The sequence below is a fragment of the Meriones unguiculatus genome, chromosome X (assembly GCF_030254825.1).
Source record: "Meriones unguiculatus strain TT.TT164.6M chromosome X, Bangor_MerUng_6.1, whole genome shotgun sequence".
In the NCBI taxonomy this organism is placed as follows: domain Eukaryota; kingdom Metazoa; phylum Chordata; class Mammalia; order Rodentia; family Muridae; genus Meriones; species Meriones unguiculatus.
The window spans coordinates 99,131,882-99,203,970 of NC_083369.1; the positions used below are offsets into that span (position 1 = coordinate 99,131,882).

Here is a 72,089-nt window from a genome sequence, read left to right on the forward strand (position 1 = left end):
GTTATTGTGAGGGTTTATACAAGGATGCAAATATATGCCTTTTATACAGTTCATGCTAGGTAGATGTTATGTGATGCACCTAAACTATTCACAGATGTGGAGAGATGGTTTTGTGGTGTACCAGACAATAAACATGCAAGAAAATATCATATTTGGCATCTAAAAGTAATTTTATGTTACCACAATACTTGTTCTAAAGTCTTGTACATAAAAGGCCTTTTCTTCTAGCAATAGAAGCTTCTGCTTAAATACATCAACTCTTCTATGCAATTTTCAGGTTGCATTAAAGTATTTCATTGAAGGCAGGCATTAAATTAAAGAGCAGACATTATGTTTGTTGGCTCTTCCATGGTTGAAATATATTTTGAAAGATAAAATTCTGTTCCTGAAATAGACATATTCAAGTTCCTGGGTTGATAGATATATATCAAGATACTTTAATGGTTGTAGGGTGTGAGTCAAATTCCTATTTTAAGGTGTGGTAAAGATCTTTGAGCTGTAGGCTGAAAACTTGTGAAAACTGGTGTTCTCCTTAGCCCTCTAATCATTATTGTCTAACGGGATCTGTAAAAACGCTGGCAGAGCAGGCTTGGGGGAGTCACCACAGAATATGACTGATCTGAAAGCCTTTGTGAGGATCCCTGAATCAAAGTTTGCAGTTGCCTGTGCTTTGAATCCCTCCCTCCAGACATCCAGTGATGCCACACTGGTGGCGTTGACCTCAAGGTCATTCTTTTTTTAAACAATTACGTTTAATTTGTGAATGTGATTTCCAAATGCAAAAGCTCCCCTGCCTTCCCTGGCTTTTCCCTCTATGGAAGAATGTGTGAATTCACATGCATCCTATTCTAACTGTGCAGGGGAAAATTCCAGTCAGGAGACAGTGTCCCACATCTTGGATATCTGAGCAAGTAATGAATTGATAATATTAAACTGAGGCTCATAGACACAAGCCTTCTTTTCTGAGTGTGAAAATTGCCAAAGTGTCTTAGGTTATCATCTGCTTTACTTCTAGGTTTTGTTTCTCTGACCAAATTAGGCTAAAAGTAAAACAGGGGGTGAAAGCCTTACTTCTGTTTGTTAATCTTTCTTCTATCTTTTTTAAAGCAGTCCTCTTTTCTCCCCCTCTCCTTTGCCTCAATAGAAAGAAAAAAAAAAGTTTTGTCAGCACTCCTGTTTCCTTTGTTGGTTGCTTTTTCTCAGAAGTCTTTCTCTGCTTTTATCCTCATCCCAGTCATGCATGAGAGAACAGTTGTGTTCTGTTGTCTGGCTGTTCTGCTAGTTTTGAATCAGTGGGACTCCCTCTTTGTTCTCTTTATTTTTTGAACACTGAAAGGTAAAAGAGTAGAAACAGCAATTGGGACTCTTAAGAAGAGAAACCTATATTTATTTAGATTGAATTCAATTTTGGGCCATGGCAGTAATAATTGAGGAGTTGCAGAGAACAGAGCTGTGTGAGCTCAGTGTCCTTACCTAGAACTTTTTGCTGACCTGGTGTCTCTGGCAAGAATGTATTTTAGCTGTATGCTTCCGATATCGGGGATTCCAGGAATCTTCTTGGTGATTTAATGGAAAGCGGTTCATTTACCACTTGAGTCTACTAAGCCTTTGTAGCAGTTGCTTTAGCATACAAACTCTGCCTACCTGAGGTGATGCCTGCCTGGGGTTCCAACCTGACTTCATGGTAAGACGATTTTAAAATTCTACAAGAAGATTTGCCTACATTTGTACCAAAGGAAAGCTTTGTCTCTATATTCTTACTTTTGCAAAAGAAAAAAAAAATTAAGCATTCAGAAGTGAAACTTGAATTTCGGATGAATATGTGAGGGCTTCATCCTTACAAAACAGCCCCTTTCTGATCTGGTTATCCGACATGGGCTTGCCACGGGTTGTCATGGTGATAGTGTAGGCCTGAACATTTTCACAGGCTCAAACTATGAAGTTTTTGAAAACTGTTTTGATTAATTTTTCCTTCACTCCAACTTCTCTCTCCCTTCAACTGTTTCTTCTTTTGTTTCACCCTTGATTTATGGCAGGTTGCTGTCATTGAAATCGATGTGCATTTTGAAATTCCTCCTTTCTTTGCTAATGCAAAGAGAAAAATAACCCATGCAAGTCATGCTCAAAGAGTTGGTTATTGTTGCTTGCTGGATTTCGACTCTCTGTGGTTGTCGGGCCTAATTCAAAGTAATTCAGGCTCCACAGTGGGGGCAGTGCATAGCTCCACAGGAAATTATGATAGCAAAAGTCTTCCTGTCGAGCTCTGCACTTGGCACTACAAAGTGCCTTGGGCTACAGCTACCTGAATAGGGTTGAATTAGACCAGACAACCGCATCATCCCACTTCTTAATCTATTAGAGTGATATACAAGTGGCAATTGTTGATTGCAAAAATGGGATTAAGAGGCTCTTCAAGTGAATTGATTTTCTTGTGAGAACAAAAAGAGGAAAGAGAAGCCTTCGTTTGAATCACACAGCCCAAAAGTTTCATGAATGGGTCCCACTCCAAATGTTAGAATTCAAGCAATCAGTGATTCCCCATGGGGTGTGCAGGTGAGAGAAATAAACTGCTCAAAAAATAGCAAACTATGTGCAAAGCCCGAATTGAAGGCATCTGCTTTTCAAGGCTCCTTAGAATAAAGGAGCTCCTGGACAGATAGCTAATAACATGATATGGACAAATGATTCACAGTGTTTCCTCTTCGGCCTTGCACACTCTAGTGTGCTTCTGTCAAGTTTGTTGGAGGCAGGTGAGTCATATACGTTTCTTTTACAATTCAGTCTTTCATTTGCCCATAATAATGCTTCTGAGTCTCCAAGGTTAGCCGGTCTATATTCTCCAGGGAAAAGTGTCCCCATGGACCAGGTGTCTTTTGAAGAGACCATCATTTGGTGCATAGGTTTTCTACTCTGAAGTGTCCTTAGGCTCTTTGACTTGGACTTAGGCACTTTTTGATAGGTTTGGAAAATGTAAATCGATTCTCTGACAGTTGGAGTCAAATGCTGTTTTGCCTTTTCTAAAGTGTCCTTTTTATTTGGAGGGCTATCTTTCAAAGCACTCTGGACTTAGATGGCCAATGGCAGTCAAGGCTCTGCCACAAGGCAAATTCCTCAGACCTTAAAAATATCAACTTTGTTCATTTAAAGTCTCCTGTTCCAAGTGATAGTAAATGGCAAATTGGCTGCAAACCCACAAAAACCTGAAAGGAAACATACAGAGGATACACACACATGAACTCCTGTATTCAAATTTCTAAAATACTTCTTCAGCGCGCTCTAATGTTGGTTGCTTTCTATGGTACATTGTGGAATAGATGTACCTGGCAGCTTTTCCTGCCAGAGACTCTAAGAACATAGAGAATAAAATTGACACTCTTGCCAGCTGGGGAATGAAAGTGGCCAGAATAGATGAGGTGAACCTCCCATTTCTTCTGCCTCCTGCATTGTCTCTCAAACTAACCAACAGCAAGGAATCTGGAATGTCCTGGCCCTTTGAGGGTACAACTGGTAAAGAGTAGTTAAGATATGCTGGGGGAACCTCTGTGTTTGGAAAAAATAAACATAATTGTGACAGGGAACAGGAACCAGGAACACTCCACAGATCAGACTACTCGAAAGACAGTCCATCATCAACAGAAAAAATGAAAGCATTCATCTGGCCTTCAGTAATCAGATTCAGGGGTTAGTAGATGATGATGTGATGGGAGAAGCTGTCTTTCATTATAAGTTCAAGGGGATTGATTCTTTCTCGCATGTTTAAAGGTTGCTTCATAGACCCTTTGGAGAAAAATGACAGTTTGAACATTCGCCATTCCCTATGCATACTGATGGTGTGACTTCAAGAGAACTGGTTCTCAAGCTGATTAAGGGAGTCTTGTTTGTTTTCACTGGGGAATGCTGTTCTCTTCTTTTGGTTTCATTTCCCTTACTTCAGAGTCAGTAGACAAAGACAACATAAGTTGTTAAAGTATTCTGAGTCTAGAAAAACTACTGAACATCAGAGCCTGACCTGCACTTCTGGGGGACAGGATCTCTGAGGCAATGTGAAGGAAAACAAAAGAAAAACCAAGTCAAGGGTTCCCACCCATTCATCAGCAAGCACATTGGCAGATGGCTTAGGTTTGTCCTGTCCTATCCCAGGCAGGCTGAGACATCCAGCACCATCCGTAGCTTGGCAAGTAGATTTTCCTTCAAGGGAAAACCCTGTGTACATAACATTTACACAGGTACTTTTAATAGACTCACAAGCTGTGAGACTGTCCAAAGAAACGAGGATGTGCGTGTTTACATGGAAATACAATCAATGCACCTCATGTCTTCCCTTTCCTGTATATGCAAGTAATTCTCTATCTGGGTGTGTTTTACTCACAACTGTCTTTATTTAAAGCAGAATTCAGAGGAATCGCAGTTAGACAGGTCTGTTCTTTCTCTCCGGAATTTCTCTGAAGTCTAAAAGTAGAGGCATTGGCTTTCATATACCACACCAAGTATGAAATATAGTAAGTAATAATTGGCTATTTATCATAATGTTGCTTTCCCGGCACACCATTCATTAACTGCTCCATATTTAATTATGCCAAAATTAGCACAGGGGAGTCTTTGGCTAGTGTATTTGCACATGCCATCAATTACGTCCTAATAAATTAATTTGCTTTTCAGGATTCACCAGAGGCACCAGTTGGGCCTCTGCGCTCCTGCTTGACTGTTCTGACTTTGAACAGGTTTATTCAGCTGCTGTCTGCTAAGCCCTACAGAAAAGCACAATGGCTGCTGATCGGCCTTTTATAGTTTATTGGAAACTGGTGGTCCGCACTGTGGCTCTGGTCAGTGATTAACCCGCGAGAAAACAAACTACACAAGGCTAAGTTGATGTTGAGGGAGGAATGAGCTCACTTCATTAATGCTTGAAGAGGAAACCTTTTCTCCTTCAGTGCTTGTTCAAAACTTTTCAGGTCTCTATTTAATCATGTAATTCTCTCTAAGTAGCAAGAGAAGCCTGCGGCACAGCGAGTGGTCTTTTGCCACATGACAACTTGGAAAGATAAATTATATATAAATATCTTCATGGTTTTGTGCAGGGAGGAAACCAATTTTAGTATTCCTCTGTGAAACTAATTTACTTGTTTCTTTATTAAAAAGAAATAGCTGGGTACACCCCATGCTATCTCATGCACACAAATGGTGGGCTTCATATTTCTTCTGGGTTTCTTGTTCCTTGAGAGGGTTATTGAAAATTCAGGTGAAAGGTGCCTTCCTCTCTTCCTGTGAGTCTAAACAAATATTGAAAGGGGCTGTAGAAGAGGAGAGTGGGGCAAAGGCTCAGATAATACAGAGTATTGTGAAATTGGCACAGAATAAAGCTGCTCTCAGCTACACTAGAAGGAAGAATATAGAATCTGAGTGTGTCTATTTCAGGAAGTGCTCCACTTCTGAGCCTCATCTAATCTCGCATCTCTTCTCCACCTTTCCCTCTCCCTCTATGTAACTTCAACCTTGTAGATCATGAATAAAACAGAGGTTTTAGATTCATCAACTCTGGTTTGGGTATCTTCATTTTTTAAAAATGAAAAGTCAATAAAGACATGTAACATGGAGCATTAGGGGATTTCAATGGTGCCTTCTCATTTGATATTTAAGGTTAGAATTATCTTTCTTGTAATCTGGAGAACATCTTAATCTCTTTACTGGTACATTTTCCCTATCAGATCTGCACTAATAGGTACTAAATTGCCCTCCCCTCACTTGCCCCATTTTCACACACTCATACACCTGCAAAACACTCATTTGGCATTGTTTAAGAAAATCCACCGTGAATTAATAACTCCATGCCAGTGAGGAAAATTTCACATACAGTCTTTATCACCAAGTATGTACAGGGCTTCAGAAAATGGCAGGGAGAAGAAGATTCAACTCTGGGAGAATGCAGAGCATAAGAGCTGTGCACTGACCTCTCTCTGCTCTGCTTGCTGCTCTTAATGGCAAGACTCATCATAACCCTTCCACGAACACTGATTTGCTCCTGATTGCACTGCCAGCAGGAATGAGTTTATGATTTTCTGACTGCTCTCGAAACTCTCTACCATAGGGTCTGTATGTACCATATCGCCTGTATGTACCTCCCTATGTTTTCTTCTTCCTTCTGTGGACTGTAGATACCTCTATGACTTTGGGTATCACCAAAGCCATTAATCCTTATCTTCCCCTTCCCATCTTTGCTTTTTCAGTGATTCTGTTCTATTATCTTCTCTACACCCCTTCAGTACCAAACAATGGGTTAACAGTGTTCACCACCAATTTGTTCAAATAATGCTTGGTTTGGTCTTACACAAATGTTTTACAACATAACATGAAAATGTCTACGAAGGTCCCTATGGGTATTTTTTTTTTTGTTTATTAGTTAGTTTTTCTAGTTTTTTGAGACAGAGTTTCTCTGTATAACCTTGGCTGTCCTGGACTTGCTTTGTAGACCAGACTGGCCTTGAACTCATAGAGATCAGCCTGCCTCTGCCTCCCCAAGTGCTGGGATTACAGGCATGAGCCACTGTGCACAGCTCTAAGGTCTCTATGATAAACTAGCTTCTTCCAGTATTTAGTAGAAGTACTTCCCAGTACACACATATACTTTTTATATTCAAAAAATATATATCATTGATAAGTACAGGCTAAGGAAAGGCCCAATTTGAGCTGATGTCCACAATTGGAGAAAAAGATTAGAGCTCAACAAATGACCTATCATTACATGATTTTGAAATGTTAAGAAAATTTACTATTAAATCACATCTTGGTTGTATTACTGTGAAGAAAGAGTTCTCAGCTGGATGAATATTTTAGCTCTATGATGACATTTCAGAAAATGGCTTTTAATATCAGCATAGCAGTTATTTTGATTTTTTTCAGCTTCTAAACCTTCCTTAGTGCTGAGGTCTGTAACAGTAGATGCTGGACTTTAGTCTAGTCTGCTGCCTTCTTGTTTTAACTCGTAACTTTTATGGAAATATTGTCTACGAGAGGGGGTTTACTCAATTTTATTTTGCAATTTGATATGTAAATATGATGATTGTGATTTAATCTTCAGTTACCTTTTTGTAAAGCTTTTAAAAGAATCTTTTATTTTTTAGTATGTGCATTACAGGAAACAAAACCCAAGAACTAAGTACCCAGTCACAAGCAGCTCAGCTCGGTGTGTCCTTCTAGATCCTGTAAGTGTACATACACTTAGGTAATTGAGATTACACAGGAACTACCATGCTTTCCACACAGCATGAATATTCACCAACTAAAAAAAAAAAAAAAAAACCAAACCATAGTACGTGAGTATTTTAATAACCAAGAATACAGCATGACATCTCAGTCTGTCAGACAAAACTGTAATCCTGTCTTACTTGGCAACAAAAAAATCATAGGTGACAAAAATGGCAGCAGGCCTTTAAATAGATGTACTGGTGAAATTACAATTAAATTCAGCATTCCCTCAGTACTCAGCTCACAAGGAAACACAAAGGAACAGACCACACTAAGTCCAGAATTCCTAAATTCATCACCAGATCTATATACTAACACACAGGAAGAAGGGTTGTCAATAAATGTATTCCCTCTCAATAAATGTATTCCTTTGGAGTTGCTGGAAGACACACCTATGACAGGGCCTCTCATGATGTCAGTCTCAACACAGCACTGCAGATCTTGCCCTGTAAGCCTTCCTCTGCGCCTCCACAGTCAGCCTACCAACATGAATTCACTCACACTGTCCAGACATGGCTTAACAATTACATGTTCAGGACGATCCATTTCTGTCAATTCTACCATATTCACTAGCTATACTTTTAACCGTATGTTTCCTTTAGGACACTTATAAAGTTCAGATGTGGAATAAACTCCATGCACAAGTATTTTACCAGAAATGCACATATGGACCCCTACCTTCAGCTGCAAACCGTCCTCTGGGTGTGGTGAGAGGATTAAAAAAAGCCACACCCAGAAAACAGCCCATCCAAAAGGCTAGCGGGATATTTAGAGTGATTGTTCTGCTACTTCTGACATCCTTTGGGCACTGGGACTTACCCTCTAAATACCTGAAAACACTAGCTGAAATGCAAACCTAAGCAATGACTAGCCAACCTGAGCCAACAGGAACAGCGCCTTTCTCTGAGCGCTGTTCTTTCCCCTAGCCCACCCCCACCCCCCAGGAAAAGCATCTGCTCAAAGACCAAGTTTAACAATTCCATTTCCCCAGTGTAACCATTCCTATAAAATAACAGAGCTACTCAAAGGCGACGTTAATCTGTGTTTTCACCACATTGTGCATTCTGTACATTTACGAATTATTGTAGGCATGTGAGCACATGTATGCCACAGCACTCCTATGGAGGCTAAAAATTTTGTGAATCAGTTTTCTCCTTCTATCATGTGGATCCTGGAGATCAAACCCACATCACCAGTTTGGTGGCAAATGCCTTTACCTACTGAGCCACGCTACAGTCCATTATGTACATTTTCTTAATGTTCTGAGACAAAGTCTATGTGGCCCTGGCTGGCCTGGAACTCAGAGATCCACCTTCCTCCACCTAGAATTAAAGCCATACATTACCAAAGTTTATTATGTACTTTAAAGTGTAAGGACTACATGCTTCCAACAAGCACTTTATTCTCCCATTGTATGTACAGTGCAGTGAATAAACTGCCCACAAGACAAAGGCTTACCAGAAACTGCTTCTAAACAGCAACTTCTGGTCTAGACCCTCTTCCATTTCTCTCAACCCAGGAGTCAGGTTACATAACTTATGTTTTTGTGGAAATATTAACAATTTCACTTCCTAAGTGGTTTTTTTTTTTTGTTGTTGTTGTTGTTTTGTTGTTGTTTTTTGAGACAGGGTTTCTCTGTGTAGACTTGGCTGTCCTACAGTGTTTTTAAGGAGAGGATTTTTTTTATTTTATTTCCTACAAACTTTAACACAATTTAAAAATATGTTTTTTCACTAATTCTACTTTGCTCCACACCGGCAGCCTCTTCTAGGAAGACTAGGTGCTGCGTATCTGGACTTGTCTGACCTTTGTATACACTATATACTGCAAAATAAGATGCACAGATGTGAGGAACAATGACTAATCTTGCATTACCAAATGTACATTAGTATTAGGCAGTTCATACATTTTCTTTCTTCTTCCCTCCCAAACCAGCGCAAGACTGTATTGCTCGGAAGTGGTTTTGTAACTCTATTTTCTTTTTTTTTTTTTTCTTAAATTGTTTAATTTATTTTTTATTAATTACAGTTTATTCACTTTGTATCATAGTTGTAGTCCCTCCCCCATTCCCTCCCAATCATGCTCTCCCTCCCTCTTCTCCTATGCCCCTCTCCAAGTCCACAGATAAGGGAGGTCCTCCTCCCCTTCCATCTGACCCTAGCCTATCAGGTCTCATCAGGAATGGTTGCATTGTCTTCCTCTGTGGCCTGGCAAGGCTGCTCCCCCCTCAGGGGGAGTTGATCAAAGAGCCAGCCACTGAGTTCTTGTCAGAGACAGCCCCTGTTCCCATTACTATGGTACCCACTTGGACAGAGCTGCCATGGGCTACATCTGTGCAGGGGTTCTAGGTTATCTCCAAGCATGGTCCTTGGCTGGAGTATCAGTCTCAGAAAAGACCCCTGTGCCAAGATTTTTTGCTTTTGTTATTCTTCCTGTGTAACTCCTGTCCCCTCCAGGTCTTTCATCTCTCCATTCTTTCACAAGATTCCCTGCACTCTGCCCAAAGGTTGGCTATGAGTCTAGTATCTGCTTTGATACCCTGCTGGGTAGAGTCTTTCAGAGGTCCTTTGTGGTAGGCTCCTGTTTTTTTTTTTTTTTTTTTTTTTTGTAACTCTACTTTCAAGAGACAGCAATTCCCCATGAGTTTAACAGAGAATCTACAACATGCATTATTCACTACGTCTACCTTTAACGTATTTTGTGCCCTTCTAAATGCCTAGGAGTTAGATGTTGCAGATGAGGACATACATTTGTCCCCTCTATACATAGTACTGATGAAACCACCCATGTAACAATGGTTAGATCTCCAAGTGTTTTCTGCTGAGACCACTCTGGTCTCCAACCTCCTTTTCTTCAGCCCCTCTCCTGCGTCACATGACACAGGCCCCCTGCCTCTTGGCTGCTACACTTTTACAACTCTTAAGAAGACAACCTTGCTGTGAATTTTAACACGAGAGTATGCAGAATGAATGAGTTTACTAACTCTACTTTCGTCATCTACTGGCAACCTTTTTAATACCTAGAGGCTATAGATCAGAGGACTCTGTCCAGTATGTACAATACATACCAAAGTTAAGTGAGATGCATACAGCATACAGGGTGGTGGGTTAGCTGAACCTGTCTAGTGCACTAATGGACTCTTCTGCAGCTTCCTTCCACCCAACTCCTCAATCCACTAAACAAGCACAGCTCGTACATTGTTCTCAGAGGTGGATTAACAACTCTGTTTCCAAACACAGTATTTCTCTAATTAAAAAAACATTTACACAAAATATTATTCTACAGCTTCTACCTTTAAATATATCAAACACTTCCAAATATCTAGAAAGACCAGATATTTCATGTAAGAACTTATCACATGGCACTGGTAAATAAAACTGTCTGCACAGCAATGATTATTATCTGAGGTATCTTCTAAATATAACCATTTGGGTTTTGACCCACTTTCTTCCCCCTTCTCTCTGCCATCAAACCAGTAGACAAATATAAGCATATGTAATGCTTAGTAACAGGTGAACAAATTCCTATCCCCAAGTCTTTTTAGAATAATCTTTTCTATGAATTTTAACGGTGGACACTATGTGCTAATTTTACTACTTTATCATACATTGGCAACCTCTTTAACCTCTGGAGTCTAGATGTTGAAAATTTTAGACACATTTGCCCATCATATACAATATACACACAGCAAAACAAAATGTGAATATATAGAAATGGCATCTGATAAGGTCCCATATAAACACACTGCTACATGACTTTTGCCGCTACCTCCCAGCACCTCCTCCAAACCACTGCTCAGAGGGCTCATAATTCTACTCCCAAAAGACAGTGCTTCATGAATTTTAGCAAAAAGATATTTACAAAGTGATCTTCACTACCTCTACATTTAACATGCGTTGGGCACTTCTAAACATCTAGATAGACCAGATGTTTCAAGTCAGGACTCTTGTCCACTATGTACACAACAGTCCAGTAAATGGCACACATGGAACAGGAGTAAGTAAAGAAAATTAACACACAAAAAATACAAAATGTTCTGTTCTACTAACTCTACTTTGTCATACATTGGCAACCTCTTTAACATCTAGGGTGACTAGATGCTGTAAATTAGGACTCCTTTGTCCTTTATATATACTACCTACAGAGCAAATGGAATGGAGAAAAGACAAGTTTGGCATGTTTACTGTTGTACTTGTTTATCTTGTGTTTAGGCAATCATGTTGGTAAGAATTTATGTGTCTAGCTCTTACATTACTAGAACACACAGTCTCACAGTAAACTCCCTGATCCTTTGATTTTTGCAATCTTTCTACTCCCTTTTCAGCAATGTTTCTTAAGTTTTGGCTGTGAGGTTGTATTACAAATGTATTAGTTAGAACTGGGATCCACAACTCTGCATTTTGATTTATTGTGGTTTTTCTGTAATGGTCTCTGTCTATTAGAAAGAGGTTTCTTGATGAGAAGTGAGGGCTATACTTGCATATGGGTACCAGGACAAATATTTAGGGTATAATTAGTGATTTTCCTTGTTTAATAACGGAGTAGTTGTATGTTCTCCTCCAAGATCCACGGTCAAGGTTTATTTTTGGTTCCATCACTATCTACATTTTTTATACTTCTATGAAGTATGTAATTAGTATATTGATAAAAATTGCATTGAATTTGTAGCATGGCTATTTTAGCAATATTGATTCTTCCAAAACAAGAATATGGGCAATCTTTTCATTAGTTTGTGATTTATATTGAATTTATGTCATTAATGTTTTATAACCTTTACCACACACACAAATCATTGACTTCCTTGGTCAAATTTGTTCCTGGGCATGTATTAGGTCTTCTTAGAAGGTCTGGTATAACTTTGCACTAAAATAGTCTGTCCCTGGGATGGATATATATATATTTGGTTGAAAGACTTTTGATGACAGCTTCTAATTATTTGGGGGATATAGGACTATTTAATTTATTTACCTGATCTTGGTTCAGCATTGGTAAATGGAATCTATCAAGAAAATTGTCCATTTCATTTTCATTTTCAAATTTGTTGCATATAGTCTTTTGAAGTAGGGCCTAATGATTCTTTGGATTTCCTAAGTGTCTGTTGTTATATTCCTCTTTTCATTTCTGATTTTGTAGATTTGGACAGTGTCTCTCTGCCTCTTAGTTTGGCTAAGGGTTTGTCTATTTTGTTGGTTTTCTCAAAGAACCAGCTCTTGGTTTCACTGATTCCTTGAATTGGTCCTTTTGTTTATAATTGGCAGCAAGTACCTTTACCTGATAAGCTATCCTCTTAACCTGAAAACTTAAATTTGGGGAAGTGTTTTGTTATGATTTTTTTGTTTTCTGGTTTTGTTTTTCAGAGACAGGGCTTCTTTGAGTAACCTTGGCTCTCCTGGAAATGTTAAAACTTAATTTTTAAGAAACTTTTATTTGATTTTATCCCAGCCCTAGTCATCCCAAACACTTAGCAACAATGACTTTTTAACCCCCAGTGTCAGTGGCCATACCTAGACCTTAAGTATTGGTTTCCTTCCTTGTTTATTATCTTTCTTTCTCCCCACTTCTGTTTTCTTCTTTCCTTTCTTTTAATTAAATGTGTTTACTTTTTTTGATGCAGCCTCTCACACTATATCCATGCCAGGAATCAAAACCATTAATATAGGATTAAAAAAGATAGTTTAGCAGGTAGAAATGCTCAATGCACAAACCAACCACCTGAGTTTGATTTCTGAAACCCACATTAGAAAGTAAATAGAACTGATTCTCAAAGGTTGTTCTTTGTTTTCCACACATCCACCATAGTACCTGTCTGCCCACATTCACATATCCTCATCTCCCCCCATCTCTCTCTCTCTCTCACACACACACACACACACACAAATATACACACATTTAAATAAAAATTTAAGAAAAAGCATTACTGTAGGTAAAGGTGCCTTAAAAATCCTGGCAATTTTCCTGCCTCTGCCTTCTGAATGTTGAGATTATGGACACTTTATACAACACCTGGCCTCATGCTTTACTTTCTAAATACCATTCTCACCAAAATAGAACCCATGCTTCTTAGGAAAAGAACTGATTCCAAAAGAAGAAAATTATAGGGTGAGCCTAGGATAATTTGTTTTGTCACAAAGAAGGGAAGTACTTAAATACTAATGCTGTCGGTTCAGAAGACATGGGTTGGTTAAAGGGCTTCAGTTGGTCAAATTTATTACAAGTTTAATATTGCAAAGTACTGATCTTGATAATGTATATTGCATTGAATTAAAACTATCAATGAGTTTCAATGGAACAGGTAAAAGTCTTATATGTTTATGTGGGTAGTTAAGGGAGGAATGAAAACTCTTTTTCAGAGTAATACTAAATCAAATATAGGAAAAATAACATACATTGAGTCTCATTGTTTTTCAACCTGAACAGTAATAATTAATCTATCCATGATCATTAATGGGTGATAAGATCAATGAGTGAAAAAACTGTGTATAGAATATTCAGATGATGTCAAAGTATCATCCCACAAATTACTACCAACTACAAGGAGAACAATGTGGTTTAGAATGAAGACCTCTGACACCCTTTGTTTTAATAAAGTGATCAATCTTAGTATTGCCAGTGTTATGTTATAGTCCTCCTAATGAAATTAAAGAACATCCACAAAGCATTATATATAAAATACTTTCAGCTGGCTATGGTATTTTACACTTATAGTACCAGCACTCAGGAGGTAAAGGCAGAGTGATCAGTAATTCAAGGTCATTCTTGGCTCATAGTTACTTTCAGATCAGCCTGGGCTACATGAGACCCTGTTTCAAACAAAACAAAATAGTCTCATGAGGATTCAAAGACAGAATGTAGACCATTCTATAAGACCACTACCGCAAGCTCTTAAAAACAAAAGCTAGGCATGTGGCTCGTGGTTGTAATCCCAGTGTGAAGCAGGAAGATTGCTGTTAGTGTTAGTCTACTATGGGCTACAAGGTAAGGTTCAAGCTAGCCTGGAGTACAGACGTAGATCCTTTCTCAAAACAACAACAACAAAAACTGAGGTAATCACTGGCATAGTTAAAGATACTAAAGAGATATGGTCATTAGGTGCACTGTATAAAACTTGGTTGGACATGGAGTGGGTCAAATAAAGCATGAATTTCATTTTAGTGGAAACCTGTGATTTGATGGATTTATAGGATGATGATTATATTGCTCAAGTCTATACTGATATTATGATTATATTAGAGGTTGACCCCATTCTTAGGAACTATGTGCTGAAATATTAAGGGATGAAATCTCATGATGTTCACAAGTTGCTTTCAAATAAATAACATATAATATGTGAATATAAACATTCTTATTCATAAACCTATATGTGTATGTACACATATTCATATGAGAGAGAAAGCAAATGAAGTAAGATGTCACCAAAAAAAGGATATGCAGAAGTTGAATTTTATAATCCTTGACTATCCTGAACATTTAAAAATGGAGGGGGGGGGAAGGAGGAGAGAGTTTGAGGATGGGACTGGGAGGAGAGGAGGTAGAGCTCTGGTCAGGTTGTAAAGTGATTAAATACATAAAATTAAAAAAAATAAAAGTAAAAAGAAATAATTGGGAGGACGACTGCTTGTCCAATCTATTCTCCTGAAACACACCATTCAAAAATTTAAAAAAAAAAATCAATATGTAGAGATAAGGGGAGTATACTACATTATCCTCAGAATATGTCGGAAAAGAAAGAAAACATGAAGTTGACTGCCACAGCCACTGGAATAATTTTGCAACAAACAGTACAAAGTGAGAACACTGCTGTACAGCTCCTTTAGAGCCCTGAACTCTTGGTTGATGTCCCTGGATACTTAGAGAGTGCTTTTGTCTCCAAGTCCAGTTTTGTTCCATTTGTTCTGTGTGTCATTGGATCCCATGCTTCTGATTAGCTATCCTTCAAGTCATGGGTCCATACCATAGCTACCGGAAGTGTCAAGGAAGAACTTTTGAGTATTTATGGTGAGAAGCAAATGTTGCCTTGCTCACACTCATTTGGTGATGGATTCTCCAAACATAAAGACTCAGGAAAACTTTAGAAGGAAGCTTATAAACTGTCTGTCTCAGTATGGGCTACAAGTTATAAAGAAACATTACGAAGACTGAAGATACTTGTGTCATGCTTTTCTCCCCATGACCCTTAAAGATAACACTTTTCTAGTTCAAACTCTTAGCTGGGCTTTCTAGCCTCAGTGATTACATTAATGCCAGCACAACAAACCACTACTGGACTTGGAAATAATAGAAAGTTGAAAAAGATAAAAATAAATAGAGATGTGAGCCGACAATGGATTTAGGTAGGGTTTGTACATTGTGCATGTTGAGAACAAATTATCTGGAGTAGCTCAAAGAGTGGCCTGTGTAAAACAAAGATGTATTTCCAGCTTTCAGCTGGAAACAAATTGCCCTAAATTACTTAAAGGTTTAGAAGTCAGAACATATTGCAAAAGTTAGATGCCATACATTAAAATAGCTAAATGGTATCACCAACATGAAAGGGAAAGTACTATGACTCTTATATCACCCTGGGAAGAATGACCTGTCAGATTAATATAAGTGCTTCTATTTCCTTGATAAGTCTATCCCTACAGTGATAAGGATGAGTCACCAGACTGCCATAGCCTGATGACATTATTTCTCAATTCAATTTGATACAATCATCATCAACAATAGCCAGTTATTGAACTATTCTGTGTGCTCATTACCACAAATACAAAGATGAATAAGGCCCTCGAGGGGCTTATAATCCATTTGGAGAGTAAGAGATACACTGTACGATAAATAATAATAAAAGGTAACACATAAAAACCAAAGAGGAGTACAGACAAATACTAAAGTAGGTCAGATGAGGGACAAACTATAATGAGATAAGCATGGTAGGCTTCCTTATGAATGTGAACAGGAGAGAAAAGTCAGAGTGGAATAAAAGCAAGGAAGTGGTTTCCAGCTACTGCAGAGTAAGTATAAGAATATTAGCCAAAATAATACAAGGCCCTGTAGGTGGAGCAGGAGTAAAGAAGCCAGTCTTTTCTAGGTGGTAATCATGTAGAGGTTATAGGCTGTGTGGCAAGATGGCCTTGAAAAGCTCTGGCATCAGAGCAAAATCTGAAGAAGATAGCCAATAACTTAACTGAGCTTGCCAAAGTTCAGTTTTTGGTGTGTGATAGCTCTCTAGTTCACAATTTAACTCCTTGCATAACCTCTTTCTGATTGACTTTCCCAACCATCTGATCTTTATTGTCTCCTTCCCATGTCTTCAAGATAGACAGATGATTCTTTTTCCTCCTTCGTTTTCATTGTTTTCTCTGTTTCTTTGTGTGTGTGTGCACGAGTGTCTGTGTGTTTTGCTTTTTTGTCTTACTTTTTTTTTTATTTCTGTTTCCAAATAAAATTTCTTAATATGAAGATACATTTATGTGACTTGGGTGTTTTTTTTACTTGCTTACTTCTCACCTTTTGTTATGGTATGTTGAATACCTTGCTTTTTGTCATCAAAACATCATGCTCATCCTCAATATTCATTGACCCCTTTGTTGTTAGAAGCATAAAAGAATAAAAACAAAGACAATCTCAATAAAGGCCCTTGAAATCAGGCACAGTGCTGTATGTCTCATCTCAGCCATTCAAGAGGCTAAGGCGAAAGTATCATTGGAGCCTATTTGAGTGCAAAGCTACCCTACATCAAGAAATTGGGGATGAGGGCATTTAGAACATTTAAAAATCTGCTCAACATAAAAATTCTCAGAAAATTAAGCATAGAAAAAGCTTCCTCCAGCTGATAACATATGCCTGTTATAAACATATGCTTAACTATCTATTTCTTCAAAAGCTCAAGGATGAGGCAAGGTTGTTTGATTTCCCGACTGTCAGTCACCATTATGCTGGAAGGGCTAGACAATGAAGCTAGGCAGAGAGGAGGAAGATAGCACACAGATTGAAAGAAATAAAACCATTTCCATAGCTGGTGACATAGTTGTATACATTAAAAAATTAAACTGATCTGAAAAATATAGTAGATTCGATGGCTGAATTTAAGAAGTTTAGATGATATGGTGCCAATGTACAAATTTTGACATACTAGTTATGAATCATTGAAAAAATTTAAAGAAGATATTTTTCAGTAATATTCAAAACTGTGACATATTTGAGAATGATGTAAATGTGTAAAATACTTTTATTTTGGATAGTGCAAAACAGAATCAAGAGAAATTCAAGATGTAGATGATAAATGCACTGGAAGACTCAAAGACCATTGAGTTGTTGTTGGTATTTGAGTTCTTTGCATGTTGATCTATACATTCAACACATCCCAATTAGACTCTTAGCATAGTACTTTTAAGAATTGACATTCCAATTCTTAAAGTTGTATGACATTGCACAGATGCTAGAATGGTTGGAATGCTCTTGAAAATTAGAAAAATAAGGCAAGAACACTTAAACTACCTGATTTCAAAAGCATTCTATACAGCTCTTGCCATCAAATGACTGTGAGCATGAAATAGACGGATGAATACCCCAGGCGAGATTCCTTAGCAGGTAAAGGTATTCACTGTATAAGGTTGAGGGTGACCCAAGTTTGACACCTGGAACCCAGAAAAGGTAGAAGGAGAGAACAACTCTACAAAGTTGCCTTCTGGCTTCCACATGTGCACTATAACAGTCATGCTTAGACATCACACACACACACACACACACACACACACACACACACACACATGGTAATGATGATAAAATTTTTAATTAAGAAGTCTAGATTGCATGATCTTTTCCAGATCCCACCATTTACCTGCAAATTTCATGATTTCCTTGTTTTTTATTGCTGAGTAATATTCCATTGTGTAGATATACCACAATTTGTGCATCCATTCTTCCACTGAGGGGCATCTGGGCTGTTTCCAGCTTCTGGCTATTACAAGTAAGGCTGCTACAAACATGGTTGAGCAAACGTCCTTATTGTGTACTTGAGCCTCTTTTGGATATATGCCTAGGAGTGGTATGGCTGGATCTTGAGGAAGCACTATTCCTAGTTGTCTGAGAAAGTGTCAGATTGCTTTCCAGAGTGGTTGTACAAGTTTACATTCCCACCAGCAGTGGAGGAGGGTTCCCCATCCTGAGTTAGCTATCTCAGAAGCAGAAAGATGCATATATATGAGTGGTATATACTCACTCATATAGACATATAATATAGGATAAACCTACAAAAATCTGTACACCTAAAGAAACTAATCAAGAGGGAGGACTCTTGCTAAAAAGCTCAATCCCTATCCAGAAAGGCAAAGAGGATGGACATCAGAAGAAGGAGAAAAGAGGGAGCAAGTCAGGAGCCTGACACAGAGGACCTCTGAAAGGCTCTGCCCTGCAGACTCTCAATGTAGATGCTGAGACTTATGGGCAACCTTTGGTCAGAGTGCAGGGAATCTTAGGAAAGAAGTGGGAAACAGTAAGAGCTGGAGAGGACAGGAACTCCACAAGGAGAGCAACAGAACCAAAAACTCTGAGCACAGGGGTCTTTCCTGAAACTGATATTCCAACTAAGGACTATGCATGGAGATAACCTAAGACCCCTGCACAGATGTAGCCCATGGCAGTTCAGTATCCAAGTGGGTTCCATTGTAATAGGAATAGGGACTGTCTCTGACATGAACTGATTGGCCTGCTCTTTAATTACCTCCCCCTGAGGGGGGAGCAACATTACCAGGCCACAGAAGAAGACAACGCAGCCACTCCTGATGAGACCTAACTGACTAGGATCAGAAGGAAGGAAAAGGAGACCTCCCTTATCAGTGGATTTGGGGAGGGGCATGCATGCAGAGGGTGGAGGAAGGGAGGGATTGGGACTGAAGGAGGGAGAGAACCACAGGGGGAATACAAAGTGAATAAAGTGTAATTAATAAAGAAAAAATACAATTTGATACAAAAATTAAAAAAAAGACTTGGAAATAAAAAAAAAGAAGTCTAGATTGTGGTTCTATTCCCACCCCTTTCTTCCTCCATAAGACTCCCTGCCCTCTGCCCAGAGTTTGACCCTGAGTCGTAGCATCTGCTTTGATCCCCTGTTGAGTGAATCCTTTCAGAAAACCCTTTATAGTAGGCTCCCATGTTGTTTCCAGCAACATGGAGGGGACAGGAGCCCCAAAAGGAGACCAAAAAACTAAAATATCTGAGCCAAAGGGGTCCTGCAGAGACTGATGCACCAACAGCGGACCATGTATGGAGAGGACCTAGACCCCATGCTTAGATATGGTCGACTGGCAGCTCAGTCTCCATGTGGATCTCTGAGTCAGGGGAGCAGGGGCTGCCTCTCTCATGAACTCAGTTGCCTGCTCTTTGATTATTCACCCCTGGTGATGCGGCCTTACCAGGCCACAGAGGAAGAGGATCCAGGCAGTCCTGATGATACTTAACAAGCTATGGACAGATGTCAATAGTGGAGAACTCCCCCTTTCTTTTTTTTAATTTATTTTTTTCTTATCAGTTACATTTTATTAACTCTGTATCCCAGCTGTATCCGCTCCCTTATTCCCTCCCAATCCCACCCTCCCTCCCTCATCTCCACCATGCCCCTTTCCAAGTCCACTGATAGGGGGGCACCTCCTCCCTATTCATCTGATCCTGTTTTATCAGGTATCTTCAGGACTGGCTGCAAAGTCCTCTTCTGTGGCCTAACAGGACTGCTCCTCCCTTGGGGGGTGGGGAGGTCAAAGAGCCAGCCATTGAGTTCTTGTTAGAAATAGTCCTTGTTCCCCTTACTGTGGGAAACCAATTGGTTACTGAGCTACCATGGGCTACATCCGAGCAGAGGTTCTAGGTTTTATCCATACATGGTCCTTGGTTGAATGTCAGTCTCAGAAAAGACCCTGTGCCCAGATATATTTGGTCCTAGTGGAGCTCCTATCCTTTCCCCATCATACTAACTCCCCTTCTTTCATATGATTCTCTGTACTCTGCCGAAGGTTTGGTTATGAGTCTTTGTATCTGCTTTGAAAACACTGCTAGTTAGAGTCTTTCAGATGCGTTCAGTAGACTCCTGTCATACGGAGAACTCCCCCTTTCAATGGAATAGGGGAAAAGGAAGTGAGGGTGGGATTAGGGGGAGTTGAGGGAGGAAACTTCAATCAGGATATATAATGAGTAAATTGTGAAGAAAAAAATTAAAATTAAAATTAAAAATAAGAAGTCTAGATTGACCCATAATACATTATCAACTAATCTCTGACAACAGTGCCAAGACAATTAGCTTAGGGCAAATACGTTTTCAACATTTGGTTGTAGAATGACAAGACATCATTTAAGAACAAAAGAAATAAAACCAGCAAACTCTGTTTTTATCTGATGCTATACAGAAAATGTCAAGTCAAATGGTTATCAACAAAAGGGTAAGAGTTGATACTATGAATCAACTTTTTCTTTTTCTTTTAGGAAAGAAAGCATAGGGTAAAACTTTCATTGCATGATACTTGCAAAGGTTTCTTAGGACATGGAAAGGAAAAACTATAAAGAAAAAAGTTAGTGAATTTGACTTCATCCAAATCAAATTTAAACACGTTTTTGTTAAAACACACAATTAGAAAATGAAATAAGTCACTGAATGAGAGAAAATTTTGTAGTACACGTATCTAGTAACAGCCTCATAATAAACTCTGATAATTTATTGATGAAATAAACAAACTCACTGAAAAAGTAAGCAAAAGATTTAAATACACAGTTGATGAGAGAGGACTAAAAATAGACCTTAGACACATCTAGATATTTTCCTGACAATTAGTCATCAGGGAACCACAAGTTAAACTGGTAATCATATACTGCTAAGCTTCTAGTGAGATGGCTAAAATAAAAAGACTGATAATGCCAAGCGTTGATAGAAATGTGGGGGCAATCACCACACTCATGCACTGGCCAAGGTAGGAATTTTAAATGCTACAACAGCTCAGTTGGATGGGTTCCTTAAAAATTAACTAAACATTTGTCACATGCCCTAGCTATTCAACTCTTAGGTACTTACTACAGAGAAATAAAAGCATATCACTATACAAAGATTTTTGCAGATACTTTAGTCAAAATAGCTTAAAAGTAGAAACAATATTGTACACATATTTGTTAGCACATAGTAGCTTAGAACTGGAAACAACCTAAATGTGAATGAATAAATGAATTTTTATATAAATTAATTTATATATATTTCAGGTATGTTAATAAAAAGGTGTGGTCTGTCTCTATGACACATATTTAGCATCCCATGAGAGTTTCAAAGAAAGAGAATATACAGAATTAAAGAAAATCTAAATTTGAGACAATTGTGGCTGATGGTATTAAAAATGAGATGTAGGGTATTAATATTCAGATTCAGGAAGCACCAGTTTTTGTCAGGGAAAATCAAAACAATCCACGTCTGCACACATCTTTGTAAAATACAGGCTACCAGAGACATAAAAACAACACAAAGCACAAAAAGCAAAATACCTTTCAGGAAATATAAATAATGTGGAGAGTCGACTTAACAACTGAAAGCCTGCGGCATCAGGAAAACATCATTACATCTACAGGGGAGAATAGCTTCAAACTAACATTCAATGACATTTACAAACATTTTAAGACACCAGGTGGCAGTTATAATGTCTTATCGATATGTACAAGTTCCTCAGCATGTGAACTTAATTCTGCGACAATTTTACCCTTCAAAATAAACCTTACTTAAATGGTTTAAATTTTTCTACTTTCACGAATGTTGAATTGCTTTTTGTTTTTAACTAAAAAATTTTTGGCCAATTTTAAATAATTTTAGACATTGCATTTTCCACTTAGGATACAGTGTTTATAAAGTTTGGTGTTCTATTTCTTCTCCCTGTGAATATGTTCTGTGTTCAAGTATTGAGAATGACCCAGTAATTTATTTTAGCAGCTTAACTTTTTTTTTTTTTAAATAAAGGTGTGTGCCGAATCTTTTTTATTATTTTTTTATTAATTACACTTTATTAATTTTGTATCCCCCCATAAGCCTCTCCTTCCTCCCCTCCCAATCCCACCCTCCCTCCTCCCTCTGCTTGCATGCCACTCTCCAAGTCCACTAATAGGGGAGGTTCTCCTCTCCTTTCTGATCTTAGTCTATCAGTTCTCGTCAAAAGTGGCTGCATTGTCCTCTTCTGTGGCCTGGTAAGGCTGATCCCCCCTCAGGGGGAGGTGATCAAAGAGCAGGCCAATCAGATTACGTCAGAGGCAGTCCCTCTTCCCATTAGTAGGTAACCCACCTGGACACTAAACTGCCATGGACTACATCCGTGCAGGGGTTCTAGGTTATCTGCATGACTAGTCCTTGGTTGGAGTATGAGTCTCTGGGAAGTTCCCTGTGTTCAAATTTTCTTGTTCTGTTGCTCTCCTTGTGGAGACCCCGTCCTCTCCAGCTCCCACTATTTCCCACTTCCTACACAAAATTCCATTCACTCTGCCTGAGAGTTGGCCATCAGGCTCAGCATCTGCTTTGATAGTCTGCAGGGCAGAGGCTTTCAGAGGCCCTCTGTGGTAAGTTCCTAGTTTGTTTCCTGATTTCTTCTTCTGGCTTTCAGAGGCCCTCTGTAGCAGGTTTCTAGGTTGTTTCCTATTTTCTTCTTCCTCTGATGTCCATCCTCCCCGCCCCTCAGTATGGGGATCGAAAACTCTAGCCAGGGTCCTCTCTCCTGCTAGGCCTCTCTAGATGCACAGATTCCGGTGGGTCCGTCCTATGTGTAGCAGCTTAACTTTAAAAGTGCCACAGAACTTGCTAAATTTGGGTCCTTCAAATATTTCCCTGTGGAAAAAAAATGCTACATTGTTTCTGTGATTAATTTGAGAACTGATAGACTAAGATCAGAAAGGAAAGGAGAACCTCCCCTATCAGTGGACTTGGGGAGTGGCATGCATACAGAAAGGGGAGGGAGGGTGGGATCGGGAGGGGAGGAGGGAGGGGCTTATGGGGGGATACAAAATGAATAAAGTGTAATTAATAAAAAAATATAAAAAAATCAAAAATTGAAAGGCCATACGACTGGAAATCAGAGGTTTGGGGTGTAGCTCATATTTCCCTGTGGGAAAAAAATGCTACATTGTTTCTGTGATTAATTTAATCAATCTCTTCGATGGTTGGTCCTGAAGAAGCACCACTAGGAAGAGGGCTCCACCAGGGAAGCCCCCAAGCATTCTTCCTGGCATGCTATTGGCCCTCTGGTACAGCCTAGTGATGATGGAACAATGATGAGACTGCATACTTTCTCCAGTCCTTCTTTACAGTTTGATTCTTATCCAGCCAACTGATGATTTTTTTCATGCTTGTCTAGAATATTCTGTTTGTCCTCATCATTGATCTTGCCTAGGAGTTTCTCAACTTCGGCTGTTGCTTTCTGTTGACTGCATAGGTATTCAGTGAATTCTTGGGTGATATCTCATCTCTCTACTTTTTATGTTCAGCTTTATTCTTCTCAGTTTCATAAACTATATACTCAATATCTTCCTTTCTCAAGTGGCCCTTGTCATCTACCGGTGATATTGATTTTGTTCTCCTTTCTGGTACTCTTATCTACAGCAGAAAAATTGAGCATGCCACTGGTATCAATTTCAAATGTGACTTCAATCTGAGGCATGCCATAGGATGCTGGAGGTATGCCTGTGAGTTCAAACTTTCCAAGCAGGTTGTTAACCTTAGTAACGGCCTTTTCACCTTCACATACTTGAAAAAGCACACACAGCTGGTTGTCAGAGTAGGTGGTGATAATCTAAGTTTGCTTGGTATGAATGATATCATTGTGCTTGATGACAACAGTCACAGTATGAATGATAGTATTGTGCTTGATGACAACAATCATGACTAAATCGGCAGTTTCAATACCGAGTGAAAGAAGCATGACATCCAAAAGTAGCAAATCCATAACATAGTCTGAATTGTCTCCAGATAAAATGGATTTCTGGACAGCTGCTTCATAAGCAACATCTTCATCAAGGTGAATGCTTCTATTCAGTTCTTTTCTGTTGAACAAATCTTGCAGAAGCTTCTGAATCTTGGGGATCCTGATAGAAACACCCTTCAGGACAATATCATGGATCTGTGACATGTCTAGTTTGGCATCACAAAGGCCTTTTTAAGGGTTCAGAGTGTCACAGAACAGGTCAGCATTCAATTCTTCAAATTGAACACAGGTAAAAAATGGTATAGAAGTTGATTCCCTCATAAGGAAGAATCAGTCTGCATTGGCCTGGTTGCAGGAGGAGAGGGTGCATTGAGGTCATTCATAAACAGGACAGATGTTGGTTACCTCTCTTGTTCTCACTGATGTCCCTCTTGTTCTTGTATTTAAACTCTGAAATAAAATTGTTAACTACTCAATTGTCAGTCTTCTCTATCCAAGCAGGTATCTCCAGCTGTAAAGTTGACCTAAAAAAATTCCATCATCAATAGTAAGTTTGAGACATCAAAAGTACCACCTCTCCAAATAAAAAAATCAACCTACCCATTTCAGCTCCTACCATAAACCATAGAAGCAGCAGTTTCATCGGTAATTCTAAGTACACTGAGGCAAGCATTGTTTCTCCTTTGTATTCTTGGGCCTGGAGCTTGGGCCTGCTTGCATCATTCATCAGCATGAAGGGTTTGATATCACACTAAACAACGGCATTGTCAAACCTACACCTGACCAGATGTTTGACATCAAAAACTGTCTTCATGTGGTTCATCATATCCTGATTCTTCATAACATTCCCAATTAATCATTATAAGCCAGTAAAAGCAGCATGTCTTAGTGTGGTTCAGTTACCCTGGTCTTTGGCAATTATTTAGAGAAGTAAGTGGTGCCAAAATCAATGCCAGCTGCTGGTCCCTTAGACATGGCTACTTATTATGTAGTCCCAGTTGTGCTGGTGACAAGGTTACATGAGTCCTCCATATGTGCCGACACATTCAATGAGCTAAAATTAAATTGTTTCTGCATACAATATCTTCTCATTACAGTTTTCCCTCCCTCAGCTCCTCCACACTTCTCCACCCACCAAAATCTACCTGTTTCTCTCTCTCTCTCTCTCTCTCTCTCTCTCTCTCTCTCTCTCTCTCTGTCACACACACACACACACACACACACACACACACACATTAGGATACAAATAAGCCTCTAAATAATAATAACAATAAAATAAGGTAAAATAAAAACAAACAAATCAGAATAGTGTAAAACAAGCAAACAGAGTCCTTAGTAAAAGCTCAAGAAACATACAGATTCATAATAGCCAGAACCTGGAAACAACCCAGATGTTTCTCAATGGAGGAATGGATGCAGAAATTGTGGTATATTTACACAATGGAATACTACTCAGCTATTAAAAACAAGGAAATCATGAAATTTGCAGGCAAATGGTGGGAACTAGAAAACATCATCCTGAGTGAGGTATTCCAGAAACAGAAAGACACAAATGGTATATATTCACTTGTAAGTGGCTACTAGACAAATAATATAGTCTAGACCTACAAAACTCTGTACACCTAAAGAAGCTGAGCTAGAAGGAGGACCCTGGGTAAGATGGTTAATCCTCACTCAGAAAGGCAAACGGGACAGACATTGGAAGAGGGAGAAAACAGAAAACAGGATAGGAGCCTACCACAGAGGGCCTGTGAAAGATGCTACCCAGAAGTATATAAAAGTAGATAATGAGACTCATAACCAAACTTTCGGCAGAGTGCAGGGAATCTTAGGAAAGAAGGGAGAGATAGTAAGACCTGGAGAGGACAGAAGCTCCACAGGGAGAGCTATAGAACCACAATATCTGGGCACAGTGGTCTTTTCTGAGAATGATACTCCAACCAAAGACCATTCATGTATATAACCTAGAACCCCTGCTTGGGTGTAGCCCATGGCAACTCAACATTCTAGTGAGTTCCATAGTAAGAGGAACAGGGACTGACTCTGACCTGAACTCAGTGGTTAGCTCTTTGACTGCCTCTGGATGGGGGAGCAGCCTTGCCAAGCCACAGAGGAGGACAATGCAGCCAGTTCAGATGAGACCTGATAGGCTAGGGTCAGATGGAAGGGGAGGAGGACCTCCCCTATTGTGGACTTGGAGAGGGGCTTGGGAGGAGATGAGGGAGGGAGGGTAGGATTGGGAGAAGAGGAGGGAAGGGGGCTACAGCTGGGATAAAAATTGAATAAACTGTAATTAATATAAAAAAAAGAAACATACAGATGCTGCTAAAACCAATGTGCACCTGGTAAAAATTCATACTCTCCAGTGAAACTGAAAAAGATTAAATTTCAATCAACATTTAAACTTTGTGTAGGCCCAGGTTATGAATTTTCGCTATTAAGAGATTCTATTGAAATTCTATTGAAAGAGAATAAAGGAAATTTAACTCAAAGGAAAAGAGTGAATGTTAACAACAGAGAACAAATAATTTGGAAAACATGTTTATACCAAGGAAAGCTTGAGTATGTCAAGTAGCAATGGTAATAGTCTATTGAACTGATTATAAATGCACTTTAAAATTTTTGTAACATTTCTAAAATTGGGATATGACTTATATGATGGTATGTCATGATTTAATTGCCAGTATGTTTTTTCTTCTTTTGAGAAGATAAACTAGTAGTACATCTATAATCAGTGATACATTTGAATCAGCAAAATGTTAATAATTACTAATTTGGGAAATTAATAGAAATTAAAATGTCCTAAAATCATCTTTTACAAAGAGAGAAGAGTCACTTAACAGATTTAGATTTTATTCAGTCAATTTTGACTAGTCATATGAAGGGAATCCTAACTATATAGTATAAATACACAGGGCATAATTATTCTGTGTGACATTAAAATACATTCTTGATTATACATTCAATGAAGAACATTATCCAAGACATCAAAAGATCAAGAAATAAACATTAGACTTCAGTGAGTAGTCTATTTGTTGGCAGTAATAATAATGTTGTTACTTGAAATTTTTAAAGTATGTTAATGAGCTAGTGTTATTAGGACTCAAGATTATCAAGATAAAAAACAAAAGTATGTAATTAAGTTGATTGGTTTAAAACCCTGTGACCTTAAGCATGAATTGAGAATATATAAGACAATGTGATTTTTTTTCTCTTAAAAAAATACTAAATACAATGGCATCCAGGTAGCTTTAAAGAGTAAAATAAAGAAAATAGAATGGAATCACAATGGAAATAATATATAAAAAGTTGTGAATATATTTAATATGACACTTTGAAGGGAATTTATAACCATAAATGTTTATGTAAGATACAAATTTATAAGAGATTTATGAGCTGAGAATCTAGTTTAAGGAAAGTTGGTGGTTTGTGCCTATAATCTGAGACTCAGGAGGCTGAGGCATGAGGATTGTGAGTTCAAGACCAACTTGGCTACAAGATTGAGTAAAGCCTGAGATACAAAAAGAAATCCTGCCCCTAAAGAAAGAAAAAAAGGGGTGGAGTACCAAAAGGGAAAAAAGGTTAGAATAAGAACAAAAGATACAGTAAGAACAAATGAACAAAAAAAAATGTAGTGCTAACAGAAGGAAACAGTTAATGATGTTGAAGATAGGATGTGATCATTAAAAACAAAATTTGTTTCTTTGACTAAGAAAGTGTACAAATTTCTGGCAGCCATATTAATAACAAGAGAAGCTTGTATATGTTAATGAGTTTAGGAAAAAAATAATTACACTCGTATCGGTAATTTAATAGATAATATATTGTTAGAATAAAAAAAATCTTAATGAAAGTCCTTTAGGGACAGTCATATATTTGAACCCTTGGTAACCATTAAGTATTCTGGAATTGGACAAGGACCACAGTATTCAACTGTGCTGGTTGCAAGATCTCTGCTGCCTGTGAAGTGACTCTGAACTTCCTGTGACTAATCTGCCCAAACTGAATGCTGTCTTTGCATAGTAAACAGCCAGCCCTAAGCAAGATGGTCATTGTTTCTAGTGTGATGGGCTTAGCACTACATGAAGCTATATGTTGGATTGTAAGCACTGAAAACCATTAATGAATACGTATCATTTTTAATTGAAACTGAGGACTTATACATATTGTGTGGTATATTGTGATAATTTGATGCAGGTATACAGTGTATAATGGCCAAATTATGCTAATTAACACTTCCACATCATATATATATATATATATATAAATATATAAAATCCTTGTATTTGAACCTATAAACTTTTCTATCTCTTCCTAAGTTATCCCTTATGATAAGATGAGCTATTATCACACTAGTGTGCTATGGAGCACAAGAAATGTGTCTAAGTTATCCATTATGTTAAGATGAGGTATTATCACACCAGTGTGCTATAGAGCACAAGAAATGTGTCTTGATGCACACTATTGATCCTCAATTTACAGTCTCTCCTACGCTTCCTTCATAGAGGTAATCACCATCACACTTTCTTCTTTTACACAGCATCCACTTACAAATGAGAGCATGCACTATTTGTCTTTCCACGTCTGGTTTATTTTATGTAATATATACCTTCCAGTCCCATTTATGTTGCTGCAAATGACAGAGGTACCTTCTATTTTTTTGGCTGAATAATATTTCATTGCAACTGTATAGCATACTTTCTTTATTCAGTTGTCTGCTGTTGGAACCCTCAGCTGATTCCTATATGTCTCTTTGAAGGTAAATGAGGAACATTTTTAGGAAGCCACACCACAGACTTCACTTCAAACATTCTATTTTAGAAGACTACCAGAAGATTTTCTTTAAAAAAAAAAAAAAAAAAAAAAAAAAGATCAAATGTAGCCAGACATGGTAACACATACCTATGATCTCAACACTCTGGAGGCTTACACAGAAGGATCAAAAGGTCAGCCTTGGATACATAGTAAGTCCTTGTTTCAAAAGAAAAAATAAACAAACAAAGACTAAACAAAACAATAAAACACAGATGTATTCTGCACAAAGTAGATAACCAACTAGTAGTCAGTATTGTTGGTGGAGGTCTAGAATATAAAGTTTCTTCCTTTTTGTGATCTTCATCTGCACTTCAGGTCAAATCTTAGAACTCGGACTTGAAGAACATCTTTCTATTGAAAGACTTTGAACTGTTGGTGAGCCAAATGTTTCTGGTTCTTATACATATAGATGGTGCCTCATTAGTTCCTGTTCTTTGCAAAACTCTGAGAAAACCATGTGTTGCATCTTCTAATGATACACAGGACTAGGCACAGTGGTACATGCCTGTGATCCCAGCACTAGGGGAGGCAGAGGCAGGCAGATCTCTGTGAGTCTGAGACCACTTTGGTCTACCAAGTAAGTAGAGGACAGCAAGAAATACAGAAAAAACACTGTCTCCAAAACCCAAAAACCAAACAAAAAAGTTAGACATATTTTTGGACATTTTAAGCCTAGAATAATACAAATAAAGTAGACATAAAAATGTTCTGCACTTGCATACGTATGGAGGAACATGCTCTAGAATTGCCCTAAGACTAGCAAGTTGCCTTTTAGAGAAACCACAGTAGTTTCCATAGATTCAGGTCAGACAGTGAAGGGTGCCTTAGCTTATTTCCCAATAGTTTTGCATTCTCTCTCTCTCTCTCTCTCTCTCTCTCTCTCTCTCTCTCTCTCTCTCTCTCTCTGTCTCTCTCTCTCTCTCTCTCTCTCTCTCTGTCTCTCTCTCTCTCTGTCTCTCTCTCTCTCCCTCTCTCTCTGTCTCTCTCTGTCTCTCTCTCTCTCTCTCTCTGTGTGTGTGTGTGTGTGTATGTATATTCATTCTCTGTGGGGGGGGGTGGCATTTTTTTTGTGTAATTGACTTAAGGGTGTTCTCTATTACTCTCTACCCTAGAGTTTTTGAGAAAAATCTTTCAGAAAACCTGGAGCTTACAAATTCCACCAGACTAGCTGACCAGCAAGCCTAAGATATTCTCCTGTTTCCACTTCCCCAGCTCTGGAATTCCAAATGTGCCTTTTAGTTGGATGCTGTGAATTTGAACTCAGGTCCTCATGCTTCCACAATAAGCACTTTTCCCACTGAGCCATTTCCCCTGCCTCATATTTCCCAGCATTTAAAAAATGTAATATATTTATGTACAGAAAACTTAGCAGTGTAAATTTAACTCAGTAAGAACCCAGTTTAATGGTGAATTCTTTAGCCTTTGCCTTTTCCAGCTTGGTAATGCAAGCCTCAGATTTAGAACCCAGAACGTTGCCTTCCCAGTGGCGGCAGATCTCATGGTATCTGTCATTGTAATTGATGCTAACAGCTTCCACCAGCTTAACCAGAGCACCCTTGTCTTCTGAGTTAACCTGGGTGAAGGCAACAGTGGTGCAAGTCTTCCTGTGGACCAGCTACCCCAGCTGGATTTTCCCTTGTTGATGCAGTAGGGATCCCCATCTTTCGACACAGGTTAAGTAGGAAAACCACCAGCTCAATGGGGTCTACATCATGGGCAATCGTCACCAGCTGAGCCTTCTTGTTCTCCAAGGAGGTGACTGCATTGTCCTCTGCTCAAGGGACAGGTATCTTAGTTAGGATATTCCCCTTGCCTGCATCTTTCATGTCAGCACGGGCCAGCAACTTTTGCTTCTTCTCCTGCTTTGTCTCTGGCTTGTATGTGTGGGCAAGCTTAAGCAGGTGGGTAGCTGTTTGATGGTTCAAGGCCTGGGTGAACTGCTTAATAGCAGGAGGTACTTTGAGTCACTTATAGAGGATGGCCCTTTTCCCCTGAAGCCTGATTTAGCAGCGTCATCTGACAAAGCATGTGAGATCTCTTTGGGGTTGGATGCCCTGTCCAAAGAGGAAGTTCTTAGGTTTTTCTCAAACAAATAGGCTTTTTACCACCTAGTTGGCCTCCTGTTTCTTCATGAGAGTGGAGACCAGGGCCATTTTCTTCCACTTGTCCTTTCCTTTGAACACCCTGCTATGCTGGATGAGAGAGAAAGCTATTTCCTAGTATTTTTAGTGTATGCATGTTTTAACTATTTTAAAGAAACCCTCCAATCTTTAGGTTTTTCTCATTTATTTGTTTGTTTAAAACTGTATTTGATTTTGGAAAATGACTATTATGGCATTTAGCTGTCCTTGGTTACAAGTGGTAACAGCTAGTTTTGTTTAATGTCAAAATGAATTCACTACAAGAATGCTGAGTGACTCACATGATAGTAGCAGAAAAGGAGAGTGTGAAAAGGACTAAAATGCTAACAGCCTTACTACACTATATTATTATCATTGTTATGATATATTATTAGTTATTGTTATTAAGTCTTACATGCTGAATTAAAACAGTAAACTTTTATCGTAGATCTGTGCATAGAAAAAAAAATTGGACTAAAAGCTTGTATTTCCTTAAGCTGAAGCGGGAAGTGTGTTTTGGTCATCCTTGGCTCCCTGATGACTTTCAGGACAGCTGGGTTACAGAGGGAGACCTTGTCTCAAAAATAAATGGGGGAGTGAAGGAAGTGGAGAGGGAGGAGGGGCAGGTGGGGGAAAAGGAAAAGCATTAGCAGTAGTAGCAGCAACATCTGGTTAAAGGACAGAGATGTGCACTAGATGTAGAGAATGGCCCATATCAAATTACACTTTTGTCACAGTGGCTTGCATTTAATTTGTATTCTTTTTTATTAATTATACCCCCTAGAGACTGTAATCACTTGTCGTGTTATTTTTCGAGGTGTTATCTTTGTCCTTGTGCCAAGACTCTCTGGACAGAAACAAAAAAACTCTTTTCTTTGTGCTGGATTCTGTCAAGACCCAAGCCATTCTCATGCCTTTGCTGACTTTTTTTTACAAGACTTAACATCCCAAATCATGAAAGTTGTACATTTATGTGATAGAATTTAATGTTTCTGTACCTGTATCTACTGTGTAATACTTCAATAAAGGTAAACATGTGAGTGAGACAACATCAAAAAATAAGGAAGAAACGGGTTGAATATATGTGTAAACTCACGTTTATGAATTAATCTTTTTTACATATGTAATTAATACTCAAAACACCCTTGTGAAACCCATTGCTTGTTTGCTTGACCTAGAATCACAAATCTCCAAATACAGCTTAATCCCAATTCCCATGAGTATAGACTGAACGTGATAACTTGTGTCTAGTGAATAAGTGTGGAAAAGGAGAAAAGTGGGACTACATACGGGAATCACTAAGCACTCAAGTGAAATGTGACTGTTGTTCAGACTCAGTAATAGGCATTCCTTGACGTGCAATAAGAAATGCATTTCCTATCGGTAATATTCTTCAAACCCTCTATAGTCTCATACTATCGTGAGAAAATTCCAGACAAACTCAGATTGGTGCCCTCCCCCATATGTGGATTGCTGAAATCTTGAAAACAAAGAAGCTATGGCAGGCTGGAGAGAGAGATGGAGATGTGTCATTTAAATGCAATGTACTATCTTATGTTGAAATTCGGAAGAGAAAAATTATTTTAGTAAAAAAATCCGGCTAATAAATCCTGGCTAATAAACCCAAATAAAACCTGTTGTTCAGCTATTAGTTTGATGGCACTTATGAGAGTTCATTTGTTTGGAGAAATGTACCATTTATGAAAGGCTTTTCAATTGAACCTAGTCAGAGTTAATGGGAACACTCCGTACTATCTCTGCAACATTTTCATGAAAAAAAATGCTTTTAAGTGAGCTACAGATTTGAATAGATCTTTCACCCAAAAAAGGTGTACAAATGGACAATAAATACATGGAGAAAATGCTCAGTCACTTTTCCTCAGAGAAATGTAATGAAAACTAAAATAACACACTGCTTACACCCACTTGAATTGCTAGAACCATAAAGAGACTATAGTAAGTGTTAGAAAAGACACAGAGAAATGAAAGCTCCAGTATGTTGGAGAGAATGTAAAATAGAGTAGCTGATGGAGAAACCTCTCTGACAATTTATCAAAAAACTAAACAAGAAATTACCACGTGATTCAGCAATCACACGCTCCAGTATTTGCTAGGGTGATGTGAGATGTTATGACTAGGTTTCCTTTCAACTAAAGGTAGAAATTTGATAATAATTAACATGTACATGGTACTTTGAGCTCTGGGAGTAGATGAGTTCTCCTGGTTGTTGAACTTTAGTGGGTAAATGAGAATTATGTCCTCTGAGATGGAAAAGACTGATGAAGGAATAAGACTTTTCAGGGTTTGCAGCTCAGGACTTCTGTTTGGGGTTGTTAAGTGGGAAGTAACCTCTAAAAAAAAAAGAAATGGTCAATATTTAAGACTGGAGAGGTCTGCTTGTAAATGTAATATTCTTGGTGAGGTTGTTTTAGCTCCCATTTATCACCCACTGTTTAGGCTTACACCTGATATGTCAAGGTTGCTTTAAAAAGTGCCCCCCCCCCCAGCTGGATCTGGTAGTGCACATCTTTGCTCTCAGCACTGGGAAGGAAAAACAGGTGGATTTCTATAACTTCAAGGCCAGCCTGATTTATATAGTTACTTCCAGGGCAGCTAGAAGGTCTCTCTGCATAGAGAGACCTTGTCTAGGAAACAAAAACAAAACACAGAAAGCAGAATAGTGTGACCAGTTCCACACATATCATTATATCCTTCTGAGTCCATAAAGTTTTTTTAAGCTCTTTCTTTTGGTGGCTATTGGGATGTTTGGTGGCTATTCAGTCTTGTGCATAAAGCACAGCTTAATAATCATCACCCTCCTCTACAAGATAATAGCTGTCCAAAGACTCAACCTGTTGATGGTGATTCTCCAACTACCTAAACAATTTGGAAGAGTAATTTTGTTTAGTACTGCTGAATGCTGCTGTTAACTTTCAATTTAGTGTAGACAAAGTGGCCCAGCCTACTTAAGGCTCAGATCAATAACTGACTTTTACTATTCTTGGAAATTATTGGTAGACTTTACAATCACTATGGACATTGGCTCATTTTTTAAATTAAAAATTATTATCATCACCATAACCATCATCATCAACAGCAGCAGCAGCAGCATGATCATATTGTGTATCTGTATTGGAGAGAAAGGCATGTGTTCCATGGCATGTATATGGAAATCTAAGAACAATTTTTGAAGTCAGTTATCTCCTTCTATCATCAAGTTCAAGAACTGACCTCAGGTCTTTGGGCTTATGTGGCATTTTTACTCACTCAGCCATCTCACCGGCTCAACATCAGTTCCTTTGAGCATTCTGTCAACAGTAGAATGCTGTCCCTTCTACTAAGTAGAATATTACAGATTACTACAGAAAGGTGACCCTTTACAGTGTATAGACTTGTTCCTGGAATTGTCTGTGAGACCAGGCTGGATTGTCTCCAACAAGCGTGTCTTAGAAAGGTGGTTTTATCATTCTTGAAAATGGAGGTCAGATAGGGTAGCAGAAACAAGATGGCCAAAAACAACTAGCCTAGGACAGGAAAAAAGGACAAAACAATATATAATTTTAGACTAAAAAAATTAGTCTAAAATTTTAGACTAAAAATGCTATAAAAATAACATTTATCCCAGCACTCAAGGAGGCAGAGGCAGGCAGATCCCTCTGAGGTGGAGGCCAGCCTGATCAATAAAGCAAGTCCAGGACAGCCAAGGCTACACAATGAAAACCCTGTTTTGAAAAACCAAAACACAAACAAAAAAAGGAAAAACATATTAAAATTTGAATGTGGATTGTGTAGGTAGTACTTTATGTCTCATGACCTTTTGTTTTGTGAGATTTGTTTTTTTCTTCTCTTCTATTTGTTATGAAGAGGTCTGCATGAAGATATGCAGGGAAAGACAATGAGGATATCTGCAACTTCTGGCTCAGCCAAAACAGTACTAACAGTAACAGTATGTGTGTGCTTGTTTATGTGCATACTTATAAAAAGAAATGGATGGAAGTCTGGGATGTTATATGTGGCAAGTACATCATGAATGAGTCTACTCGAAGGGGAAGTGTTCCTTTTATGTTTTGGAGTTTTCCCATGAATGAAAAGGCTAGCTTAGGAAGTAAAAATTCCTGGTCCAAGAAGGAAGATGAAAAACAAAGGAAGAATCTAGAGATGGAGATTAGTAATAGACCAATTGCATAGTATGTGTAAGAAGCAAGATTTAATCACAATCACTTCAGATGACAACTAATCCCCAAATCAAACAAATACACACGGAGGGAAAGCCTCTAAGTCAAGACAATGCAGAAGTGATTGCACATCAATGTTTATTGCAGTACCATTCACAACGGCCAAGTTATGGAACCACCTTTTGACTGCTCCTCCGTTGATGGAGTAATAGATAAACAAAATGTGGTATGAATACACAACAGAGTTTTATTCAGCCATAAAGAAGAATGAAACTGTCTTTGTGAGGAATAGGATACAACTGGAGGAAATAGTCATTAATAAATTAAGTCAAGTTCAGAAAGGCAAATATTGCATATTTTACCTCATTCATGGATTTTGGATTTAATTTAAATACACAAAGTCCTATGTGCATGCATGACATGAAAATAGAAGTGAAATGTTCAAGGGGCGCAAAAGAGACTTATAGGAGGAACAAGAGACAAAGCAAAGAGAAAGGGAGCATTAGAAGAATACCTTCAGTTTACATTATTGTACAATGTATTGGTTATGGCGTGTTATGACATGGATGTGGAAGTCAGAAGACAACTGTATGGAATTTGTTGTCTCCTCTACCATTACATGGGTTCTAAAGATTGAACTCTGATTACCAGGGTTGTGCAGTAAGTGCCTTTTCCTGTTAAACCATCTTGTGAGTTTTCAACATACATGATATATTCTTGTATGAAAATGTTCATATGAAACCCAAAACTATAGTCAATAAACATGGTCAAATAAATTGGGGGAAACTTGTGGAGGGACAGCTGAGACACATGTCCAGTTGGTGGCCTGTGGTTATTTGTTTTGCCTGGCAAGCAGCAAGATAAGTGTGAGCAAACACAGGCTCCAGGGAATTCAGAAATGTTTGTGAAGGTGCGCTTAAGCAGGTTGTCTCTTAAGAATAAAAGTCGACATGCTATTCCAAATTCTTTTTCAGAAAGGTGGCATTAATTTTAATTACACCTTTAAAAGAAAAAAAAAATCCCATTTCTCACTGTTAATTAATACACGTGCAATTTAAGGAATGTGAAGAAACTTTCTCTAGGTGTACAAATTTCTGAATGATCTCTCTGGAGATGATTGGTGAAGCATGATGATCAGAAGGACTGCAGTGGAGCCTTAAGCCATTCAAGTAGCAAAATGGCAGCCAACAAAGGAAGTTCAATGGATTGCTAAAGTGGCACAGCATAAATAAAACAAATAACATAAAATAACATAAGTAAAATGCTTCAAGAAAAAAGGTGTAAGGCAAAATCTAAAATGGCTTTGACCGACTCTAACTAGCAGTGTTTTCAAAGCAAAGACTCATGACCAAACCTTTGGCAGAGTACAGGGAATCATAAGAAAGAAGGGGAGTTAGTCTGATGGGGAAAGGATAGGAGCTCCACAAGGACCAAATATATCTGGGCACAGGGTCTTTTCTGAGACTGACATTCAACCAAGGACCATGTATGGATATAACCTAGAACCTCCACTCAGATGTAGCCTGTGGTAGCTCAGTAACCAATTGGTTTCCCAAAGTGAGGGGAACAGGGACTATTTCTAACAGGAACTCAATGACTGGCTCTTTGGTCTCCCCACCCCCGAAGGGAGGAGCAGTCCTGTTAGGCCACAGAGGAGGGCTTTGCAGCCAGTCCTGAAGATACCTGATAAAACAGGATCAGATGAATGGGGAGGAGGTCCCCCCTATCAGTGGACTTGGAAAGGGGCACGGTGGAGATGAGGGAGGGAGGGAGGGACTGGGAGGGAATGAGGGATCGGGACACGGCTGGGATACAGAGTTAATAAAATGTAACTGATAAAAAAAATAAAAAATAAAATAAAATAAAATGGCTTTGACCATAGAATAGCCATGAACCATGGGATTATTTCAATCAAGTCAGAAATTCAGTATTCTACCACAGTTGTCGTATTGGAAGGCAAAAATGAAAAACATTTTCTTCATTGCAGAGAACTTTGTTAGACATTAGACTAGAGGAGAAGTGCAATAAGAACCATAAAGTGTCCGATGGCACTTAGTGATGTGGAGATCATGGGTAGTATTTTCTTTTTGCTTTCTTGTGGATAGATTTATTTTTAAACTTTATTTTTACTGTTTTTTTTACAATGTATTCATTATATATCCCAACTGAAGCCCCCTTCTTCAACTCCTCCCACTCTCACCCTCCCTCCCTCTTCCCCTAGTCCACTGAAATGGGGAGTTCCCCTTTGCCATCTGCCCATAGCTTATCAAGTCTCATCATCAAGCTTATCAAGAGGACTGCCTTTTGTGTACTTGAGAAACTTTTGGATATATGCCTAGGTGTGGTATAGCTGGAGCTTGAGGAAGCACTATTCCTAATTGTCTGAGAAAGCACCAGATTGATTTCCAAAGTGGTTGTACCAGTTGACATTCCCACCAGAAATGGAGGAGGGTTCCACTTTCTCCACAACCTCTCCAGCATGTGCAATCATTTGAGTTTTTTATTTTAGCCATTTTGATGGGTGTAAGGTGAAATCTCAGGGTTGTTTTGATTTGCATCTCTCTGATGGCTAAGGATGTTGAGCATCTCTTTAAGTGTTTCTCTGCCATTTTATATTCCACTACAGAGAATTCTCTGCTTAGCTCTGTACCCCATTTTTTAATTGGATTACATGATTTATTGCATTTTAACTTCTTTAGTTCTTTATATATATTCTGGATATCAGCCCTCCGTCAGATAGAGGGTTGGTGAAGATCCTTTCCTAGTCTGTAGGCAGTCGTTTTGTTCTGACAACAGTGTCTTTTGCTTTACAGAAGCTTTTCAGCTTCATGAGGTCCCATTTATTGATTGTTGCTCTTAGAGCCTGTGCTGTTGGTGTTCTGTTCAGGAAGTTTTCTCCTCTACCAATGAGTTCTAGGCTCTTCCCCACTTTTTCTTCTAACTGATTTAGAGTATCTGGTTTTATATTAAGGTCTTTGATCCACTTGGACTTTAGTTTTGTGCAGGGTGATAAATATGGATCTATTTTCATTTTTCTACATGTAGACATCCAGTTGGAACAGCACCATTTGTTGAAGATGCTGTCTTTTTTTTTCCATCAAATGGTTTTGGCTTCTTTGTCAAAAATCAAAAAGGACATTTGCACAACCATGTTTGTAGCAGCTTTATTTGTAATAGCAGGAACCTGGAAACAAGCCAGATGTCCATCAGTGGAGGAATGGATACAGAAATTGTGGTATTTTTACACAATGGAATACTACTCAACAATCAAAAATGAGGAAATCATGAAATTTGCAGGCAAATGGTGGAATCTAGAAAAGATCATTCTGAGTGAGGTATCCCAGAAGGAGAAAGACACACATATAAGTGAGTACATAGACCTATATACTCACTTATATAGACTTATAAGATATGATAAACACAATGAAATCTATACACCTAAAGAAGATAAACAAGAAAGAAGACCCAGGGTAAGATGATCAATCCTCACTTAGAAAGACAAATGGGATGGGCGTTGGAAGTAGGAGAAAACAAGTAACAGGACAGGAGCCTACCACAGAGGGCCTCTGAAAGACTCTACCTAGCAGTGTATCAAAGCAGATACTAAGACTCATAACCAAACCTACGGCAGAGTGCAGGGAATCATATGAAAGAAGGGGGAGTTAGTATGACATGGAGAGAATAGGAGCTCCACAAGGACTAAATATATCTGAGCACAGGGGTCTTTTCTGAGACTAATACTCCAACCAAGGACCACATATGGATATAACCTAGAACCTCTGCTCAGATGTAGCCCGTGGAAGCTCAGTAACCAATTGTTTTTCTCTAGAAAGGGGAACAGGGACTATTTCTGACATGAACTCAATAGCAGGCTCTTTGACTTCCTCACCCTCCAAGGGAGAAGCAGCCCTGCTAGGCCACAGAGGAGGACTTTGCAGCCAATCCTGAAGATACCTGATAAAACAGGATCAGATGAAAGGGGAAGAAGTCCTCCCCAATCAGTGGACTTGGAAAGGGGCAGGGAGAAGATGAGGGAGGGAAGGTGGGATTAGGAGACAATGAAGGAGTGGGATACAGCTGGGATACAGAGTTAATAAAATGTAACTAATAATAAAAATAAAAAAATAAAATAAGAAAGAGGACTACCTAGATTTTCTTCCTCTGTGGCCTGGTAAGGCCCCATTGCCAGGGGCAAATGATCAAAGAGCAGGCAACCGAGTTCATGACAGAGGCAGCCCCCGCTCCCCTTACTTGGGAACCTCACATGGAGACTGACCTGCCAATCAGCTACTTCCGAGCAGGGGGGGTCCAGGTCCTCTCTGTGCATGGTCATTGGTTTGTGCATCAGTCTCTGCAGGACTCCCTAGGCTCAGATTTTTTGGCTTTGTTGGTCTCCTTATGGGGCTCCTGTCCCCTCCAAGTCCTTCTATCCCCCCTTTCTTCTATAATACTCCCTGTACTCTGCCCAAAGTTTTACTGTGAGTCTCAGGATCTGCTTCAATTCCCTGTTAGATGGAGCCTTTCAGAAGACCCTCTATAGTAGGCTCCCAATAGTCTTTCTAATAATATTTTCAAGAGAAGAAAAATCAGAGTGCAATATTAATGAAGATAAAGTAATTGAAGTAATAAGTTTCAAGCCTTTTACAGGAACTTTGAAGGTAAAGTAGAAACCAGCTCAAGCATGACTGCTAAAAAGGAAAGCTATGTGAATACATTTTAGGAAAAAAAGTCTTGAAACCCTATGTAGTTCATGCATTTTACTAAGAAAAGTATGAAATTGTTAAACTGAAGTTTCCAAGCAAGTAGACAGGCTGACGCAGAGTTTGGGCTACAAGGTTTTGTGTGGGAAGCAGTATCTTCTGCTGTAGAGAAGACAACAAAACAACAGGGATGTCTGTAGACTTAGTGACAAGAAGGCTAAAGAATTCCAATCTGAAACTTACCATTTTACGTAAAGTTGGGGGTGAAATTTTTTTTTTCTGACTGGAGAGTGGGGTGTGAACAGAATAATGTACTGTGGAAAATAGGAAGAGAGGGCATTCTTAGAGTTATGGCTTTCCAGTCTAAACATCCTTCAAAATCCCCTGGTGGATCTGCTAAAACACAGAGCAATCGGTTCCCAGTTCATGGGCTCCAACTCAGCAAAGAGGAAGATGAATTGGGAAGGTGAATTTTCAACAAGCTCCCAGATGGTGCTAATTCCAATTGGATTTGCCAATTGACATTTATTGTGGGATACATAAATATTAATGGTGAGGGCAAAGAGTGATGATAGTCAAGAAGTTGTGCAATCATGCATGTGCCAGAGCTGGCTGGAGGAAACAGGAATTGATAGAGTAACAAGACTTCTATTAAAAGACCTGGAGAGGACAGGAGCTCCACAAGGACAGCAATAGATCTAAAAAGTCTGGGCACAGGGGTCTTTTCTGAGACCGATACTCCAGCCAAGGACCACTCATGGAGATGGCCTGGAACCCCTGAACAGAGGTAGCATATGGCTATTCAGTATCCAAGTAGCCTCCATAGTAATGGGGACAGGGACTGTCTTTGATATGAACTGATTGGCCTGCTCTTTGACCACCTCCCCCTGATGGAGGGAACATCCTTACCAGGCCACAAAAGAAGACAGTGCAGCCACTCCTGATAAGACCTGATAGACTAGGATCAGAGAGAAGGGGAGGAGGACCTTCCTTATCAGTGGAATGGGAGAACACGGGTGGGGAAGAGGAAAGGTAGGATTGGGAAGGGAGGAGAGAGGGAGGGAGGTACAGGGGGGATACAAAGTGAATAAACTGTAATTAATAAAAATAAAAATAATTAAAATATGAAAAAAAATCGGAGTTGATACATAGACATTGTCCCAATGAATCAGAAGGTGGAAAATTTCATTCTAATCTAAAACTCCACATCGATTACAACAACATTGTTTCAATCATATAAATAATTAATGTTGCTATTGTTACACTAAAGAATATCAATATGTGTTTTACTAAGTAAGGGAAAAAATGTTGGCTGAGACACCAAGAAAGACTAAAATTGAGATAATGAAGTGACTGATGAGACAGGCTGCCTGTGTGAGTGTCAAGGTAGAGAGCCAACAACAGAATTCTAAAACCTTAAATTCTTTACTAGGCTTTGGCTGTTTTGTTGTTTGTTTGTTTGTTTGTTTGTTTGTTTTATTTTTGCCAAGGTAAAAACTGGTCTGATTATTGGACACTAGAAGAAAATATGTGTAAGGAAGATTTTTTTCAAGATGGCTATACTCTTTGGAGGTGGGGTGGGGGAGGTTTCTCTTTCTATATCAATGTGGGAGAGATGGTTTTCAAGGGGGAACTTAAGAGACCTCGGTGTCTGTCCCCTGGGGTGGGACAGACATTGTGAGATAGTGTATGACACTCCCTTGGGAAATATAAAAGGCTTCCCAGTATTCCAGAAGATGGCAGGGTGAGGGGTATGCAGTGTACCCCAAGGAGCAGACAGGAGTTCCACATGTAGGAAGGGTCTGCAGGTAGCAGTCTTCCGTAATGTGGGCATTTCAGAAGAAATCATGAAAGCATCTATGAAAGAGACATCTTTGGACATCTGCTTGGCCTGGATTGTGAAAAGCCAATTTACAGCAGGATTAGTCCAGAGAGAACTCTGTTGTCTCCCTCACATCTTTTCCTTCTCTTTCTTTATTTCTGAGCTAAGCCTTCCCTCATACAGCAAATCAAAATGCAGAAGGTTCAGAAAACTCACCAGTGAATACCTCTTACAGCATTCTACGTTTAGGATGATGTTGCATGCCGTGTGTGCTTTATAAGAAAAGTATTCATTGTTTATGTCAGATTACAGTTAAACTGGGCATCCTCCATCATTACTGCTGCTGGACATAGAGCAACAGACTATATTTAGTGATATATGAAAAAGCTGAAGTTCCAAAGTAGGAAAAGAAGGACAAACCATGCCTTGTTCACTGGCTGTAGGTCCCTCACCTATAGCAGATGCCAGCTTTAACTTTAACTTGAAAGCCTTGCTTATTACAAGGGAAGAGAATTCTAAATAAACACTTAAATCTGTTTTATGCTCTTTCTATAAGAATGATGGACAGTGGGTAGGGTTTTATTTTATGACTTGTGTTCAACTTACTGATTATTATTTGTACATGCAGAATAAATAAGCCTAGAAGTATGTGTACCGAACATAAGAGGTGCTTATTTCTTGTTTTGCAGTAGCTTTTTACTTTCAGCTATCTTTGATTTTGTTTATTTTGAATGACTATGAATATGAATTACTTGGACCTTCAGCATGATTAATGAAGATTTCTAGACTTGTTATTTTTCAACTCAGTGTTTTCTTGGTACGTTTCTATGTTAATATTCTTCTCAAAAGTTATTTCTATAGCTACTTCATAATCCATTAGACAACTTTCCCAATGCACTTAAGACCCTTATTCAAATTTGTCTTCTCCTTTACTAATATACATAATAATGAAATATCTGTGATTTATTCATTATGCACATCCTTACTGGCTGCCTTAGAATACATCCTTAGAAGCCAAAGAACTAAATGCGTGTTTTTAAGATTAATAAAAGTTCCCATTAAATCTGTTTACCTATACTAACTCTGCTACAAGACGCTATTAATTTATATCAATGTTTTGGTTGTCCTTTATAAAATATTCAAATGAAGCTGTTATTAATATATATCAGTGTTCTGACTGTCATTTCTTTTAATATTCAAATGAGTATTTTTTAAGTGTTTCCTGGCCATTTGTGTTTTCCTATTAGTCAGATGGATGCCCAATATGTGGATATTCAATTGATAGACATTATCATGAATATATTATTTCTTGTGTACTTCCCTTCAGTAGGTACAATAAACATGTACACACAAATACACATTTATATATCAAGCCATTTTGGTACCTAGCCAATAAATAGTGGTTGAGTACATGAATGGATTAAACATTTAAAGAATTCAACAAAATAAACCCTTCTTAGGGCTTTATTAATATTTTCTTGATTTATATGCACAACAACAATATGGGATATCTGCTGTGTTCATGACTGAAAGTTGCACCATTTAAAAAATAATAACCAGTAGATATAATTTCAATCAATGCCAAAATAAACCCTAAAACATAAAGGCATTCTGTGCTCACATTGGGTACACAATACCATCAGTAGAATAAACCCTTCTAGATTGCATGTTTCTGGTAATTCAAAGTTTATATACCAACTTGAAATTTTTATATGGCCATTGATAAAAAATATTTTGGGAGGTAACATGTATATGCTTGTATGATTTTATAACTATAGTGTTCCATAGATGGATGGATAAAAAGATTGAGGAATTAGTTTGACTCTTGATCTGAATGTAGAAATCTCCCCCTGCTTTCCAGACTAAAAATAACCTGGTGGAGTTGTGATTAGCATTGTTATCTTCCATCTCTGTTACGGTTGCTGACACCCCACAGTTCATCCACCTTTAAATCTCTGTTCTTCTCACTGCCAGTGACTCCCCATTCCTTCCTTGTTTCTTCTCATTTAACTTACATCAATGCCTTTTCCATTTCAAATATATTAAGTGCCTTTCCTCAAATAATGCCCCTTGCTCAGCATATAATTTTCCTTTTGTGTGGCAACTCAAATACCCACCTACACTTGAGTAAGTTGCCCTTTTGGGCTGTATTGTTTGATCCTGGTTGTCAAAAAGCTGTTCTGTCATTATTAAAAATGTTTCGGGGGAAGATTCCAGGCTCATAAACTCAGAGTTTCTAGAAGTCCAGATACCAGACAATTACATTATCAAATGCCTGGCATCATATGAGTGCAGAATTTTATACAAGAAAAGGAAGAGACTTCTTTTGTATAAACGTTGGTATTAAGAGCCATTAATTGCCTTTAAGGGATGATTTGATTGCCTTCCAAGCCAGTTCTGTGATAGCACTGATAGAATTTTCTAAAGAAAGTCACCTCTACTTTGTCCTCATTTGTGAACTTTTCCTGAACACTCATTGGGGGCATCTTTCTCTTAGAGTTCTAAGGCTTCAAGGAAAGGAACCACCACGTTTCTGGTTTACTTTCTCAGGCAGAGGAAGAACCTGAATTTTTTTATTGATAAAGGAGTCCTGAACTGGAGAGAAAATGGGATTAAAAACATGTTTTAGATCAATTCAAGCACAGGTGACATGAGCAGAAAGTCAAGTTGCATTGTTAGAAAAAAATCCTCAAGTTCTTTGGGGGGGCTTGTTGTATTTGGTTAGGAAATCTGACAAAGAAAATTGCAGTACTGTAAATTCTTAAGAAAATTTCTGTTTTGTATCACCTGGAACAGCTCCCCGAGTTATTGAAACACCTCTTTCTTCCAATAGTGTACTCAGTTTGGATGCAGAGTTTGGGGGTCAGGGAACTAGTCCAGAAATGCCGTGGTGGCCTCTGTGGGAAAATCCCCAAGGCCTAGCTAACTGTGGAAGGCAGAGGGGGAAAAGGGGAGGGGAGGGGTGCAAGGCCTGAGGGCTGCAAGCACAGTGCAGTGGTCACAAAGATAAGCAGCGAGAGCTTTTTGTCAGAAACTGCAACCTTCACACCATCACAATGGTGAAGAGAAATGTCTTTCCTCTGCACGTGATCCCACCTGTCTTTGACACCGCCTGCCACACATCTGGCTTGCTGGTCTTTCATTGAAATAGCCGCCTGTGTGGAGTTCAGAGGCGAAAATAATGAAGTAGGTTTTGCCTCTTCTCTTTTACAGTTGCTCCCCAAAGGAGTGTACATTTGCTAAGGGCCAAAGTCTGTTTGTGAAAAGAAACCTCTGAGGGGAGATACAGCACCTAAGACCAAAGACCTTAATTTTGCCTCAAATTTTGGCTATACTGTTTCTATAGAGACCAAAGGCAAGCTTTGGCTCCCCCACTCAGCTATTAAAGTTTAGTGCATTGAAAACGGTCTTCATGCTGTGATACCCTTTCAGGGAGGAGAATAGGGTCTGAACTAATCCATGAAAGTTGTCATGCTATGAACTACTAGTCAAGCTTTTTCCTTTCAATTGAATCTAAAACTATACTGTACTTCACACTTGATTGGTCCTTCAGATGGGAGGATTCAATATCCCTGCTGGAAATCAGCTCGTCTTTTTCATACAGTGCCGTTGAACGTGGAAAGAACTTATTTCTGAAGCATAATTACCGGCTCTAACATATGAGAAGTCGTAAGGATATTTCAATTTCTTTTCCTTTTCTTAAATGTTGATCAACTCTTTAAACTGCTAACTTTTACTTTCCTCTTTGACAAAGCTTGTTCACTAGGCTGTGTCTGCATGCTTGAGCTTGCTGTTTATCAATAGATGTTGGGATCTATACATGTTCACTGGCCTTTCATAGACAGACATACAGCATAAATGTATCAAGGACAAAAAAAGAAAATATCTTCTGAATGCAGCCGACAGCAAGCCATTGAAAGTCCTGTAGCAAAGGTAACGGGTCACTTATTTACCATGAAGACTGGGACAAGAACTCAAGGAATCTGTGCACTGCTATGCCAATTGTTTAAGGGAAAGGACTCTTTTCCTTTCCCACTCAAAAGAGTTGGTTTGGTTTGTTTGCACATGTTTTAGATCAATAACTGGTAATAGTAAAAGCAGAACAAAAGCTCTAATAACCATGAGCCATCTGCAGTGTGAATCGACATTTCCCAAGTTAAACACTGTGTGTTGTGAGTGAATACATACAGTGTATATGATTTTTTTTTTAGCTGAAAGAAAGCCTTGATCTAGCTACACCAAAAGGGGGCACCAGGGTATTAAAGAAGCTGTAATATTTTCAGAGTCTATAAATGAAATTAAGTGAACTTTGAAGAGCTTTTGAGAATAATTGTTATGTACATGATTTTTAGAGTTTCTATTTGAAAAGTTGATTGATTCCAAGTATTTAAAAAAAAGACCAAAATTTTATAACTGAATAGAATTTCTTATTGATGTAGGGTCATATTTTTGAAGTCTGATGAAAAAAGTCCCAAGGAAACTCTATATTTTATGTTAGAAAAATGGTATAACGGAAAAAATCTTGTAATTGGTATTAATATTTATGATATTTTATAGTTGAGTTTGACTGTTCTGTCTTAAAATAGAAATGTTTTCTTTATTGTATAAGACTTAGTAAGTGTGAGGTCAGTAGTTTTGTGTGTGTGTGTGTGTGTGTGTGTGTGTGTGTGTGTATGTTTAGATTAAAATAAATCAGTCTTCAGTATTAGATATTGTGAGAGAAGGTGCTGAATGTGGACATCTGTGCGTTATGGCAAATAGTAGCTAGGTTAGAAGTTGTGCAACATTGTTTCCTGACTTTAAACTTCATGAAGGCAGCAGAAGGCATTTTCCGGGAAAGATTTTCAAATTGTACATGTCTGATTAATGTTGTCTCATTTCTGTGACACTGGTAAAGGGATTTGGTGGAAGAAAATAGATACAGCGTAGTCTATAATGGAGTTGTAAATGTCTGCTTTGCAAGTAGATACCTCTTTTGCTTTAATGTCATTTTAAGGGAGCAGAAGCCAGTTCAATGTCTGATTTTGTGAGTGGTGAACAGCGCTATTTATGTGGGTTTTGTTGTTGTTGTTGTTTTGCTTTGTTTTTGCTTTTTATCACCCAGATCTTGCGCCCCTTTCCCTCCTCCACGTGAAATAGAGACTTTTGGTACATAATCAAATCTGAACTGGTTGCTTAGCTTATAATTCCTCTTAAAAATGGAAGTCAGTGGTTATGTGATCCTGTTTTCTCTTTATATCTGTTGTGTTTCCAAAGATGGCTGCAATTTGAATAAAATGGCTTGTCTCTTCATGAAAAGTATTTTCTCTTTTATTTTTATATATCTGGCCTTCACTGCTTCTTTTAAAAAGACAAAATGATACATTCAGTACAGGGTGTGTTTTATAGTTTAATTTTTACCCATTGTTTTGTGCTTTGTGATGATTGATGAAATCATATATATGTAATGTGAGGCAATTTACAAGCTGCTATTACTCCCTGTAACTTTTATGAAATATGTGACTAATTAGTATATTGTTTAACTGGGAGAATAGATGAGAACAACAAGCATATCTCAGGTTTATTTGAAACATATGGACTTTATTCAGCTGGAGCAGTTATTCAAGTACAATAAATTGTTCTGCATAGTAGTAGAAGAGAGCTGTAATTTTATTTCAAAATATGGCAGTATCTAGAAGTTTTTATGGCTCCACTGCTTATGTGAAATAAAAATAGAATAGGATTATTGAATTTCGCATTTGCCCTGTTCCGATCACCACTGTACTAATGAACACGTGCTGAAATATTCACATAAAGACAGAGCATGCCAGCTACTGTTGCTTTGTGTTTGTTGGGACTCTCCCCTCACGTGCTTCATAGAGAATGCTAGAGCCTTTGCCTTGATTGTGGAATGTTTTAAATATGAGCAGGAAACTTTGGGCCTCCTCGTCAGTCACTTTAGAGCCTGTATTTTTTTTAAAAAATGGGATTCATTTTTAATAATTTTATGACATTTTTTGAAGAGTTCCTGTTCCTTACTGTCCTTGAGAAAGAGCCACATACTTTGTCAGAGTAGTGGTTTGTGAAATATGTGTATAGAAAATAATATGCAGAAATATAAATATTCTGGTGGAAATTGTGTTTCATTATGTGCTTTTCAAGTCCTCCCATTTTAACAAGGGTTCGATGTGACTGATTAATTCAGGTATTGTACATTTTTGGAATAACAGTAAGCCTGAATGTCTATGATATGAAAATGTAATTAATCATGGTGATGATAACCAGGGTTTTGTTGTGAACTCAGGCTATGCTTTTGGAGGCTTTGCTTGGGGTTTAAAATTTTGTCCCATTTTCAGGAAATTTTCACATAGTGGTATTTGTATGAGATCAGAATAAGCAACAAAGTCAGAAATGGGTCAGGTTCTGATCTATGATTTTTAGCTCCTTTACCGGCGTTTCTTATGACAAGATTGCCTATCAGTATCATTTCTGCTTTTAACTTTTTCCTGCCAAAGTCAATTTACTTATGCTTAAAAATATTCCACCAATGGTTATGGATTCTTTTTGTGGGGTTTTCGAGTCATCTTTCCATAGAAGCAAATATGTAGCTAAAGAGAACTAACCTGAAACACAAAAAAATCTCAAAGGGGTTACTTTGAAGAGGATAGTGGAAATCCCAGCTGCAAGGTTCCCTGGTCTGTTTCCTGACATGGAATGTTTTTTGAAAACTATACAGAGCGGTTTTGCATTAGAGATGGTATTTAATTTTTACAGATCAATTTACCTACATGTGCAAAATCTGTGAGAGTTTTCCATCACAAAGTTTACTTTTTCGCTACATCATCCAGCTCAAAGTCTGCCTGAAGAATCATAGGGGCGGGCATTCTGGCCTCTCACTATAAATGGAGCAAGAAGTACAGAAAACCTGCTAGAATTAAGCAAAACTTTATATTCAAAGGTAATTCTACATGATCCCAAAATCAAACACTTTACATGTGCAGAGAGAGAGTGAGGGAGGGAGGGAGAGAGAGAATTTCAGGGACTGGAAAATAAATACTGATAGTGAAAATATGCATAACTTCTTAAAACTTGATTTTTGTATTGGGGCCAATTAAACTAAAACCAGAGCATAGTCAGAGTCTTAAAACAAAACAAAACAAAACAAAAAACCATGCAGAACTACATGCTTTGTCACCACCCACACACACCTAACACAGGCAACAAAATAATTTATATGAAACTTGAAGGCTGGTTTGACATGTCATTCGTCAGCAATGTCTAAATTCACAATGGACTTTGCAGCTTAACTGACCTTCATGCAGTTGTTGATTAGAAATCCCAGTCTTATTTGTCAGTGTTGCTTGGTGATGTGATTAGGAGCAGGGATGAGCAGAATTAAATTAAAGAGGTATTCCAAACTTGACAATTTAAAACATTTCCCTGAATGGATGTGGAGACAATACCAATCTGTCTATTTATGAAATTCAGTTCTCTCAGTTTGAACAGTGAGAACAAAAGTGCTAATCTGCAGTATTGAGAAAGGCCAATTATGCCCCATAGGTCAGACAGGGCCTAATATGATTCTAAATAATTGCCAAATCAGATGCACATGAATATAGTTTTATTATTTGCCCTAAACCCATTAACACAGTGTTTATAGTATGTAGAACTGGGTGCATTTCTAATGAAGTTCAACTATATTGAAAAGCTTTGATTCACCTTACAAAACCATAGAAAGACAAAATTGGAGTCTTGTTTTGAAGCCATCAGAGCTGCTATTCTGATTTCAAAGGAGGTGGTTTAAAACTGAAAAACAAAGCAAAACAAAAAGTTCCTGATCCCATTGTATATCTCTGTCTTCCCTAGCAGACAAAGAAATTAATGTCTAAGGGCAAATATGCAGTGTCATTCCTCTTTGGAGTCTCACTAGGCCACAGCCAAGTGACTAGCACACAGTGTGCCAACAAGAAATCTCTAGAGCAGGTAGGAAATGATAGAGGCTTTACCATTAGAGTCATTGCCATAGTGATCTGGAGAAAAGTTAAATGGAATTGTGAGAAGGGAATCAGAATTACCAATCAGTTGGGCTGGAGAGATGGCTGAGAAGTTAAGAGCACTGGTTGTTCTTTCAAACAGGTCTTGGGTTCAATTCTCAACAGCCACATGTTGCCTTAATACAGCATTCAACAGATATAATATCTGTGACCAGAATTGCCAACCTTGTGAGCTCCCATTTAAAAGTTTTTTTTTTTAATGTTCCTTTTTTTCTCATTTCACTTGGAGGCTATATCTACAGAATTCCAAATTTCTACAGGATAAAAGTATCCTTGAGTTGATGTTTTAGATATATGTGGATGTTCCGGTTGAATACACTCAGCCTTCATGGGCTGATTGAGTACTAGAGCCTGGGAAGATGACTGAAAGCTTGATGTGTTTGTTTCCTTGTGGTCACAGCTTTCAGAGGTGCCATTTCAATGTTCTATATTGTTCTTCTATGAAATTCTCATCAGTAAAGGACCATGCTCATGTTCTGGAAGTGGAGGAGGCTGCTGTAGAATATATTAACCCCCAAGAGCCTCCCCCTCCTGAGGAACTTTTTCAGCTTTTATAGTCCACATTGGTCTTAGAATATTTACATTCACAGAATTGGAAACTAATACCTTGTGTCTGTGGATATGAAACAGAAGTCTGAGAGACTTGCACAAGGTTGATGGATCCAATGTTGGTAAGCTCCCTGTGTTGTTACTGAATGACAAGGTCCTTGGGGGCAAATACTAAGCTTTACTACTTTTTACTCATTGTGGAATAGTGAGTCTTGCATATGGTAGCTACTTAGCCATTTTTAGTACTAAAATCCATGTCATCCCACAATGGCTTGTGATATGATATAAAAATTGTTATTATTACCTTCTTAGGCCATCATTCAAAACAAGAGTTCCAGCATGACTGTATATTAGGCTTTTCAGAGGAAGGCAATTCAAATACTTGATGTCAAGTAAAATGGCCTTCAAAGACATGCTTTAAAAAGACATTGTTTTATTTTTAGAAGCTTTGGTGGAGGTGTATGAAAGTTGTGGGTTTTTTTCCTCTTTTTATTGACCTGATTAATGTTTCTTTAAAAAAAAAATAAAACAAAACTACCATCTACAGAATTTGAGGGCCCCAAACTGATCTGATTCATTAGATTTAACAAAATACAACAAAAGTTTCTTCCTGAGTTTCCAGGCCTTTTGTGTAATCCTTTACCTACATCTTCGGTGTTTTTTCTTTTCTTTTGTTTTGTTTTTGTTTTTTGTTTGTTTTTGTTTTTTGTTTGTTTTTGTTTCTTCGTCTACTAAGTGTCAGAAATAGGCATATCTACAGGTTGTGAGCACATTGTCCTCCACAATATGACCATGCTGACAGCCATTAGAACTTAAAATCCAGGATCTGGCAAAGTAATTCTCTAGGAAGAGCTCATTTCCTTATAAAAGTATTTGGTGTTCCCACTCTTTCTGTCTTTCTTCCTTTCTTTCTGTTCTTTCTTTCTTGATTCCTTCTTTCTTTCTCTCTCTCTTTTTTCTTTCTTCTCTGTTGAAATTCATTTACATTTCTATTCCATAGGAACACTTTTATGTTTCTATAACCATAGGCATATACTCTCTGGTATTATATTTTAAAATTTATTACTGTAAAATAGTTTTAGAAATTTAGTACCAGGGGGCTGGAGATGTGGCTCAGCAGTTAAAAACACTGGCTGTTCTTCCAGAGGTCCTGAATTCAATTCCCAGCACCCCCATAGCAGCTCATAACTGTCTAACTCCAGTTCTAGGGGATCTGACATCCTTACACCAATGCATATAAAATAAAATATATTTTTAAAAGAAGGAAATTTAGTACCAGGATGACATGAACAAAACATGTATATGAAACATTTTGTTTTTAACAAGTATCTCAAAATACGTTTTGGTTTTGCTCTCCATCATACATAATTTGGGAGTTTTCCTGGTCAATGTTTCCAGTTGGAGCTGCTGAGGGATCATGGGAAGGGCAGTTTGGTGTTATGTTTCATTAACAACTGCCTAACATCTAAAATGGTAGCAACCATCAGAATGTAAAATATTCTTTTTTTTTTCCTTTCTAAAGGGAGAGGCATCCTTCTTTCAGTCCATATAAATTGAGTTTTCATCTGTAGCTCTGCACTTTCAGTTAATGAAAACCCCAGAAGTTTCTCAACCTCTTAAGGCCTGTGTTCATGTCTATTAAATGAGAGTACAGAATAGGTCCTGAACCCATAGCGTTGTTGAACATTTAATAAACTAATGCAGTTGAAGTGCTTCAGCCAGAGTACAGAACAATCAAAAGCACTTGAAAATATTAGCAACAGTTCAGTTCACTCCTAACTCAGTCCTAAGTGCTGTTTGCAGCTCTGGCTTAAGAGGGTCAGGAGGAAAGAAAGTGACTTCTATGGCTAGACTCCAAGCTTTTAGAAGTATGGTCAGTGCATAACTGACTTTTTTCCTGAGGAAGGGCAAGAGAGGATCAGAACCTATACTGCACTAACATAACCCTGAGTCATCCCAAGCCACAGCTACTGGAACCAACTGTAGTGGTTGGTTGCATAAGCCCCTGACCTATCCAGACCTTCCTCTCCCACTTTAGTAGCTAACTATCTGGCAGGCAACAAGAAGGTGGTAATTATTTTGTACCATAAAGCCGTAAAACATTCAACATAACTTTTTTTTTTTTCTGGGAAAGAGATCATCACATACACACCTAAAGGAGAATCTTTGGGCCAGTTTTATTTCTAATCATTTATCATTTTGTTAAACGCTCTTGAAGACCAGAGCAATAGTTTGCTCTTAGGAACAGCAAAACACTTCAGCAGCTTTTCATTTTCAAAAATGAAACTTGTTTCTTGAGTGGTTTTTTTTTTTTTTTAAAGTAAATCTTTATTTTCTATACAATGTTTGTGAGGGCAATTTGAGACTCGGGAACTTCCTGTTTTGATTGGAAGTGGCTTTGATGCACTGGCAGCATGCCTGCCTGCCCTTACCTGGAGTTGCTCTGTAGCACCAGGTGCCCCTTGTGCCTAGAAAGGAAATGAGGGAGGTAGCAAGGAGAGCTACAACAGCCCCCAAGAGCTAGTGACTGGGTATCGATCTTAATCCAGGTTTGGAAATAGGTGGACTTCATTAATTTTAGGTTATTTTAAATATTTTGGTTTTGTATTATACAGTCACTTTTTAGCTCAGGCTGCTGGAGACTTAGGGTACCCATGTTGGGCTGGAACTCAGAGCAAGCATCTAGTGCTTGTTATCGATAAGTATGAGCTCAGATTTCATATTTCATTAATTCTCTTCTGTGGTTGTTGTTGCTGTGTCTAGATTTGTTTATTTGTTTGTTTGTTTTTAAACAGGGAGGTCTATATCCCAGGGTGGCCTGGAACTTCCTATGTAGCAAAAAATAATCTTGAAATTCTGATCTTCCTGTCTGTACATCCCAAGAGCTTGGTTTATAGGCATCCATTACCACATTTGATCTATGATACCATGTCTGGCTTCTGTAATCCTCGGGGGGTGAGGCAGTCAATCTCCATGATTCTTATTGTGCTAGGCAAGCACTCTACCAATGATCTGTACCCAGCCTTCACTTTCACAGTTTTTCTTTTCTTTTAACTCTCTAAGAGTTTTATGTTATAAAAAGACTATTATCTTCCTTTGGCCAGTGAGGAAATTCAGGCTCTGAGAGGCTAAGAAACTTCACTAAGGGACACTTGGGTGAGAAGAAACCAAAATGGAAATTCAAGCCAAAGCTAGTTGCACTCTTGTGCTCATGCTTTGAACTACTGTGCCATGATCTTTCTGCAGATAAATTCAAAATACTAGGGTTCCCTTCCTCACCCTTCATGAAATCTATTCAGTTTCAATCTCTATTTCGTTTCAGTCTCTAAGGATTCAAGCCTCTTATTTTGTGGGGAGAGACTGAAGAAGGGAAAAGGAGATGACATACTCAGGTCAGCTCAAGCAACAATCCCTTCTAACCTCTGAATCTCTGTGTCATTATGTGACTCATTCTATTGCCTTTATGAGATTAGCTTCTTGCCTAGCTCTGCTGCTCACTGTTAATGAGAACCTGAGCATCTCTGACTCACTGCCTCTTCTTCTGTAACAGAAGTTAGTGCTGTCTCATAGGATTGGTAAGAAATGGCCTAGATTCGGCAGAGTGCAGGGAATCATATGAAAGAAGGGGGATTTAGTATGACTGGAGAGGACAGGAGCTCCACAAGGACCTAATATATCTGGGCACAGTGGTCTTTTATGAGACTTTATCTCCAGCCAAGGACCATGTATGAATATAACCTAGAACCCCTGCTCGGATGTAGCCCATGGTAGCTCAGTGACCAAGTAGGTTTTCCTAGTAAGAGGAACAGGGACTATTTCTGGCATGAACTCAATGGCTGGCTCTTTAACATCCCCACCACCACCACCTGAGGGAGGAGCAGTCCTGCTCTGCCACAGAGGAGGACATTGCAGCCAGTTCTGAAGATACTTGAAAAGCTAGGGTCAGATGAAAGGGGAGGAGACCTTCCTTATCAGTGGACTTGGAAAGGCACAGGGAAGAGATGAGGGAGGGTGGGATTGGGAGGGAATGAGGGATCAGACTACAGCTAGGATACAGAGTTAATAAATTGTAACTAATATTTCAAAAAGAAAAGAAAAAAAAGAAAAGAAAGAAAGAAATGGCTTAGAATAAGTACTGCATTAAACAGTGTGTGATGTACTGCTGAGGGCTTCATCTATAGCACCCAGCACTTTGAGTTTGAATTGCAGCTTCTATAAGTCGCCAGTTGTATGTGCTGAAGCAATTTACTTCAACTACAAAATGAAAGGTAATAACATCAGCTTTGTAATGGTGCTTCTGGGGGGACTAAGTGGATTAGTATCTTTAGATAGGGCCTTTCCCACAATGAGTGTTCCATTATTCTTCTATTACGCAATGTTCTCAAGACATATGAAAACTGGAAGCTCTCATTTTTGTATTGGGTACAAATCCTGCTTGCATTCTGGAATAATCCCAACCTACACCATTTCTGAGGACTATACAAGACAACGCTAGCTTATATTTAAAGTCTCCAGAAGCAAGACAGTATAGTACTTAGTACTCTATACTGTAAAGTCCCAAGAAATATGCTTTAGATTTTCCCCAACATAGAGAGCCATGGTACTCAGGCTCTGGTATATGATGACTGGGACCCAGGCTCTAGGTGTATGGAGCAAAGGGATAGGGGAAGATATTTAAAGTAATAGCAGAAGAGCTCTGTCTCTGTCTCTCTGTCTCCCCCTGTATCTCTCTCTCTCTCTCTCTCTCTCTCTCTCTCTCTCTCTCTCTCTCTCTCTCTCTCTCTCTCTTTGTCTCTCTATGGAATGGAGATAATTCCCACCACCCCAAACCCATAATCTAGAAATAAAGCTGCCCTAACTTACAGCACTGGTCTCGTTCATTGTAGGCCGTGTAAAGGTTCTGAGAAATAGTCACTTTCTCTTTAGTCATGGCTTAGTCACAGGCAACACAAAATGGTGGAAAGAATGGAGAATGTCTGCTACAGGATTAAGATTGATTTCCTGCTTGTTTCAGAGTAGAGTGCTGGAGACTACAGGAACAGCTTTACACTTTAGTGATGGGACCTTCCTGAGAAATTCTGGGTGGTTCATAATGGAACAAGACTGCTGCTGGCTGGCCCATCTCTTTGTACAGAATTCAAGTTCCACGAAAACAGAGATTGAATTTGTTCAGAACCATTCAGTTAACCCAGTGCTGGCACAACCACAAGAAACAGGTCATGGACAGATACAGTGCTCCTGGTTCAGAAAAGAAAGGGAACCTACTAGGAGGGCATGTATATTTTTCCTTCTCTCAAAAAAGTTCATCATGAACTTCAATGTCAATTTAGAAAAAAACAACAACAAAACAAAACAAAACAAAAACAATAACAGAAAAGAAAACCACAATCTTTTCTAGCATCTATTTTCTATCCTCAGCTTTTCTGCCAGACAAAGGCAATTTGAGGCCACCATTGTTTCTGTTCAATTCAAGTTACAAGGTTTCTTTCGTCAATTTTCTTCTTCCTACAGAAACTTGATTGCGGCTGGGTATAGCATTTATGTAAATTTCAAGTGCCACTCCTATTTGTCTCTGGGCTAACTTAATGGGTCATGTTAATCTCAATCAGGTCTGCCACTCAGTCCTCTTATCCCTTTCACCTTTCACCTAATTGCCAATTTTCTCTGAGGGCCCTGTTGTAGAGGCGCTATTGATTCCTTCTTCCTCTTCTTTCACCAGTGGACATCTCTTACATTTGATTATTCCTAGAAACAGTAAGTGGATGATTTCATGTGTTCCTGACATGCAATAACTGTACACAGCCACCAAGAAACTGCAGCATTACTCCCCAAATGGTCTGTCTACACAGCTACACAATAATGGTGGCAGAATCTCTCAAGTATTTTGTTGAGGGGAGGGAGCTTGTCTAAAAGAAGGGAGATGGCATAATAATATACTACAAATTCACTTATGTGTAGTCCAAAACCAGCTAAAGCTAATCTGATTAGCCTTAAGGGGGAGTTACTAGGCAGGGGAGCTAGAAAGATTTTGAGATTGCTGGAAATATTATTTTTGTGGATGAACGTAGGTAATAAGAGAGCATGGGTAAGTTTTGAAATTCCATATACATGAACACTTTTCTTTTGTTCATATTTCTATATGTATGTTATACTAAAATAAAATAAAAAAAATCCCCAAAGGGGAGGGGGTCTGTCAGACCTTCGTATGTTTAAATTCTATATGAACTATATAACTGTGTGAAATTGGGGACTCTTAGTCCTTCCAAAGTGATCAAATAACAAAACTGGAAGTGGGCTCTGTTTCACCTGGACAGTTATTTATTAGAGACAAACTGGTTTATCTCTGGGTTGTTCCATAAACTTTTTCAAGTCTATCTCTGCTTACTTACCCTCCATGATTCAAGTGTTATCTTTAGCACTAAATGTTGTCAAATAGTCTCTCTTCCCTTGCATTGATATTTACCAATTGTAAGTTAAAACTTTCAGGACTAAAATGCAGAGGCATAATTTAGATATTTATGAATCTCCATGGAGCTAGATAAAAAAAATTCAGGTCATACCTTTGAATTAAACAGAATTTTATAATTAGAGAGGATAGGAAAAGGCACTTCCATGATCAGGATAGGTTTGATCATCCTTACTCTGGTTTTTGTAGACCACTCCCTCCGTGCATTCTATACATTTATAGGTAACACTTGAGCAAGGAGTTTTCAAATTTCACACTGGCATAACGTAGCCTCACCTTTGAATGGCGACCAATCACTCAAAACCTGAATTTACACAGGTTTTGCAAGGTTGCATCTTAAAAGAATCAGTAGACCCAGAGCATTTTTTATACCTTTGATACATTCATACACTCAACTATTTCTGAGTTGCTTTTAAAGGCCTTTGACTTGTAGTAATTTGTAATTTGGTGAAGCATAAATTTGAATTACGTACACTTCAGAGCTAGTTTGATAGAGCTATTGACTTCATAAGAATGTGATGGTTCTTAGGAGAGAAATAGAAGTTTTATAGAGGAAATTATGTCAATTACATAATACTAGGATTTTTGAATTGGAGAGAGGTTGGAAAAGATGTTTTCTGGATGCCCTTCCTGTCAGGGGTTCAATGTACTTCAGTTTTACATGATAATCATCATAGATTTAGTCTTCAGATTTTGTCTTTAGAAATCATTTCATCAAGACTTCCCTAGCTGTAAGACATACAACTACACACTGTTAGGGGATGGAAATAGATTCGGTAGAAAATGAAAAAAAAAAAAATTTATGACAGGGAAAGAAGAAATGACGTAAAGTGGAGAACTTGAAGAGAATCATGGATTTCAGTCTCATATCTCCACTTATTTGTGTATTTATTTTGGCAGAGGGCAGGTGAACTAAATAGTTCTATGGCTTTTGACAGGTTACCTTTCTTCTCTAGTCCTCAGTTTCCCTAATTGTAAAGCGAAGCGGTTGGACTAGGAGGAGATTGGAATCTGATCTCATGACCTTACAAGAGACAACTACTCAAAGTTATGTACTCCCTCCAAGCTACATTTTTTTTGGTGTGCATGATGCCTGGCACTGACTATTCATTGAGCTGAAGCCATCAGAATATGAAACTACACCTGAAATAGATTTTTACCCAGGAAAGCTGTAAATCTAATCAGATTTAAATAACCAAGTACATGACTCATGTACTTTTTGATCAATTTTCTAACTTTTATTTGAAGTGCTGTGGATGGAGCATAGATACTGACTTGCTAAGAAAGTACCTTACCAATGAACTGTGCTCCCAGCCCTGGGAAAGTTTTTAATTCTTTGGATGTTTTTGACTGCAAGAGAAAAAAAAAACTTTTTTTTTAATATATTTTTTTTCTGATTGCTGATATTTAGTTACTGAAACTAGAGGGGTGGACTGAGGGTCTGCTTTTTATTTTCAGAGTCTCAGTGAATGGAATTCAGTGGCCCAGAAAGGTTGCTGTCTTAGGAGATAAGAGTGCTGATAGAGAAAAATATCTAACCCACAATCACAAAGTACTCAGAACTATAAGAGAGGGAGCACAGCTTTCTCTCTTACTGGGTATATGGGCACACCTGAGATTTAAAAAAAGATTTATTTAAAATACATATTCATACACAGTAGAATGCTATTCAGCTATGGAATGAGGAATCCTGTCATTTGTGACAACTTGGATGAATCTGGAGACATTGTATAAAGTGAAATAAGCCATTCACAGAAAGAAAATCACTGTGCTGTCTCATTGCTGTGCAGAATCTTAACAAGTTGATTCACAGGCCTGGAGAGATGGATCAGCTGTTAAAGGTCCACACCCCACCCCACCCTCCCAAAAAAAAAACCGAAAAGTTGATCACAATAGTGGTTACAGAACACTGGGATATTTAAGGAGGGATTAATAAATGTTTTCAAAACTCACAAACTCATTATTAGAAAAAAGGAGTAAATTCAAAATCCTATAGTTAACATTGGAAACAAGAAACACTATATTCCATTCTTGAAAGAGACTAAGGTTTCTCACAGTAAAAATGAAATGGCTGATCATCTATGTTTGACTAGGTAGATTTCATAATGTATGTAGTAAACACATCAAAATATCAACTTGTACATGATAAATATATATAATTTTCTCTATCAAGTAAAATTAATTCGAAGTATGTATTATTAAAATATATAAAGTATAAATACTATTACAATATACTTATATTATGCAAAAAATATATATCAACATGCATACTAGATACCTACTATGTGCCAGGTGCTGAGGCTTCAACAGTGAACAAGGGAGGAAAGGCTTGGCCTTTTAGACCAGCCTAGCAAGGATTGACATGAATACATCACGAAAATATCACTAATACCCAGAACAAAGAAGAAATGATGCCAAGGGAGCAAAGCATGGAATGAAGAGCTTGAGCAGGTCAGCAAAATCAACAAATGCCTCTCTGATGCCATGGTGAGAGCTAAAAGACACACAAGAGTAGCTGGATGACATGGTGAAGATATATCTGAAGGCTCTGTGAGAAGACAGACCTTAGTACAAGGAACAGAAAGCAGGCCATTGTGGGTAGAGAAGAGGGCCTATGGGTATGGGGAGAGCAAGACACTGCTGCAACTGTGCAGGGCATTTGTCCATGGAGCAACAGAAACTGATGGGAGGGCCTTAAGCATGAGAAACACATGTTTACAGTGTGTCTTAAGTCTGTTTGCTGGTAAGGGGTGGCAAAGATGGACAATGCAGTGAGAGATGAATATAAAGAGTTTAAGTCCATCTGTGAATAGACTCAAACAACAGGTCAAAGAATCGAACTCAATTAAGATGGTAAGAAGGAACCTACAAAAAGCAGAGACTGGAAAACTGGCCTCACCCAAGCAAGTGGTACTAAGAGAGTCTTATAAGAACTCAACACGCTTTGCTGTCTGATGAACACCATGAAGGGTAATGGAACAGTGAAGGTCCTGCTTTTTACCTTAGGTCCTGAAATTAACAGCTAACCTGGATAATCACTTAAGGGTCCTGACCTTCAACTAAGGAATGTGATACTGCATTCTCAAACATTTATGTCACTGGAGGACATTCCAAAAATGTAATTCTGTCTTTCTAAGACCTGATTCCACAGTGTTTATGATATCTCTGCTAAGAATCTCACAGCTAGACTCACACTACTATTACCTAATATTGTATAGCAAATTATTTTTTAAAAATCTTAGCCATTTTAATAAAAACACCTTTACTATGTCACAGGCTCTGGGTCAGAAACCCAGGAATGGCTTACCTGGATCTTCTGTTTCAGGGCCTGCAATGAAGGTTAGGGTCATACCTGAAGGTTGCACTAGGGGAGAATCCATGTTCAAACTCATGTGATCATTGGTGGAATTCAGTTTCTAAAGAGTTATTGGACTAAGGGTCTCAGTTCCTTACTGGCCAGTGGCTGGTGGTCACTGTCAATTCCTTACCCTGTGTGCCTGTCCATCATGCCAACTTCTTTGTCAAAGTGTGACAGCCAAGAGGACAATAGGAGACCCTTGATGCTTGTTCTCTGGAACTTTCTGTCAAAGCATAAACCTGTGTATAAGAGGTAAATGGCATACAATATTTATGAGTTAACTATTCTTTAGTGCCCACCTTTATGATGTAGGTTGTGAAAGAGTTATAGAATTTTCATGGGGAGAGTTGGTGAGGCAGGGAAGAGAAAGGTTTTCCAAATGAGGATATAGTGGATAACATGACATGGATGCAGATCAAGTCTGGTCTCTCAGAAAACAGTGAGACCAGCAGCCTGGACAGAGTAGAGGATGAGTGTTGAAGTGATGGGATAGAATGCAGCAGTACAGGATGGGAGATCCATGTCTGCCTTTAAGGATTTAAGAGGGAGTCAGTTACGGGAGAAAAAAATATCATCATCTCTGCAGTGAGTGTTCTTGCCAATGCTCAAGAAGCTGACCATGTGACTTACTGTTGCACAAAGGGATGTGTGTTGATGAATAGGTACTTTCGACAAGAATTGTGTTTTCTCTCAGTTGCAGTGTCATTTTATTTAAGAACTCATTATTAGTTTCAGGTTTTTTTTTTTTTTTTGAACATTCTCTTTCCCGAACAACATAATTGGGTAGCAGCTCTTCTTTATTTGCTTTACATTTCTTTTGTTCCTAAATAGAAGCGAGAGAGCTTTTTCTTGTATATGATTTCCTTTTTAGGTCAATATGAAATGTTTTTCTCTCCTGACTAGTGTCTCTTAACCTTGAGCAGGCTCCCCCAGCTTTCAATACACAAAGACTGTAAGCTAATAAAATAGTTATCATCACTGAATAGTTCAAAATGATGGAGCTGGTGCATTTTATTTCTAGTTCTCTATGGGGATTAAAAGTAATTTGGGGAAATGATTTGCTTTGTTCCAGTCACTAGCACAGCGACACATAACATCTGAAAAACGTGCCCAGCAGATGACTGACTGAGTGCAATGCCAATGATTTTTAAATGTGACAAGGAATTTCACTTGACCTGGCACAATTTTATCGAGGTCCTTGTGCAAAATGAGAAATCAATCCAGATACAAATTGTATTTGTATCATTTTAAACTACTCGGGGGGATTGCCACCTCCCAGGTAGAGGCTCCATATAACAATAAGCCAGTTTATCAACGATGGGATTTACTGCTCCTTGTTTTTCTATTAGAGAGGAATTACGCTAAGCCCAGCAGCAGACATTTTGTGTTACCATGGCAGCCCATATTTTCTGCAGGGTTGTGACCCCTAATGATTTCAGTGGGAAGGCAGAAAAAATAGAGACTCTTTGAAGATTAGTAAACAAATACATTACTTATGCAAACCATCTCTGAGATGGCCCCACAGTACAGAGGAGGAATAAGGAAGCTCTGAGCAAATGGTTGTATGTAAATACCTGCATTTGGAAGAAAACAAATCACCTTTCATTTGATTATTCCTTTAAAAGTCCATTTGCCCTGATAATAAAAGTAGTATAAACCCGACTTCATACTGAGAAAACAGCATTATTGTTCATGAAGATACAAGCAGACAGTGATGTTTCCTATTCACTCAGAACAGCTAATTTTTCCCTATTGGCCCTTCAAATGTACTATGATTCCTGGAATGATTTTTCTGTTTTGCTCAATGGATCACAGATGGACTGGGGAGGGAAGGAGCATATGCAACTTCATGAGAGCATAAAGAATGCATTCTGCCCTTTTCTTGTTTAAAGTGGGTTGGTATTATTTTTAACCAACTTGGTTTGTCTTAATTATCCCATTCCATTGTGTTGGGTCTATAATTTGGAAGGTAATTCTCTTAGTGTAGATGTCCTTTGAAATCACATTTGTATTTACTAATGCAAGATGTGTTTACTTGAAGCCTAATATATGACTAATGTTCAAGGTACTGCAATCATGAAATTGGACCTAAACTTGTATTATTTTGGTAGATCAAATATAAGAAGATTGCATTTTCGTGTCATGCCTTCAATTCCTCTTCAAATGTTTTATTTTAGAGCATAGAAAAGAGGAAATGGAGTAGTTTTTAAAAATTACTAATACCCGTTCATTCCTTTTTCCTCCTTCGCTGTCTAAAGGAAAGATGAGTCACCAGCAGCTCTACTGGAGTCACCCGTGGAAGTTCTGCCAGGGTTCTCTGCTCCAACCGCCACAATCTGATCCAGAAATACAGGCTGAACATGTGTGGTCAGTGTTTCTGTCAGTATGCAAAAGACATAGGTTTCATTAGGTTGGACTAAGCCGCCTTTAATCAATTATTCAAGACTGTCTACCCAGTGGAACTGATCATGCTAGTCTTTATACATAAAGAATTAAAAAGTGAAGACCTTCAAAAAGATTAATTATAATATATCTATAATATTTCTTGTCCATTGTATCACAGTTTATTTATGTTAGAAGTATCTATTCATGGGGAAAGTATGGATCAGGCAGAGTTCTAGCCATTGAGTGTAAAGTTGTACACAAGCCCTGACTTTGTTCTCAAGGACAGTATGGTCTAGCAATGGCTCCACCTCCCTTTGATGTGGATATTTGCCTTACTTGTAGTCTGAAATGAAAATTGAAAAAAAAAATACTGTATCTGAGGGAGCAGTCCAGGTGGAAGGGATTGATCTGGGCCACCTGACAGTGGTCTTCTTGATTTTTGTATCCATGGCATTACTCTGGTCTCAGTGATGTTCCCTGTCTTACCTCATCACACAGATTGCCTCTGCCCTCTTCTTTAGCAATTCAGACACCCTCCCTACTCATGCCCCCATCCTCAGAAAAGGTTGCCAGTCTAAAGGAAACCTAGTCTAACATTAGAAAACACCTTCCTTACCCCCAACCTCCACCATCCTCCAGTCTGGATCTGCTGGGTGACTTGAGCAGTATTTTGAAGAGTTGAAGCTTTTTGGCCAAAGGTGCTAAATAAAAGTTAGGAACATGTTTGAAGCAATACCCTGTTTCATGAAAGAAATCAAAGCATCAACTCTGACTGCAAAACAAAACAATATTCTTCTTCACTATGAAGTTATGAAGTTTTGGGGGAGAAAGAGAGAAGTCTATTATGTGTAGAATACAATATTTTCCATCAGTTTCTTTTCCACACCATCAATAAAAATTGCTAAACAGAAGAAGGGATTTAGGTCAGGATAAACCACAGGCATAGAGGCATGCCCAACAAAAATAAGAGGGGTCAACTGGTTTAAAGCTTCTTTGGAACTGATGCTGTGTCTCCAACCTGATCAGCTGAAAGGTGGTAAGCCTTGCCTTGCCTGATTTTGCTGTAGTTCATTGTGCTTGTAGGATCACTATAGGCTAATCCATCTTGTGGCCCCGAATACAGCATTCAACTGCCTAGATGGAGGGCAGAGGAATAAACACCTCTATTCATCAAATGAGGGCCCAGCAGGCCGTAACTCTGTTCCTATCTTTCAGAGACAGTAAATTAGCATCATAAGTCATGGTAAGAATATTTATGAAGCTTTTTTCCAAGTTAAGATCGTTTGAGTGTAATAAACTTCCAAAAGAACTGCTTCTAGAAGAACCCGCTTGGTATTCTATTCTTTCTTGCCTCTGGTTTTCTGTCAAATGATTCTATCTACTCCTTCGACCATGGCCTGAATAGGAGGAGAGAGTTATTCTTCATGTCTCTTTGTAAATTTTCTGAGATAATGAGGCCTAATTGTCCAGCAGCTGTCAAACATGGGGTTGAGAAAGCACTGGGGATTGGCACCAAAGAATGGACATATAGAGAGAGCTGTGCCAGTGAAGGAGGTTGCTACCTCCACCTCTCTGCTACCTGTTCCCTCCAGGTTCCAGGCAACTTTTCCAGGCACCCAAGTGCACTTGAAACCATAGAAACAGCATGTTTGAATTTGGGTTTCCCTAGCTTGCAAAAGGAAAGGGAGGAGAGACAGCCCACCATCTAGCTTCTCCTGTGGTAGCCTCTGGGCTTGAGCTTAGTTTTATTACTGTCTATTGCTGTGTATCCCACAGACTCAAGTGGGAGACTTCAAATTTGTTACTGCCTTGGAAGTGAGCTAGTAGTTGGAAGAGGTAACAAGGAGATGGGCAAATATTCTTAGTGTTCCACGGACAGTAGGTAGAGAAAATCTTTCAAAATTACTTTTGGATGGACTTGAGAGCAGCATTCTTCCTCTGGGCTGGAGGTGCTCATGATGGAAAATAGACTTTAATAATGTTTGTGGCATTCAAGAATTACTTTGCAGGCAATCTCCATGACAAGCCTGCTGGTGGGATCTGATGGCAATTCTAGAGGGAGGGAAGAAAAATAGGGCTGTTGAAAGAAATTGGGGCTCAGAAAATGGAAGAAGACAGGCAAGATGACAAGATGATTGATGTAGCATGTGGAGCTGCAGAGGGACTCCCAGGAGAGGATTCCATTAACCAGCCAGGATGAGGTAGCCATCAGCAGCTTGAAATCAAGGAGCAGTCAAGAAGCCGTCATTCCCAAGTTGGCCACCAACACCTAGGAAAGAGCTCATTGGAAGTAATTGCAAGGAAGACGGGCTCACCAGGCAAGTGCCGGTGTGGCCTATGCAGACCAGTTTGCTTTGCATAGGATTAAATCTTCGTTTCTGACTTCAGATTTGAAATAGAAGACATTCTGGGAAACGTGGACTATTATGCAGAAACAAAATATACCCCCAAACCTGATAACTGATGATAAACACTATTAATACTTATGGCCCTGGATAACACACACACACACACACACACACACACACACACACACACAATATCACATTGTTTATCCATTCATCTTCTGAAAGATATTCAGGGTCAGCCCATAATTTGACTATTGGGAATGATTCTGCTGTGAGTATGGGTATGCATATGATTTCAGTTCCAGAAGTGAGATTAATGGATCAATGAATCAACACTAGTCCTATTTTCAACATGTTGAGAACCTCTGTATTTGTTACCTAAATGGTGGTTCCAATTTACATTCCCACCAATATCTTATAATTATTCCCTCAATGTAGAGAAAGACAATTTCTAAACAAAATAAAATATGTGGTTTTCTGCCATCATGCCTCCTCCTCCTCTGAATAGGCTTTCCCTACCATTGGAAGAATTAAACAAACAAAAAATATTCACTCATCATTTTAAAAGTACCTTCCTTGGTGACATTAGTGTCCCAGTGAGAACTAGTGCTCAGCCCATTGGCCTTGTTTCTTCATGTCCTGGCAAGTCTATTGGCATCCCAGGACCATTGTACCCACAGGTGTTCCTTCTGCTGGAAAATTGTTCCTCCAGTCAACTGAATGGCACTTTTCCTTACATTGCTGAGCTCTGCACAAGGCTCTGCCTTACAGAGCCCTTCCCTCTCTTTCTAGCTAAAACAGTATTTCTGGCTAGTCAATCTCTGGCATTGGATACTTCTTATATTTCTGATTATTCAACCTATTCTTACCTTATATGTCTATTTTCTTGCTCAACTTATTCTCAGCTGATCCAATAGATGCTAGTGACTCTGAAGAAATCTCTAAAATAAGAAGGACTTTTTGTTGTGATGGTCTGTGTCCACGGTTAGTAACTAGGGCCTGGGCTTTCGCAGGCACTTTTTAAATATCTGTTCTAAGAGTGTCTGGTTGTCAACTTCTCTCCTATGTTCTCCACCAATGCTGCCTCCCATCAAGATCAGAGCAATGATGTGTTATGTTTTACCCCAGTAATGGAAGGGTAATTGTTGTTTTCTCTTCTCTGAGGCTTTTTTATTATGAGCAGGTACAAGCCAACCAACCTGTCACTTGTGCACACCATGCCTATATTTAGCTTTGCCATCTGTTCCCATTAATGCTATTTATAAATATAGAATCAAACTTCCCATAAAATGATGCTACTGTACTGTTTTGAAAGGTGTACTCCCTATAGAGGAAAATGTTTTTTCTGTTTATTTTAAAAATAAAGTTTTCATACAATATATTTTGATCACATTCTTTCCCATCCTGTGACTCCTCTAAGATCCTCTCGCATCTCTACCTACCCAACTATGTGTTTATTCTCTGTCAAAAGGAAAAAAAATGAAAATTAAAAACAAACAAAAATCCAACAGCACAAAAATTACTAAAACAGAAAACACACACACACACAAAAAAAACATGGAGTACATTTTTTGTTAGCCAAATACTACTGGTCTGCCCTGAAGTTTAGTTGATATATCCAGTGTAACTCCACTGAAGAAAAGTGATTTTTCCCCCTAATCCAACAGATATCAATTGCAAAGAGCTTCTTGGCTAGAGGTGGGACTTTATGCTCACAGCCCCTTTTCTGTGCTGGGATTTTGTCTGGATTGAAATTGTGGCGATCTAATGCATGCTTTCACAGTCTCTGTGAGTTTGACTGTCTATCAGCCTTGTTGCATCTGAAAAAATGCTGCTTCCTTAGAGTCATCCATCACCTGGGCTCTTACAATCTTTCCACCTTAGAAGAAGAAATCTTAAGGGAGGTGGAGGAAAAGGAGGGTATGGAATTCTTGTAACATGAAAGTAGAAAGGGAGAGCATTTGGGAAGAAGAAAGGGGCACAGAGGAGGGCAGAGAGGGAAAAAACATAAATTAGTAAAGAGTATCTTCACACATACACACACACACACACACACACAGAGAGAGAGAGAGAGAGAGAGAGAGGAACTCCCTCCCTCCACCATACTGAGTATACACGACCCCAGCAATCACTTGGAAATAAAAAAATATTTGTGGAAGAATGACTGCTATTTTTATTTGCAAGGCTCTTCGACGGAATATTAATACTATTATTGGAAACACTCTTTGTTTTCTTTATCTTCTCTATCATTCTATGATACATTAAAAATCTCAGAAAGACACAGGCCTGAGTTCTCTGAACTTTATCTGCTCTTGGTCATAGAAAACCTTGCAGAGTTGAAATTACAGGCCAGACCAAACTTTACCCAGTAACTATCTCATGCTCTATTAAGAAATCATAAAAATAATAGAGAAGTTCATCAATGGAAACAGATTTTTCCCTCTGATTCCAGGATGGTGCTAGCAATCTGGCTTTCCTAAAGCTAAATGCCTTAAACTAAATAAAACTAACTAAGAGACACCCCATTTACTGAACAACTATTTTATATTGTGAATATCCTGGCTCCTCAACCACATTACTAAGTAGGTAATGTTCTAAACCTCATTCTGTAGGAATAACTGAGGCTTTGGTATGTTACTTCATCACAAAGACAGTGAGTGGAAGAGACCATAAATTTTCTATTACCTTTTGTTCAGGTAGGAAGGCTTGGAGGTAAGTGAATAGAAAGTCCTACCCTCAAGCCCTCTGCAATCCTAGATATACAGTGGGGAATGATAAACAAACTTGACACCTCTAAGAAGATGTTATCATGGTCCACCCTAGAGAAATGTCAGCTAACCTTATATATACCCCACCTTGGTCAGAGGTATCAATGGACTAAGAAAGAAATGCCGAGCTCCAAAAAAAAAAAAAAAATTTTTGTCTAACGCTGTTGTTTGTAATGATAAGACAATAATTCTAGAGTTCTGACTTTTCTCAACAGCTCTTGGTTTTTATCTGTTCCCTAAACCTTTCCACTACCATCTTAGCGTTGAAGATTCTAAAAGACGTAAAGTAAGGCATAGTCATCTTGTGTTCCTCTAAGTAACTCCTGGCTTCGAAACCAGGCTACTCAAAGCTTTACCTGATGATATATCTGAGTAGAGAGTCCATAGAATTTCAGGTGGTACATGACCTGCAACAGGCACTCAGTGTGTGCATGTTTGCTTCCTGGTCTTTGGTCCTCTAGACTGCAAAATATTGGCCTGTTTATAGTTTTGATTTTTTGCTTACTTATCCATACATCCAATCATCTTTTCATTCTTTTATACAACAATTCCCAACCCCTTGAGGATCAGAAAGATACAGACTTTCTTCTGTTTTAAATTTCTTCCACTAAGAGTCTTATAATCTGAGCTGGGTACATATACAGGTACAGTCCCTACAGTATACTCCTGCTCCTGAATCAGGAAAGCCCCGCCCAAATTTCTGAGACTCCTAGTGTAGTCAGTAATGATTTCTAAAAATTCTGTCTCCTAAGAACTTCTTATATGACTCTAGACAGAACAATGTCTCCATGGATTCAGCAGACAAATCTGCAATCTTAAGGAATGCCAATGTTTTCTGTAAGGTCAGAGTATAAGATAAGTAGAAGACGTGAGGTTCAAACCTGGGCCTTTTAATATCTAGTTCAGAAGATGCTGCTTCTGAGACTTGTTGGAGGAACAGAAGATCCCTGCGAAAAAATTGCTTCTACTGCCAAGTCCAGTTTGCCACACACAGTACTTCACAGAAATGGATCAAGGGAATAAATTGTTACAGTCTTCATTAGATCTTTTGGAGACATGGTCTAATTTGCTAACTATGACTACAGTTACGAAATGGTCTATGTCTTCCATGTAGAAGCACATTGATGCTCTTACTATGGATCTTACCAGAGGTGAGCTTTAATGAACAAGACTGTGAAATAAATCATGAAGACAGCTGACATCCATTGAGTGTGAAACTAACGGTCTTCCAGAGACACCCCTTCCCTCCGATTTTGGACAGTCTTTTCTTTATCTGTAAACTGGAGAGTTTGTTTACTCCTGTTGACAACATGTGCTTATCTCAACTTGCTGTGATCTGAGAAAGTGCCAGTCCAGGCCCAGCTGATTACTTCAGCTTGTCACAATATGGCCTCAGCATCCTTCCTTTAGTTTTTGAATGCCTAAATAGGTAGAGAGCTGTCCTGGATTTAGAGACTGGATGACTTAATATTGTTTAGTAGGAATGCTTCTCAAGGTGATCAACAGATTCATGCAAGACCTGTGAAAATCACAATGGCCTTTTAAAAAAATTGAAACGCTCATCCTAAAATTAACATGGAATCTACAGGAACCTTGAGTAGATAGAAGAACAAATAAATGAGTAAATAATGTCCTGGTGAAAATGGAAAGATTCCAGCTTCAAGAAACCAGAAGAATGTAGTAATCAAGAAAGTATGGGCATGCCTTTAACTCTAGCACTTAGGAGACAGAGGCAGGTGTATCTCTGTGAAATGATACTGAATGAACAGTTTAAAATAAAATAATTAATTCTTTGTTACATAAATTTAAAATCACCATGTAGACTTTTCACAAAATACCAAGGACTCTGATAGCCTATAGCAGGAACCACAAATTTCTCTGGATTTTCATATTTGTTTAATGGACTTGGAAGATGGGGGGGTGAGTTTCCTGCCAACAAGTATTTTTGATCAAGGACAAGACATAATTGGTACTGCTCTGTGGACAAGAATGACAATGTAGAATTATCAAAACAGGAATATGTTTACCTCCAAGTGGACGTGAAGTTCATCCAGACTTACCATTATAGCAGCCTGTGAGTAGCAGAGCAAAGACTCCATCCCATTCTTGCACAATGACTTTCAGAACCTCAGATACCTACATCAGAAGAGTCACTTTGCTACTCACTTTGGAGTTGATGGTCTTGAAGATATCCTTCCATCCTGTCTTGGAAGCAGAGTACAAGAACATACAGTCCTCAATCACATGGTCTCAGATGAGCCTTTTTATGTCAGTGGAGTCAGAGGTTTGCAAATGATCACAGTGTGTTCAAGATGAGAAATCAGATCTCTGCTTCTGTGAGAGATAATGTTTATTATGTACTAAAGAGCACTCAAGGAGGTGGCAGCTAATACAGAAGTTGTATGTACATGTGCATCATTTAAAACTGTAATAAGCTGGCTTCCTGAGCATCAATAATGAAACCCAATGCATTTTAACCCTGTTCTTCAGGGTTATCAAGATATCCGTAGCATCATCTGCAATGGCAGGCAAAGCACCAGTGCTGATCGTGACCTTCAAGGCAGGAAGGACCATGAGGCCCAGAAATTGTGAGATTCACTTGTTTGTGCCTCAGAGCTAGAATATGCACAATGGCAGATAAAAAGAATGATAGGGAGGTCTCAGAAAGTTACTGAAAATGAAAGCAAATATACTTGGAATTCTGTAAAACAAGTTCCAAAGAATATATGAACAAATAGCAAGGCTTACTGTAAGCAGACACTCATAGAGTGTTTGCATACTTCAGTGAGATCTCAGTAAGAATCACCTTTTTATGTCTTCCAACCCTGTGAGGCAGCTCTTGGTTTTAGCCTACATTTACAGACAGGAAAACTGTAACTAGAGTTAAGCCATTCACCTGCATTATTCAGCTTGATGCTGATTCCAAGGCAAGTAAGTAGAGACTTCCCTCAAGACCTTCCTAGAGAAAAAGTTGGGCAAAATGCAGGAAATCCACCTTTTTTGAGAACACAATATTGTTTAATCTTTATCACACCCTTAGTGACATGAACACTAGTATCTACCCTCCTGTTGAGTCTAGCAATGGACACTGTCATAATTTTATGAGGGAGTTGTTTTCTCTGTCTGTCTGTCTGTCTGTCTGTCTCTCTCTCTCTCTGTGTGTGTGTGTGTGTGTGTCTATCTCTGTGTGTGTGTGTCTCTCTCTTTTTTGAGACAGGGTTTCTCTGTGTAGCCTTGGCTGTCCTGGACTCACTTTGTAGACCAGGCTGGCCTCAAACTCACAAGGATCCACCTGCTTCTGCCACCCTGAGTGCTGGGGTTACAGGTGTGCACTACAGTGCTGTCTGGGAAGACTTCTCTTTAGCCATGAAAGTCTTCTAGTCTTTGAAATAGAATTTTTGAGGTTGAAACAATACTCAGTGGTTTAAAGGCATTTTCTGCTTTTGCAGAGAACATGAGCTTGGTTCCTAGCACTCACAAACCAGCTTATAAAGGCTTGTAACTCAAGTTCCAGGGGATCTAACACCTTTCAAGCCACTGAGAGCTCCTGCATACATGTGTTACAAATAAAGCTCACAAAGGCGTGCACATACTCATAAAAATAATAAATGAATAAATAAATCTTTAAAAAGAAATAGAATTTGACAAGTCTTCTTGAGAATCCATAGATGTCCATAGAAGGTATTCCACTAACCTTTCCTTCTATCAAGTTTTTGGGTTTGTGCATGGTCGCACCTAATGTTTGGGCTATATTAGCACATCTGAAGCCCCATTTCTTAGACACAGCTGCCCTCCAAGTCTGTACTGGAAAATATCAAATGACGGGCTAGTCTTTATTTTTGTTTTTGTCTATTTTGTTGCAACAAACATTGATACTGTAGGATACAAACAAACAGCTTCTCGAAGGTCTTGGTTACTGAGAGGTCCTGGTTGATTAGAGAAAGGGAAGTTTTGAAACAAGATGAGAAATAATAAGGCTTTAAAGAGATCGTTCGTGGGAATCACCATATTCATTTGTTCCCTAGTTTTTTTTTCTAGCTATTCAAATAGTCATGTGAAACACTTCCATCTCTCCTGCTTCCTGGGATGTCGTTGGTCGGTGAATGGGGAAGGGGAACCTGTTTCTAGCTACCTGATATGTGATAGCAGCTCAGGCTACCAACAGCCAAATCTTTCGTGTTCTTAGAGGCTGGGACAAGGTCTAATTAAACCCTTGCAGTTCTCTGTAGCAGGTGTTACTACACCCCTGCATTGACTCTGCTCCACTTTTCCTAAGGAGACTTTTGTGACCTAAAGAAGTCAATTGACCCACCCAGAGCCATACACTGGGGATGTAGAAGAGCCAGGATACACAAAGTGTCTCTTAGAGCCAGTAAGCAGAAGGTGATGATTTCCCTCTCT

General features: G+C 38.7%; 3 pseudogenes; 1 reads left to right on the forward strand and 2 right to left on the reverse strand.

Moving 5' to 3' along the window:
• Nucleotides 1–23,368: 23,368 nt before the first annotated feature.
• Nucleotides 23,369–30,270, reverse strand: LOC110566346 (heat shock cognate 71 kDa protein-like; annotated as a pseudogene).
• Nucleotides 30,271–30,348: 78 nt separating this feature from the next.
• Nucleotides 30,349–55,293, reverse strand: LOC110566343 (large ribosomal subunit protein eL8-like; annotated as a pseudogene).
• A 7,157-nt stretch (nt 55,294–62,450) lies between these two features.
• On the forward strand, nt 62,451–62,607 carry LOC110566345 (small ribosomal subunit protein uS14-like; annotated as a pseudogene).
• Nucleotides 62,608–72,089: the final 9,482 nt, after the last annotated feature.